General features: G+C 39.2%; 2 protein-coding genes across 3 annotated transcripts; both read right to left on the reverse strand.

Moving 5' to 3' along the window:
* Window positions 1–17,501: 17,501 nt before the first annotated feature.
* On the reverse strand, window positions 17,502–41,646 carry LOC140928116 (ubiquitin carboxyl-terminal hydrolase CYLD-like). Of its 2 annotated transcripts, XM_073377831.1 has the most exons (15): window positions 41,092–41,646; window positions 38,436–38,816; window positions 36,032–36,233; window positions 34,478–34,867; window positions 33,017–33,175; window positions 31,228–31,385; window positions 26,997–27,159; window positions 25,604–25,862; window positions 24,655–24,746; window positions 22,725–22,791; window positions 21,801–21,942; window positions 20,259–20,367; window positions 19,493–19,828; window positions 18,391–18,554; window positions 17,502–18,246 (listed from the first exon to the last, which is right to left on the reverse strand). In XM_073377831.1, exons 1-15 carry the CDS (start codon window positions 41,548–41,550, stop codon window positions 18,238–18,240), a joined length of 3,090 nt encoding a protein of 1,029 aa, XP_073233932.1. In that variant the 5' UTR covers window positions 41,551–41,646; the 3' UTR covers window positions 17,502–18,237. The 2 variants fall into 2 exon arrangements, with proteins under 2 accessions (XP_073233932.1, XP_073233931.1); XM_073377830.1 differs by having other exon boundaries at window positions 17,502–18,554.
* A 2,857-nt stretch (window positions 41,647–44,503) lies between these two features.
* LOC140926771 (N-acetyllactosaminide beta-1,6-N-acetylglucosaminyl-transferase-like) lies at window positions 44,504–48,222 on the reverse strand. The gene is made up of 2 exons (XM_073376469.1): window positions 48,016–48,222; window positions 44,504–45,652 (listed from the first exon to the last, which is right to left on the reverse strand). The coding sequence occupies exons 1-2, from the start codon at window positions 48,136–48,138 to the stop codon at window positions 44,504–44,506; spliced, it is 1,272 nt and encodes a 423-aa protein (XP_073232570.1). The 5' UTR covers window positions 48,139–48,222.
* Window positions 48,223–72,089: the final 23,867 nt, after the last annotated feature.

Consider the following 72,089-nt stretch of genomic DNA (forward strand, 5'->3'; position numbering starts at 1 on the left):
TCAGCAAGCTACGACTGTCCAAATAGGGTAATGCCAATCGGAGAGCTAAGGGTTACAAATTTATAATTTGCCCAGACCAAACAGAACTAGTCTTTATCAGGGGCTGGAATAGCTAACTGAGAACAGAATAAGCGGTTACAGTAATTAATAAATAGATTTACGCGAAGCTCTCTATAATATTTATAGTTTGCTTAAACACAATATAAAATCGTGTAATGCTAAGCGGCTTGGGCAACGAGAACAGTGAACAGTGTCTGCAATCCATGTCGGCACAGTCTTAAACAGTTATTTACGTTTTTGTGGTCCTGTATATAGAGTTCTTCCCTCTGTTCCCAGCACATAATGCAAAGTGAAGACTACATGACTATCTTTTCGGCCTTCTCGATGGTTTCCCTAATCTGGCCTGGTAATGACAGATTATGAACTGAACTAGGATCTCAAACAATTGCTTAAGTGGGGCAGTAAATATACTAATTGTATATTGCTGGAACAAGGACTGTTGTTCTCTAGGGGAAAGACCCTCCTCTCTTTTATGCCAACAGTATAACTAAAGAAACCACAAGTCCAAAGATATAAAAACAAGCATTTTTCTTTATTTACAAAATAATATATTTAAAGTTCTCAATATCTCACAAATGTGACTTAACATAGAAACGACCTTTTTGCTTTTCCCCAGAAGTCTATTGATTGCTACCATTTTTGCAATCTGCCACAAAAATTAACCTTCCTCTTTCTAGGTTGTTTTGGTCGCCATGGTTTCGGTCGAGCTGCTCTTTCGCGTGCAAGTTCTTCTTGACGTAATCTTTCAAGCTCTTTTTCCAGTTGGTATTGGCGATTTTTACAATACAATCTGCAAAACGAAAAAGAAATATATTCATTTGGTATTTAATCACTCAAAAGAGCGTCGATCAGTGGTGAAGATTCAACGCCGGTGTGTTTCTTGATGTCGCAGAATGTTTTGTTGCTTACAGCTGCGGTGTGCGTGTTGTTCATTGTAGACGGATGTCAGTTAAACGCGGTGCCGGAGCCGGGGCCAGAGCCGCGTCGTGGTCAATCTTTTTTAAAAAGAATGCCGTTTTAGGGTACAAAACGGTGAGAGTTAGGGTTAGAGTTAGGTTAGGCTTAGAGTTAATGTCAACCCTAACCCTGACCCTGACCCTAACCGTAAATAAACCCTGAAACAGCTGACGCCCATTGTAGTTTCTATTTTCAAGCCCTCAAGGCTCCTTCCATATGTATCCGGATATGTTTGAAAATGGAGATTTTTCCCTCAGTTTGCGAAATAATACGCGTCCACATGTAGCATATTCTATTCGTTTTCGCCCGACCACACAAAAACACCGAAATAAACAATGGAAATACGATAGCATCCTTCACAAAGCATGCGTAATGCTTATAGCATATGATGCAAGATCGAAATCATCGTATTCGAAAACCTCCATTTTCGTTCGTCCACACGTAAACGAAAAGCAGGCGTTTTCAAAAATTTCACTCTGGCGAGCTCTTTTTAAAAGATGCGTTTTCCGTGACCTTTTTCATCGGATACGAATGGACGGTAGGTTAAACCGGAGAGAAAAATCTCCGTTTTAAGCTAATCAGGGAAACGTATACGCGAGGATGGGGCCATGGTTACACCACATCTCTAACTGCAAAAGGAAAGTGCAAACATTTAAGTGTTCAGACGCCGCTCCACTCATGTGCTGAACCTAACTGATCAATTAAGTACGGCAAAGCCGCGTCTGAATCAGATTGGTACGGCAGTTTTAGTTTGGTGCGGCAAAAGAGTTAAGTTCGACAGTCTGTCGAACTCTTGTCGAACTTAACCTCGGATCGATACACGGTACGCCGTATGAATCAGATGTCGCAAGTATCGCTCCAAAGCCAAACTAATTAAGTTAAGTTCGGAAAAGTAGTTGTTCTTGAACCGCCGCAAAAAGGGCGTGGTCACGGCTTTTTTAGTGGGGTCTTTACTCATTGGTCTGGCAACCTTTTCCACAAGCATGGTATTCTCTCAGCCATTAAAAAGGTTGTGTTGGACCATTGTCTTAACGTTGTCACAGTCTACATAGACGTATGTAACAGATCTACCGTTTTTGCTACTTGGCACTGAATTTTGTATTTTTATTTTAGTGCGAAACTCAAAAGTCTCGACTGACCGTGATTCGTAAGGAGAAACCGGGCCAGGAACGTAGAAATTTGGTGCGTTATTATTGCTTAAAAAAAGGGAAACTCGACACGTATATATTCTCTTACCTCCATTTTTGAATCAACATTCGAATAAAACTTTTGATCATGCTTATGATCAAAGGAATTGCGAGGTACATGGCCGTGTAGCAACATTCAGTCGCCAAGATCATAGTCATCATATCAAACGTGTCCTGCCAGGTCCAGTTCATCATTTTCGTAAGGAATTTTGTCGAATAAACTGAAAAGAGATTGAACGATAGTAAGTAATCTTTAACAAACAAGGCGCAGACACAAACTTCCTTATATTTCTACACTAACTCCGTAAAGAGAGTTAATAAACATCAATTAATTGCAAGGATCAAACCTGTAATATTGAATGTGAGGATCAAAACTGTTCATTGTTTTCCTTCGGATTAAGCATCGTTATCTCAAAAATGTTTCCGCTGTTATATAACAACTTTTGGGAAGTATTTTATTAATTTAATTCAGTATGAACAAAAACAATTTCGCAATTAAGAAACAACAAACAAACAAACAAACAAAGCAAAGATTGACATGTCACTTTCAAATCCAGTTTCGAGTCACAAAATGATCAATCAATACATATTTTCAAAGTAGAAGAAATATACTGGGAGAAATTTATATTTCTTTTGGATTAAACTGGAGATGTAAAGCAATCGCAGGCTGTTGTTGTTCTATTCCTCTGGGCGTAAAAAGAATGACTGCAAAGATTAAAGGCACCTGAATAGAGTGTTTTCACTCACGTGGCCAGCATATAGGCAAATTTATTGGGAGACCAATATGGCCGCCGTGACGTCATGTGAAAACACTCTATACTTACAATTCGCTAGATTCCAAGCCTTTTCCCGAGTTTCATTTGATCTGATCCAGTCTACAAACTCCACGCCCTTGATCCACAGTTTTGTAGTGTAAGACTCTGATTCAGCTTGGCGTCTGGCAGCTTTTTTTGTGCAACATAGTGTTTCCTAATTCGAGAAAGAAAAAGATATACGATTCACTTTCAAACTATTATTACCTTAATTATATTCTTCGTCAAGTAAAAATAACTTTTAGTGAAATACATTGAAACATAGAATAATCCTGGCTAAATTTGTCCAAATACCGGTTAGTTCTCATCCTGGGTTAACTCTGAAACAGGGCAAAAGGCGGAGTTGTAATTGTAATTGTAATTGACCAGCATGCCTAATTAAAAAGGAGTCATTTCTATCATTGCAAATCTCGATGAGACGGTAGAATCTCGATGAGACGGTAGAACCGAAGTAGCTTTGATCAGATCGAGCAGCAACAAAAACAGCAACAAGTAATTAAAATCAAACTTAATTACGCGGTAATTTTATGCTCGATTAAAATATTTGAAGTTACAGTACAAAGGTTTTGGTTAACTTGTTTTACAGCATTCCAAATTTGAACCTACAATTTATTAAAGGAAAAGCGTGTATGAATTCTCGTATATATCCTCATAGCAATGCAATATAACAAACGACAAGAAAAGATACTTACCGGGCCAGTTTGATTTATCTCTGTCATACATATCTCAAACACATTCACGCTGACTGGTACATCTGTCAGTCGCTGATACTGTGGTCGTTTTGTTGTTTTCCGGGGAACGCTGCTGGGCTTACGCAAGCCAACAGATACCAAACCTCTGTTCCACAGCCTTGTAATGAACCAGCTTGAGTCTACTGATACACTAGTCTTCTTCGAACAACATTCCTTCATCAAAAGAAAGAAACACAATTAACAGAAAGGAAATTCAAAACAAAGACAAATTATGTTGGAGTAAAATATATTTTGTTCAACGAGAAAAAAAAAAAGAAACAGAGAAAAGACAATCATATTGTAGTCTCAATTTCAAATCTTTCTACATTGCTTTTATTAAATCATAGAATCTTTCAGTACATCTTTAATTTATCTCTGTCTGTTACCTATTGATTATATAACTTTAGTCGTGCAGCAGGCCTCACCTTCCTACACAGTTTTTCAGCCTCCTTTTAGTGTTTTGTGTTAGTTGAATATTTGATTTCGGGCCCGAAAATTAACGGGACTTTTGACTAACGTGCCAATGCGCCGAAAGTGCACGCGTAAGCACTTGTGGGATTGGGGCAATATAATCAATGTAGCTGGTAGAAGGAAACACTGGGATTTATTGTGGTGCTTAATTCGGAACTATCGAAACGAAGTTCCATCTTTTGGCCAGATTGGGTCTTAAATTCATTTCAGAGCCGAAATCCTAGCAATAAAAAATCCAATACGTTTCTAGAAAAAAGAATATTCAGAGTTGTATCTAGACTACTACTGGCATAGGTCAACTCAGTACGCGCGCAGAACTGACCCTTACATATCAACGATACTTATCGCTTACCGTGCCACTTTGATTCAAACCAGTGATGTAAAAAGCATGCATAGACTCGTCTTTGACCAGGTTGGTCATCCACCTACTCCGCGATTTCTTGGCAGTTGAACCTCGCAGGAATGTAATATCTTGGTACTCGGTTGTCAGGGAAGATAAATCATCAATACGGAGGCCAAGCCTTTCACCGTCCTTCATGCACACTCCACTGTGAACCTTGTTTAACGAGGAGCCACCAGTTAGAGGCTGATTTAGACAGATCAATAAATCTTCCTTGGTATTATTAGATGAAGTGAGTGTATCAATGACTATTTTAACATTCTCATTGCGTTCATCTGCTTTCTCTGAGTTAACATTGGTTGTTTGGTTTTTTGTGTCAACCAAATCGGACAAGGTTTCATTTCTCAAGGTAGACTGAGGTTCATCCAGAAGAGAAAAGGTTCCGATCTCAGTGTCCTTCGGCTGCAGTGCAAGCCCCTTTTCCTTGGGATGAGTTTTCTCAGTGGAAGACGTTCCCAGTGCAGTGGAAGTTTCTTCTTCCCTACGGTCAAGGCTTGCAACGGTATCATGGTATTCATGAATTCGAACTGTTTTATTTGAAGCCATACCATAGTATTCCATAACGCCAAGAAACATAACATCATCGTTTTCTTGTCGGTTTGATGAACGGATTTCAGGGTGCAAACCAAAGAAGGACGAGGGCGTAAATTTTGGAAGTTCAGATGATTCATCTTTACTTAGTTCTTCACTGTCAGAATGACCGATGAATACCACGATTGGTTCACGGCGTTTATTTTCCTTGATTTCATTCACCTCCCTTTCAGCCTTGCCAGAGGACGCGGTAACGTTAGTTTCTCTGTTCTCCAGGCTTGTAGCTGGCAGGGTTGTGTTAACTTTACCATCCTCAGACTTCATAGAGAAAGACTTGCTGTCAAGCTTGCTTTCAGTCAGTGTCATCAACTGAATACTGGAAGCCACGGGGCAGGTTAGTGTCTGATCCTTATCAGTTACGTCCATGAACATGCTGTGATTCACAATCTAAGAGGACGATAAGAATGTGCAGAATATATCGTTAAGAGCTAATTGTCCTCGTTAAACTTTTTTTTTTCTTAATTAGCCTACGTGACAGGTTCCAATTTTTTTTGGTGGGGTGGGGTGAAAGGCAGGAATTTAAGGACGCACACGCGCGCAAGGTTAGTAAAAGAAAAGTGTCCTTTTGCATGTCTTCCTCACACGTTCTATAATACTAACCAAAAAACTAACCAGCGCCTGCGCATTGGCCAGAAATCTCAGATCGAGTTTCGTGCGACTTACGTTCAGGCTGTTACGCAATGATTTTCACGGCGGGTTTTCACAGGCGCTTCTAACCCTTTTTAAAAAAAGCTACATAGCAGTGCTGATCACAATATTTTTTGAACTTACTCACTTTTTTTAACTTCAAAGCGTTGTAAAAATCAAATTCATTTTAATACAAGCTAGAGGAAAGCTTATCATGGGACTTCTTATTTTTTAATTTACAGGCAGATAGTATATCACTGCAGCCCGGCTTAACGCTTTAGCTACATCATCTCCTAGTCCTACCTACCTGTTATTTTAGTCTTGATTATAACTATAGCTGCCCTGATTTCTCAATTACATTCTCAGTCTAAACTGCAACTTAGTTTAGCGAGACGGTGTTTATTTTCGTAAAAAAGCTTGCAGTTTCCTAGTGCAATCGCACATATTTTTTAAAGCTCTCTTCGCCTTTTTAACTTGAATAGCATGAGAAAAACCTCAAACTTACGCCGTCTGCCGAGCTAGTAGAATCCGATGCAGTAACCGTCCTTCGAGCAAATGCGTCTGAGTTTGAGTCTTTCAGCCAGTCGATACCAATGTGCAGCCATTTTACAGCTGACTTAACTGCACTTAAGAGACTGTTCCATGCCTTGTTTGTCATCGAACAAACGTTACTTGATTGGTTTGTATCAACCTTTACCACGTCCATTTCTTTTTCTTTCTCCATTTCCATCTGCAGAGAAGAAAGACAAACCATCGACTTATCAGCACGAGAAAGCATCCCAAACTTTGCGTTTTCCAGCGAAATATGATGTCTGACTCGGAACGGGAGCTGACATTCCGTCAATAGGTAAAGACGCTCGCTTGCAACTTTTCAGCCGTCGTTTAATTTCCGTTATGAGAAACCCCGGGGGGTACTCCACAAACTCTTATACGGAGAGGCTCCCCCGAGAGGTCCAAACCCTTACCATTTGATACACAGACAGAAAGGGCATCTCTTTCGTATTTGACCTTCTATTGCCAAATGATGCCGCTTTCACATTCCTAGCTAAGAACACTGCATTCCTTTTAACTGCTATAAATGCTCGGTGTTTTAATATGGACAAATCAGTAAGTAAGAACGTTTTCTCGTCTCTTTGACATCGATAAACTACGTCTCAGACCTTAATGGAGGCTATTTAACAATTATTCCTTGAGCCCTAAGGGGCTCTGAGTCAATAGTCCATGAGGCCGTAAAATCCGACTAGTTGGTCTAAAATATCGAGACGAAACAACTTAAGCTAGCAAAAGGCGATTCAGCCGTCATTGTTTTTGATTTCAATGCCGGCGCTTTTCGCTTCTTGTGGGCTATAACATATAGCCTGGTAGTAGCTCAACCAATCAGAACGCAGTCCACTAGTTGGATTTGCTAATATGGGTTACTGCCGGGTAAAAATAAAAGAGGTAACGCCTTTACTTTCATATGGCACTTTTTTACTTTGCTATAAACTTACTTCATTTGTAAAAGTTTTTCCAGGCAAATAGGCTGTTGTAAAACTGCTGACTGACTTGTTGACTGAGTTAACCGTCACGGAGACAAGCCTATCAATCGACGTCAGGTGGATTTCGATAAAAGCGCTCTTGCCTCCAAAGTCTTCAATAACAGTAAAGCGTCGATGAAACGGTTCTTCAGCGACGTTGACTCCTGCATTTGAAGGTAAAGAAAGAACAATAAATATAGTTATCTCTAATGCCATAAGTGCTATTGCTCATCAATTTGAATCTTAAAGATCCCACTTGTATGGCTACCTCTAGATTACACCGATAAACCTATTTTAAAAGCTCCGAAATCAGATAAGTGTATTTAAACTCCCAGGAACGACAAATAACTTAACGGAAATTTCTGACGTTGTTAGGAAGTTCTACCGCGCGTGCTCGAGAATCGCTTACTCAGAAACAAGTAACCAAGGGAACAATACCATCCTGCAAACAAATAATAAAAGTTTTTCTCTGTTTGAAGCCAAGAAGAGAAAATTAAGGACAACCAGATAAATTTGATCCTAAACAAATTTAAAAAGCTCTAACACTTTTGAATGAAACGTTGGCGCAGTGGTTTATAACTTTTAGGCAAAAGCAAAATTAGTCTGGGAAAAATAATGATTTTCGCGCGTGCCCAGCACTTTTGCTTGAAGCTTACGCCATTAAGAAAAATATCGCAAAGAGAATAGATGTGAAAATAACACAAGTTTTACCTTCATCGCTGACATTTCCCGAAGCAGTCGAAGTTCCTAACATTGTTAGGAGGAAAATTATGTAGATTAAAAACGTTTTCATTTTGTCAAGAATAGCTTTTCTCTTTCCAAAGCGCAACACGACTAAACTTGTTTAGCGACGGTGGAACGATTAAAAAGCCCGACGTCATAAAGACAAAATAGAACGTTCCTCTGCGCGCGTTTAGTTCATGGAACACTCGGTTAATCTTGCCCTCTAAAATATTACCTTGACATCTGATTGCAACTGTTCATTTTGTTAAACATGGCACGTAAAACTTTACTTTAAGGGTGCTTTCCGAAAGTCAGAACTGGCCGGCCGGACCATGGCCGGACCATTCATTTTGAAACTGAAACAGGCCTCTCTCCAAGAGTTTCGGCCATTTCCTTTGTGCCTGCTATTAAGGATTTGATAGATCTGGATGGATAGCTTTGATTGAAAATGAAATTGTCATTACGACGGGAGTGCACTGGCCGGTCAGTTCTGACCAGGGCGGATAAAGGTTGGGCGGGGAAACGAGCGCTCCGCTCTTTATTTAATGTGTGATGCGGAGTAGGACTGGCACGAGCGCTCTTTCCGCGCTTCCGGTGCTCTTGAGGGCCGGCGAAATTTTCCTTTTTGCAAACCGGAAATCCTATTTGCTTTCTGTAATTTCAGGCTACAATGTTAAATAGATAAATTCGTTTCATAACAATATCAATAAACAGTTTCATATGTTTGTGTCTGTACGTCTATAAGTCAAACTTGTTGGTCTTATAATGCCAAAATTTGAGTTTTATTTGAAAGTGTTGAATACCTCCCTCTTCCACTAAATATCACCTAATCGTCTTTCACCGTTTCGTTTGCAAAAGCTTAACACTTCTTAACCTCAATTTTTACATATGTTAAAGGGGGATAAATTTTATATAACATAACAAAAAATTAGATTGATATATATTGATATAGTGGCGTTGTACTTCTTCAAACTTTGCTTCTCGGGTGCAACGCGCCATGGCAATTCGCGCAATGCGTTGCAAATCCGGCAACCACATGTAAACAAAATTTATTGAGGTTAGTTGTAAGGTTTTTTCTCCGTTTTTCTCTCTAAAACAAAACAAGGTAAACAGTAAAAACTGAGGGGAAACTAATTTTGAAGTTTCGAAGAAATAGAAAGACGTATGAGATGTTTTTTTCAAAATTAAAAAGGAGGATGATGGTGATTGAAATTAGCATAATTTCACCTTGCACGAGCTGCACGCATTTATAAAATACACGTCATCTACTGCTGTCTTTTAGTTTTGCTTGGGATGACATGGATGAGATTTTCCTTCGTGTTTTAGACAGTACTTAGTTGTTTTAGTTTTGGAATAACATCGACACTGGCGAGTAGCAGAACGAAACTATAATTCAGTGGTAGAGTCATGGAAGTAATAAAAGAAACCCTTTGAAAGAGATGTTTGTCTACTCCAACTAAACCTCCCGCAAAAAAATAGCAACACTTGCCTCTCGGAGGCAGCGTACCGGCATAAAGTAACGAGGAAGAAGTGCAAGAAAACAAATCAAGCTGCCATAATTCAGTGACAGCGGCAGTGTCTAATGTACAAACCACATCGCAAGCCCTGACCGAAGTCGAAAACAAGCGACATTTCTAAGCAGAGTCCCAGTCCACTGCATCACACCTTTTTGCTCGGACGCGCTCGTTTCACCGCCCAACCTTCATCCGCCCTGGTTCTGACAAATGGAAAGCGCCCTAAGGCTACATTTGCACTAGGGTCGATACTTTTTTTCCCGGAAGCTTCTGATACTGTAGTGTCGGGTCTCAAGGGACTTAATGTACGATAATTAGATGCGGAATGAGCGTTAAAATTCGAAGCAAAAAGGGACTTGATTTGCATATAGGACAGTGTAGAACGGACTAGTAGGAGGACTATTAACGGGACTAAGGGCGTATAATGTAACCGTTTATTTGAGCTCGATTCGCGATCGCGACTTCACATTGGCGACGAGGAGTTCTTCTATTTCTTGGGAAATGGCTGGTTTCGATACAAACCTGAATTACGGAACATTCGACCCCGACATGGATCCAACTTCGGTGGGTTCGCGCTTCAGAAAATACGTGGAAAGATTTAAAATTTATGCGTTGGCAATGAACATAAAGGATAAAGCAAGGAAAAGAGCTTTATTTTTACATTGTGCAGGACAAAAAGTACAAGATATTTTTGATACCCTAGAAGACACCGGTGAGGATTTCGAAACCGCCGCTGAGAAACTCGTGGAATATTTTGAACCCAGAAAACATCACCTATTTAACATATACCAGTTTCGGCAGCTAACTCAAGAGAAAGAGGAGTCATACGATGACTTCGCTACTCGCCTGAAACTAGCAGCGGGTCCATGCGATTTTCCGACGGATTGGCGTGATGTTGAAATTCAGCTGCAGTTAATAGAGAAAGGAAAATCCAGGCGGGTCAGACGACGGTTGCTTAGCAAACCTCATACCCTAACGGAAGCCCTGGATTTCGCAAGAGCCCAGGAAATATGGGATAAGCAAGCGGTAAGAATTGAAATAGACCGACAAAGCCATGGAACTGACACCAATCCAGAGGAGAAGTTATATACGCTCGGGCAACAGGCACAAAACAAAACTGCTGGAAAGGTGTGTTTTTCTTGTGGTGAAACTTTTCCGCACGCTGGAGGAAGGATGAAATGTCCAGCCCGGGGGAAGAAATGCTTGACGTGCAACAAAATGAATCATTTCGCCAAATGTTGTAGGATGAAAGGAAAAGAAGACAAGGGTCTGCTGAAAGCAGTTGAAAGGGACTCGGATAGTAGCGATGCGGAATCCCTTTGCGGTATTGAGAAAGTTAGGGCCGTCAAACACAATCAGGGCCGCAGGCCAGTGAGCAGTGTGACAGTGGAGAATCGTGAATTTCAAGTGCTGGTGGATACAGGGGCCACGGTAAATGTAATGGACGAGATAACGTTCAAGAAGTTACTGGCCGATAAAGTAACATTAAGAAGGTCATCGAGTGTTTTGCGTGCATACCAATCGAACGAAAACCCGTCGGCGCCACTGAAGGTCATGGGAAAATTTGAGGCCATTGTTGAGTCGAATACTAGAATCGTCCCTGCCACGTTTCATGTTATAAAGGGACATACGAACACTGAGCCCTTGATAGGTTTCCAGACCTCGGAGGATCTTGGTCTTGTTAAGGTGGCAAACACGGTCCAAAGTGAGGAAACGATCACAAGCAATCTGTTAAAAGAGTACGCTGATCTGTTCCGCGGTATCGGAAAGACGAAAGGAGTGAACGTAGATTTGCACGTTGACCCCGCAATAACGCTGGTTGCACAGGCCCACAGGAGAATACCGTTCAGTGTAAGACCCAAGCTGGAAGCAAAATTGGAGAAACTCGAGGCTGACGACAAAATTGAGAGGGTAGAGAAGCCAACAAGTTGGGTGTCCCCTTTAGTTATAACGCCGAAGCGGTCCAGCAATGAAATACGGTTGAATGTGGATATGAGGGAAGCAAATAAAGCCATTCCACGAACCCACATTGTCATGCCTACACTTGATGATATCAGAAATGAGCTCAATGGGGCCACAGTATTTTCTCATCTTGATATGAACCATGGGTATCACCAACTGGAACTGAAGGAGAATAGCCGCGACATCACCACTTTTGCAACACATGTAGGTCTCTACAGGTACAAGAGACTCAACTTTGGTACGAGATCTGCTGGGGAGATATTCCAGGAAACCGTCAACAAAGAAATCACTCGAGACATAGTGGGATGCATCAACATCAGTGACGATATCCTTGTATTCGGCAAGAACCAAAAGGAACATGATCAGAATTTAGAGAAGTTGTTTAAGAGAGCTAGAGAGAAAGAAATCACCTTCAACAAAGATAAATGCGAATTCAATAAGGATAAGTGCCTGTATTATGGAATGGTGTTCTCGAAAGAAGGGGCCTCCCCTGATCCCATGAAGGTAGAGGCCATTAAACAGGCTGAGCCCCCACGCAACGCTAAAGAACTGAATTCGTTTCTGTGCACCGTCCAGTACAATGCAAGGTTCATGGAGATTTACGCCCCACAAACCGATGTTCTGAGGGCACTGGTTAAAGCCGACGTTTTTAAGTGGGAAGAGAAACACCAGGAAGCATTCGAAGCTTTGAAGAATGCTCTGAGCGCTGATACAGTTTTAGCGTATTTTGATCCTGCCGCTGATCATGAAGTACATGTTGATGGCTGTCCCCTGGGGATCTCGGCGACGTTAGTCCAGCGCAGTCCGAATGAAGACCATTGGAGAGTGGTACAGTATGCGAGCAGGGCGCTGTCAGACCCCGAGCGGAGATATTCCCAGATCGAGCTGGAGACACTAGCCGCTGATTTCGCGTGTAGAAAGTTTCACGTCTTCCTTCCATTCATAGTTGTAACTGATCAAAAGCCCTTGGAGGTCATTTTTAATAACCCGAGGCATACAACGTCTATACGGATGCAGAGAATGACTGTGCGAATGCTAGATTATGAGTTTAAGGTAGAATACAGGCCAGGGAAGACCAACATCTCAGACTACACATCAAGGCACCCCCTTCCTCTCGAGCAGAGCAGCAAAAGGGAACAGGGCACGACTAAAGATATCAGGCATTACGTGAATTTCGTAATTGAAAATGATATTCCAAAGGCGATAAGCAAGGAAGAAATAATCGTGTCAACAGGAAATGACAGGGAATTACAGAAATTGATTAAGTGTGTCGAAGAGAAGAGTATGGACCCTAAAGACGCAGACTTGAAGAAGTACTGTAACGTTTTCAACGAACTGGCAGTAGTTGATGGGCTCGTTCTCCGCGGTGAACGCATTGTAGTGCCCTAGGCACTCAGGGAAGCCATCGTTAAGGTTGCTCACGAAGGCCACGAAGGGATTGTTCGTACAAAGCAGTTACTCTGTGCCCATGTGTGGTTTCCTGGTATGGACACAATGGTCGAAAAGCATGTAGGGAAATGCCTCGCTTGCCAATCTACCACGCCCTGTCACACCAGAGAGCTTCTACAGATGACAGATTTGCCAAGGGGCCCGTGGAAAAAGGTCAGTGTAGATTTTGCGGGGCCGTTACGAAACAAAGACATGGCTTTGGTTTTTTGGGACCGGTATGCCAGGTATCCAGTCGTTGAGTTTACATCAAGTACTTCTGCTGATTACGTCATTCCCCTATTTACGCGCGTGTTCAAAACGTACGGAATCCCCGAAGAGATCAAATCGGATAATGGGCCTCCGTTTAATGGATCAAAGTTTGCGAACTTTGCTCAGGAACAAGGGTTCAGACACCGAAAGGTCACTCCTGGGTGGGCTGAAGCTAATGGTGACGTGGAGCGTTTCATGCAAACCCTCAAGAAGAGTGCGAAAATTTCTAAACTTGAAGGGAAAGCTATTCGGGAGGGAGTGCAAAGAACGGTTGGCAGCTATCGCGCCACACCCCACCGAGCGACAAAGGAAAGCCCTGACATGCTCATGTTCGGCAGAGAGCTACGGAGGAAGCTACCGGAAAGGATCGTACCCGCAGGAGAAATTCCATACGACCCAATCAGACAAAGAGACGCGGCTAAAAAGAAGCAGATGAAAGAGTACGCGGACAAGAGGCGGAACGCCCGGGAAAGCCTTATAGTGGTTGGAGACCAAGTTCTTTTGAAGCAGAGCAAAGCAGATGTTCTCACCCTGCATTTGACCCCCGACCATTCTCAGTAATAGGCGTGAAAGGAAGTATGGTCACCGTGAAAAGGGGTAGGGAGATTAAATCTCGGAATTCATCCCATTGTAAGTTGTTGAAGCACGCGAGGGAGGATGAGTACGTAGCTGTGGATTTGGACCAAGAAGGTCTGCATACATCCAGTGCGGAAGAAGCTGAAATAGGAGCCAGGGAAGATTTGCAACCCAACAACATCGGCGCATCCAGTGAGATGACAATTGGCGGTCCAGGTAACGAGCCAGATGGTCCACCAACATCCCTAGGAGCGACGGAAACGGAGGGACATCAACAGCAGCCAGACGATACTGCAGTAAGCGGGCCAAGAAGATCAGCGCTTGCAAGAACGTCTACTTGGAACACTATTTACAAGGACTTTGAGCCACACTAGAAAAAAGGGGGGAGATGTAGTGTCGGGTCTCAAGGGACTTAATGTACGATAATTAGATGCGGAATGAGCGTTAACATTCGAAGCAAAAAGGGACTTGATTTGCATATAGGACAGTGTAGAACGGACTAGTAGGAGGACTATTAACGGAACTAAGGGCGTATAATGTAACCGTTTATTTGAGCTCGATTCGCGACTTCACAGATACCATATTCCTTTCAGCGTTTACACGCAGGTCTTGGGCGCGGAACATTTCCTTATTTTGCTTAAGTGGGTTTTTACAGCTAAGGGTCAAAAGCTCTGGGTCTTTGGTCTTAAACAGGGTATGCGATTTTACTATTAATTTTAGAGTTCCTAAACAGAATGCCTTTTTTACCCTAAGGCCTTTCCAAAGACTTTAGGGAAGGTTGGGATAAAAGGGCTCCATTTGTGATACCCACAGTTTTTTCAAAAACATCTAATTTCATGATGTGTAATCATCTAATGATGTCTGCGTGAAAAGAATGAGGGTCATAAAATAAGGTCTCGTATTAAACAGGGTAGCAAAATGAACAATTTTTTTTCTTAAACAGGGTCTGATGGTTTAAAGGCCTCGGCAGCACACCTACATCCTTAAACTATTCCTTGATGTGCCTCCCAGCACAAAAATATGTAAATTCCGAAATAAATACGTCCCGGTATGGTTAAGTCTCCAGAGGCTTTGAATCCCAAATCTGAAACAGCTTTAAATTCAATAGTTTGTATTTAATCCTGCAATGTTCTGTAGTGCCAAAAAATTCTTCCTCGAAACCGGTACTTGTCCTCATTTGGTCATACAAGTTTGCGGTAAAACCAAAAGGCGTGTCTAGAAAAATGAAGGTGGCAGTTCATAGGAAAAACGACGGCAAGCGAAAACGTCACTACTAAATTAAATTCTTTTTTTTTTTCTTCCAACTTTTTGGTGTTTATTCCAAATCGCTTAAAATGGCAAATGTAGGTGAATTCCTCCGGAGGTGATTTTGGGGACCATTCTCCAGTTTAGAGAGTGAAAAAAATTAAATGTCGTGGTGTGTTTACTCTCAAACAACCTTGCATATTAAAAGATTGTCATTTCATGGCCGTAAAGGGTTACAGGGACATCAAACTGAAGACAATACCAAAAAGCGTGCTGCACGTGCGAAAACTGGTTGTTGTGTTTATTAAACCCATTGTTTTTTGCTTTTTACCGCTCTTATAGTCTAGCTACAAAGCGTGGAAGAAAAAGACATGGCGTTCTAAGTTTACTGGATGAGATACGATACGGTTGTTATCAACGAAAGGGAGTCGAAAATATAGGTAGGTGTGGGCAATGCTTTGGAATTCAGTAAAGTTTGTTCAGCTCAGTCGAAGTTCGTGTTCTGAAAAGTACTCCACGAAATGTTTCAATTCTCGTATTTTTAATGTTGATAATAGTATTTATTACTATTTAACAGTGAGTCCAATCAAAATTTCCAAGCGGAATTAAAAACTTAACCAAATACCTATAATGGTAATTTAAACGTACATGGATAGGAAACTTATGTAAGAGTTACATGATAATGGAATGTGAAGACAGAAAATCCTGCCAAGTTTCCACGATACAGAATTCTTCGGGGAGAAGCACCCTCCTCCGGAACAGTATTTAAAGAAAAACGTCTCAGTTGGTGCACAGAGTTAATTGCCTGACCATAGAACTGGAAGTCCTCAAATGGAGCAACTATATCTTTACAGATTTCAAGATCTATGACAGTTGATTTGAATGAAGCAAAATGGACCAATATATTAATGCAGCATCCTCGGAAAACCATATCTTAAAGAGGGTCTACTAGTCGGTCCAGTCCCAGGAGACCTTGGAATGGGGTACCGCTGGTCGGGGGGGGGGGGTCCTCTTAGGGGCAAGTGATGTACAGGGAGGTTTTTCACCCACCTGTTGTTCCACAACCCCATTTCATTTTGTATTTACTAGAACGTAGACTGCCGTAATTCAGAGTTGGTACATATTTTTTATATTGCTGTCATTTTGTTAAAATAATGTTTCTGTACATCTTGGGCATTTCTATAGCAATAAACTAAAAGTTAACAGCGTTACTTCGTGAGGAATCTTTTACCTTTTTGGCACAGCCTGATTTTGACACGTGAGAGAGTATGGAGAATTGGTGAAATTTTCATTTTTAATAAAAACCGGAGACAAAGTCCACAGCCTTTAAAACGATGTTTGTTGATATTTAAAATATAAAACAAGTCTTTCAGAACATTAAAGATATCGTTTTTATAAACTCACCATCTTGGATTTTTCCAAAGGGTCTAACCCATGATTGTGGTCAAAAAAATTAAAACTTCTTCTCTCTTTATTCTTCGTCAAAATAGGCCAAGCAATGATGTTTGGTGATATTTAAATTCAAAACAAACTTTATAGAATTATAAAGAAATCGTTGTCATAAAGTCATTATCTTGTATTTTTCTAAAGAGGTTACCCAATGATTTTGGTCAAAAAATTGGAAAGTTATTCCCTCTTTATTTTCATCAAAATAGGCCAAGAAATGATGTTTGGTGATATTCGGATATAAAAGTAAAAGCTTCATAGAAGGTTATTCTCTTCTGCACCTCCTAAACTCCTAATTTTGATTTAACCAGCTGTTTTTCATCCAAATAGCTGATTTTGAGCACTCTGCACCTCCTGAACACCTGATCTTGATAAAAACAGCTGTTTTCCATCTAAATAGCTGATTTTGAGCACTCTGCATCTCCTAAACACCTGCTTTTGATTAAAAACAGCTGTTTTCCATCTAAATAGCTGATTTTGAGCACTCTGCACCTCTAAACGCTTGCTTTTGATAAAAACAGCTGTTTTCCATCTAAATAGCTGATTTGGAGCACTCTGCACCTCTTGATAAAAACAGCTGTTTTCCATCTAAATAGCTGATTTTAAGAACTCTGCGCCTCCTAAACAAATGATTTTGATATCACTTCGTACCTTCTGAACATCTGATTTTGATATAAATAGCGGTTCACTACCCAGATCTGGGTACTGCTCCTGGTTGGTCGTGCAGCGTGGGAGAATTGCGTCAACCAATCAGAAGCACTTCCCAGATGGGCGTACTGACGTGTCATTAGTGTGGAATTTCTACGCTCGCTTCTCAGACATCATGGGGGGGGGGGGGGAGGGGGGGGAACCAGTAGTGGAGTCCCGCAGTGTTGGCTATTTTCAGGCTAGCTATCCCCCCCCCCCCCGACAAATTGCGGGATTTTTTTCTCGGTCGTTCCCAGTTTAAATCGTTAGTTACCAATCTAGTAAATAGCCAACTGATTGCCTCGTGACAGTTAGGGCTTTTAATTCCTTTTTAATACTTGTATCACTTGTTTCAAATTAGTTGTGTGTATCAACTTTTGTAACCAGAGCATATAAGTGCACTCCACCTCCACTATAAACAAAGTATTTACATTTATATTTATTGTTTTGGCCCATTTAAAAGCCAGTCTCTTTTCTTCAGACTAACCTTATTTCAAAAGAAAAAAACTTACAATAAGATTAAAGAGCACGTTAAAGTCAAGTGTATTCCTCGGTAGCAATAAGCTCTTCAGTCAACGGCTTGTCACTGAACTGTTTGCTCTCATTATGCTAACAATTTGTATGTGTGAATATTTATGATATACGTTTTCTTTTCAAAAACGATTCTCCAACTTTATCACATCACCATTTAATCTACTTATAAATATGACTGCCTCGGATTCGCGTCTAAGCAACAAGGCAATGACTTTAAGTCAACAGGAACGAGAGGCACTGAAAAAACGTGGAGAAGTTGCTCAGTTGGGGTCATAACACGGATTATTTGCACACACAGAGATCTGACTCCTAGAACTTGTCAAAGTTCTCTGAACCAAAGTGTTTATCCTCTGTATCGCTGCTTTTTCTCTACTAATTGCTTGAAAGTTTCCAATTTTGTATAATCGTCAGTTTTACCGGCTTGCATGAAAGAGTTTGGGTACATCTCCACGTGACTGTCATGCTATAATCACGTGAATTCCGTCGAGACTATTAATTTTTATACATTGTCATCTCACGGTTCTGATACATGCACAAGGATTGACGTCGCACCTTCTCAGGGATTTCTCTTCTCACTGGGTAAATTCCACGCGACTGTCATGCTATAATCACATGATTTCCATTGAGACTATTTATACATTGTCATCTCAAGGTTCTGGTACATGCACAGATATGCATCTCCAAGGAGACGTCGCACCTTTTCAGGGATTTCTCCTCGCTCTTTTGCCGCAATAATTTCCTTGGGATCCTTAGAGAGCCACTCTAATGCTTCAGGGCAGCGAGTCACAGCCGGAATATTGTAGCCATTCCTTTCTCCTAAACCAATAGAATACGTGAAATAGTCATTGTTACTGAAAAGTAATCGACTTAATGCAGTCGAACCTCTTGCAAGCTAACACCTAGAATAAAATGATTTTTATATTCACCATTTTCACCGATTTTCCTCAAATTTTGCAAAACCATTGCTTCTAATTTCTCCTGGGTATTATAGTCGTCCCAAGAGAAATCAAAGAAAACGGGTAATGCAAACTATTATCGGGGGGGGGGGGGGGGGGGTTAAACATGGTGCATTACGGTCACAGTGAAAATGGTGAATGGCAGAGACTGCGAGCGGGAAAGATGAAGCAAATCCTGCGTTCTGATTTGCTACTCGAGCAATCAAGATGACCCGATCTTTCCCGTTTGGAATTTCCCTTTTTGGCCAGAGTATAATAAATCCTTTATTGACTAATCTTGTTTTGTCACGATGGCTGTTTGTTGCCCTCATTTTCTTTAATTGAATACAAACGACTTCGTCTTGGTCAATAAAAACGCAAAAAAGTAGGTTATTATCCAGCAATCTAGAATTCACGCTTGGTCAATATAACGCATAATTTAGGTATCGCTAGACTCGTTAAAGAAAGGTAAAGTAACACGACAAAACAAAAATAGTGGAGTTCTTAGATCTTTCAGGTGAATCGTCAAAAGCATTTGAGAGCGGGATACTTTGTTATTCAAGTGTAGGCCTGAATACACAACATGAATTTCAAATCAACAGGCGATATATGAAAAATAGTACTTGAAAGATTCAATCAACATCAACCAGTTGTTCAAAAGGTGGACAACGTTATCCACTAGACAGCGCCATTGTTTTTCTTAATACTTATCCTCTGGATAATGATTTGTAGGTTTAAACAACCGACGCCAGATGGATAATGCATCAGCCGCATCCGACCATCAAATCGGCCACTACATTACCGACCTAAACACGTTACCTTTTCTGTCCGCCATGCTGTCAAAGAAGCACCAAGATTTATCGACACCATCTCCGCACTTGACAAAGGCAACATAATGACTTGTCTCTATACAAACTACAGCGAACAGTTCCATCTTCTGCTTATCAAGCATCCATCTCTCATTTTTGAACTGTCGTGGTAGTATTACAGGCCTTGTCTTATGATTTTGTCTATCTCTATGTAAATGTATCTTGCTGTTACAGCCTCCACAGTAACTGGGCATCCCGGCCCTGTCAGCTACCACGCCCTTTTGATAACACATTTTGCACTCAAACTGTGCTGGTTCACTTCCACACACGGTACACTCACGTGCAACTACAACGAAACATGGGTAAAGTAAGTTGTTGGGGCTTTAAAAAAGAAAAAAGAAAGAGGTAAGCAGAGGGGGAGGGGAGGGGAGAAGCGGAGCAGTTTAGTTACTGACCCTCTCGCTGAGAGATAATTCAGGGACACTAATACGCACATGCATAAAAAAAAACAATGACAGCAGACAACGTAGCTCAACTGGTGCGATTTGAAGCAGTAAAGCTAATGAAAAGATATTATGGTATTTTCCTCCCCCCCCCACCTCTTTCGCTCCCCTTCTTAGAAAAGAAACGAATGGCTTTTAACACTCCCAAGAGCGTGGCGTTGAGTGACCGTGAGGGTCACGTAGTTTAAATGAAGAGGGATGCCGAGAATGAATGGAAAAACGACAAAAAGGACTAGAGTACCAATAGTAACGCCAACTTTGAAAAATATTTACCGTTTTCCACAATGTGAGTGACATCAAGTTCTAAGTCTGGTAGGATCATGTCATACATCTTATATTTGCTTCCGAATCGTGGCATCTGAAGAATTAAACACGAAGGAACCTGTGCAAACAAAGAACTTCAGTCAGTTAAATTGGAACTAGCCGTTAAAGTCTCTCCTGTAATGCCTTTCGAGCCGGCGAGCCTGGGTGAGAGCGGCTCGCGACTCCGCCACTAAAACAATGCCAGCACTCGTCCGCCAATCCTGCTAGCTACGTAAGCTAGAAGGAAACATTACAGCTGAGTAAATATCTACAAGGTTTTGCGATCACTTCAGTGCAAGACTTATTTACCACGGGAAATAATGGTTTCAAAAACTACCTCGAAAGTGTTTAAAAAGGAAAAGACAGAAGTATTTTAAAACAGGGTAATGTTTCCCATTTGGGTAGGCGCAAAACAAGGTCCTTTTTCTCCTAATCCTCCACCCCCGTTGATGCCTGCGACACAGGCTACTAAACACATGAAAAAACGACTAAGAAAGGAAAATGAACACAAACGAACAACCCCCACAGAAATAGAACACGGATTCAAAAACAACAGCTTAGTGCTAAAGAAGCACTACCCGCACGACGATAGTTTTGAGTACAATCTTCACTTCTTTTGTAACATTCTTAATGACTTACATGTACGCACTCTCCAAGACACTGGTTGTCCTGTGCCGAAAATGTAACGCGCGTGACTTACCAGATGGCTTTCCGTGCCGACACGAAACGCCATCTGGGATAGGATGAACACTTATCTAATATGTGACTCTCCACTTTCGAAATAAGTACGGCACAGCTTCGTTACGTTACAGAAATCGCACCGAAATCAGCATTTTTACGTGCGAACAGAAGCCAAATCCGGTATAGTTTTCGCGCCAGCGCAAAAGCTATGCAGTATAGTGTAAAGACAGCCTCAGTGTGCGTTCCTGATGGAATTATAACGAAGTTACTCTGGCTACTCACGGCGCAAAAATAGACAACGTTCGATATATTAAAATTTTACAATTCTAGCATGACTCCGAGGCTTTCTGGTCATTTTTCTATATTTGGTTTGGTTTTCTTTGTGCTTAAGTCTCTTGGGAATTGCAAGACAAAGAAGTCTTGAAAAATTTGCAATTTTGACCCTCAAGCCTCGGAGTCATGTTAGAATTTTAATAGAGAGCTTTAGATTCTGAGACGAGGAAGACTACGAGTACGAGATTTTCTCAATACTGAGTATTGCTCAAAATGCAAGAAGTTTTATCATTTTGCTATCGGGAGAGGGCTTAACATCCTTCAGTATAAATAACCGTACTAACTTGTTTGGTGAAAAAAGATAAAATGAAGCTTTCCAGGATGTCTTTTTTTTTTGGAAAGCACGAGCAAAAACTTTAAGTTAAATCTCGTTCTCGTCCTCAAATTCAAAGCCCTCTACTACAAAAAATGTATATCGAACGTGGACTATTCCTTTTAACATTTTACAAAAATATGATTAATTTTCGAGTTTCTATGCTACAATTGTACACTACTTACTTCAGAGAGGATGATATCAGCTGAAAGAAAGGACTGCTCCAACAGTTCTTGAACCATGGGTATTTTTACCGCTTCATTCTTTTCTGTTATAATCTGGTAGAAGAACGCTCCTTCGCTATCTTTTTTACGTTCATCTCTGGATCTTCGAGAAAAAGTCCCACATCAGATTAATAATCATTTCTGAGCCTAAGACGCGGTAACACCATAACTACTGCGAAATCAATGGTCTTCATGCATGACTATGCTCGCTCGCTCATCAACTCTAGGGCCGTTTCTCTTTCCAGCGAAACGTCCCCAGAGGCGAGGAGGGACGGCTGTATTCGCAGGCTAGAGTATAACATGCTGGTCAAATGGCCTGGTAACCTGGTCAGAATAAGGAGGACAACTGCTGGTTGTTGCTCTATACTGAAGAGGAAGAGGCCAATTTTATCACGTCTACACTCCCTATACCGGTTAGATGTTCGAGCGCACATAAAGGTATGAGAGGAAAAGGCACTTAACTGGAACAAGGCACTCATACACATCAAAGATTGGAACCGGAGCGTTTGGCCGACAGGATTTGGTACTAATTCTCATTCTTTACTTCTGAATCAGCGTTTACTTCCCTCTCAGTGGGTCCCAGTCCTCTTTTCAACTTATTTACTTACGCAATATATGCGAATCCAATTTCAAGATCGGCACGGCGCAGCGTCGCTCCGTTACAAAAATTGCGCCGAAATCACAATGTTTATATTTGTGAACAGTAGCCCTATAAGGTACGGGTTTCGTGTTGAGCTATCCGGCATAGTGTAAATATCGCCTAAAGCAATTCAGACCTTTTAAGATCTGAACGTTATTACAAGAGAACGCGATAGTATACAGCTGTCGATGAATAAGCTGAAAAGGAAGTTCAAATACAGAATAGCAAACGCCAGAAACACTTACTTCAAGTGCAAGAATGGATCTGCTTTCAAGACTTGCTTGAGAAGAGAATTCAAGAACTCCTCAGGATCTAGCAATACCAGAATAACGATGAAACGTTACAAAAAATTCATTATTACTATCAATATAATACAATTACATTACATGTATGGATAATTTGCTAACAATGATCAACAATGATTAGCTGTTCTACGTATACTAGCTCCCAAAGCTTTGAGGTAAAAAGAAAACACAATCGCGTAGAAATTGTCACGTACAGCTTTGAGAGGGCGTTAGCTTTCGTCAGAATACGCTCTTCTCACGTATGGTAATATGCCCGTCTAACCTCGTTTTTGAGTAAAAAGTCCTTTGAAATGCTAATCAGACGACGTTTTCGTATTTGAATTTCAAAAGGATTTTTACCCGTAAACGAGGTTAGACGGGCATATTACCATATGTGAGAAGAGTGTATTCACCCATGGGCAAAAAAAAAATGCGTAATTAACCAATCAGAACACACGGTTTACTTTTAACTTTGTTGTGTTATAAAGCTAAAAAGCTAATTTTTAAAATTTATTTAAATCAATATTTAACCAGGAGCATCCAGTTTAGCAATGCTAGTTTACATGGAGCCCTGGCAAAAACAAAAACAGACATTAAAAACGTAAAGAGACTAGACAATTAAGTTATCAGTGTAGGCATTATTGTCTATGATGGCATTTGAGGTTAATCTTAAAATTCACTGAGCGTCTCGATCTGTCTTAGTGATGTCTCCCGGTAGAGTGTTGTATGTGTGAGCACCGTTCATTCTAAAGCTTCCTTGGTACTTAACTTATTTGTCCAACCTTTCTACCACATTGGAATAAATTATGGTGATATGATGTAAGAGCTCTATCTTAAGTTTAGCGCGAAAAACGGCCTTCTGCATTAGTTGATCACACGATCAACTTTCTGTAAACACGAAAACAGTTCGCTTTTGCAAATTTTGTTAGCACGAGCTAAAAGAGCATATTAAAATTAGGTAACCTGTAAATTTTCAGCCTTATACCCCAAAAGTAGCGATTGCAACAGCCGCCGAAAATTAGAAGGATTTGTATGAGAAAAAACAACTTTTGCCACTCAGTCACGCTGGAATGGTTTTCTGAACAAATCCTTGTAAATTTCGAAATTTTCAAACTGTCGTGAACTATTTCCTTAATCGTTACTTGGCTCAAATCTCCTTTTTATTCATGACAGGTAATTTGAGCCCGTACATGCGTTAGGGAAAGGTTTAAAAATTTCAAAAATTACACGGATGTGTATGGAAAACCACTCAAGCGTGACTGGGTGGCAAGAGTTATTTTTCTTACAAATCCTGCTAATTCTCGGCAGCCGTTGCAATCGCTTCTTTTCAGATATACGACTCAACATTTACAGATTACCTACTTTTAATATACTATTTCAGTTCCTGCTAACAAAATTTTCTAAAAGCAAACTATTTTCGTGTTTACAAAAAGTTGATCTCGTGACCAACTATTGCAAAAAGGCCTATTGAAAAGCTATAATTAGAGAGATTTAGAGTGACGTTCACGGTAAACGTCAGATTCAAGTTGAGAATTTCTCCAAATAGAAAACGTGCTGCTAAAAACAGTCCAAAACGACTGTTAAAGACAAGACTAACCTGAGGCTCCTACTAATTTTGGGATAGAAGCAATGAACAATAAAGCACAAGTTTAGGGAAAACTTGGTCACGTGATACAAATTCACGTTTGCCGTTTGCCGTAAACATGACTCAATCTCTCTAATGTCATCCTGATTCACATTCAACAAGGGCTTATTTTTTCAAAATAACGTACTTCTTTTAAACAAAACGGGGTTACAAAGTGGATATCTTGCCTCTTGCCGCCTACAAGGAACCTTCCAACCGTGGATCCCATCAAGTTTCATACATTATTTTACTAACATTAGCCATTACCTTTCTCTTCATTGACGAGTCCTGCTGTTGAACTGAGTTTATCTAATAACTCTCTTAACTTGAGAATGCGATCGGCCCTAACAAAGCCGAAACTAAAAGAAAAGGAAATCAACAAACTGATTTCGGGACCAGTTAAAGATAATTATAGATAAATACGAGCAACGACTAATTAGATTTATAACAGGACCATTACATCCACGTAAAGAACGTTAACTGCCGCTATCTGTATACAAAAAAGACATCCAATTATAAGCCCACTCCAAATGCATTGAGAAGAATTAGACCTATTATGATGCTTTTATGCTTAAGTAAAATCCAGTAAAAGCAACTAGGAACGTATATAATTAGGAACTATAGCACTGCTATAGCTTGTTTTCCAAGCGCGGTTTCTATTCCGGTCATAAGCCCCTCCGTTTATAAGCCCTGCTAAAACCTCTTACAAAGATTTAAAAGCCAGGGGCCCATAAGCAGCAGTTTACGGTGATGGTAGAGGTGGTCACCCCTCTCCCGATCTCAGTTGTGACTAGCTTGTGCTTTCATTTGAGGGGTGGGGTGGGCGGGGGGGGGGGGGGGGGTTGGTGTGCGGCTAGTCTTTTGCTATTCCTAAGTATAATGTAATTTTTGCATTCGTTGTATTCTCTTTTATGTTATCTTTAATATGTTTTGATCGCAGTCAAGTTCATACAGTAGTTTTTAATTCACAAGGTTTAGGAAAATAATTATAATAATTTCCATTACAACATGCACTTTTTGTACACGTATCTCTAATTTAGAGAATCAAGCGCAGATTGACAAGACCATGTTAAGCTAGTATGCATCTCAAGAATTGTCACATATCTCTTGGCAATTCTTCAAAAATAATATGCATCCCTTATGCTTGGCATTGAGAAAGTAGAGGGGCTGAGAATAGTTAACACTACAAGTGCTTTACCTATTTTTATCTACTTACGTTCTCAAAGGATTGACAATGGCTTCTCTTAAAACATGTTGAACATCTTCATATTCTGGCAGATCATCCTGTTTTTTTTCTTTGTGTAGCAAAGTATCAAACACAACGGAAAAGGCGAACATGGCATAGAGTGTGGCATCAAGATAACATGAGTTATGGTGACCCTGAAGACCTTTCATGCTGCCACAGTGATCGTCCAATAGTGACGATTGCGGAGTGGTAACCCCCTTGACCTCTGGGGATGGCAAACTTCCAAAGGCTGAAATCACATGAAAAATGTAACAGCAACACTATTTTAACAGTGCATAATACAGTACAGTGTAGTCTTCCATAAGATCTGGTTTGTTTTATAACTTTACTAAAAGGTGCAAAATTCACTGGCTGAGCAGCTCAGAATAATACTTCTAGGTTTTGGGACAGAAAGCTTCAACCAGTTGCAAAAAAATTAATATTTAGACACTACGACGAAAAAACGACCTTTCTTGCTTCAAATCGCTGCTAGACACAGGTCTGTAAGATAAAATACTAACCTCCCTCCTGCTTTCCATTCAAAGTTGTTCCTCCACGTTTTGAGCATGGCCTTGTATTGCTAGCAACTTTGATAAGGGGTGGAGGGGGGGCCACAAGCACATGATCATTGACAGGCCATTTACACCAAAATACGGTACAGTGTCTCAAGTACTCTTGCAGCAGTTTGGGTTCTCAGTATTTGGTCTTTCTGCCGCATTAAAGGCTGTGCCCTAGCAGGGCCCAGTAGCCCCTAGCAACTAACGTTTGTCCCCGGGCAACTAGAAAAACTCAGTTTTTGCGATGAAATTACAAACTGTGCACCCTGGACTTCACAGGCTCAGAGAACAGGGCTCCCTGCAATTTTTCTCAGGGCAAAGCCTAGGGCAATGCAAGACTATTGCAGAAAATTTAAGAGTCATTTACAAACATGAAATGGGAAGAGATGCAGTTTAAGGTACAAATATGCAGGAGGACACTTTATGCTACATCCAAGTGTGGCATCCTTACGTTGGGTGTCGGTGTAGGTTCCTCTAAAAATTGGGCTTTTTGTTATCTCTTAAGTTTAATACCTTTAAATAATTCAATAAAAATGAGATATTAGCACAAGGCTAACTAACACTGTACCAAAGATTGCACTGTACGTACTGTAACATAGTCCCTAAAGACAAAAAGACTTGAAGTTCAATAAGCTAGTTTCGATATATTAAAATTCAGTATGATAGCGAGTCTTAGAGGACACAAACAAAGAAAATGAATAAACATGAATAATCATGGTTTATTCATTTTCTTTGTTTGTGTCCTCTAAGACTCGTTGTCATGCTGAATTTTAATATATCAAAAGTTGCCTATTACATAGATACAGTTTTAGACACATCGGATGTACCTTTGCTGGACTGGTAATCAGGGTCACTGATTGGCGAATTAGGAGTGAAGCGTGAGTCTTGTCTACAGTGGGCCAGTAGGGTAAAGAAACCTCGTCCTGAAGGACATGAAAAGTATCTTTCTCCACCAAACGTTCCATCTGAACATGCAGATTGTTCATCCTCCTGTAACACAAGTAACATAACATTAACAAGTTTAATAACAACAACATTATCTTAAAACACTCCTTTAATACGGTTAAGGTCACATAACTTACAAAAAAACTTAGTAGTTAAACTACTTTCTCCAACTGCATCTCAGTAACAAGTGTGACCAGCTGGCATAAAACATTGCTATGTTCAAAACAAGTATCTGGGAAAGGGTCTTGTACTTTTGACCGCCTGAGATCAATATATGCTCCTCTCGTATTCATCACAATTATCTTATACCTTATTGTACATGTCACAATAGCTCAACGCGGCAGGCTGACAGGTAATAACAGTTGACTTACAAAAATGATGAATGTAATAAGATCAACAGTAGGTAAAAAGCGGATTGTTACAGCAGTCTGATGCAAAATGTTATGCGCAAAGTTTTAGAGCATCTAAGTAAAATTAATGATTTCATTACACAGACTAGAAACAATTACCCCAAAATAAGTGCAAGGGATGCCATTACATACAGACTGTAGTATATGATAAGATTTTCCAAGTGCTATAAGATGTGAAATATGCCAGATGTTTATTTGCCATTTGTTGGCCTGTACGGTAATAATCTTTAATTACACTTTTATGTTAATCATAGCTAAAACAAAATTCTCAACTCTGATTGGCTATCAATTGTCTGATTGGAACAGTACGCGTCATGCTTGAGTAATTAGACATAACGCGCCATCGCTAGCGCACTTGAATGGGTTTTCATTTTTCATTTAATTGCTTCCACCACTGATACATTGATTACGTTATTGTAGACTCGTTATCACATTTTAATTGTGACGAGGGAGTCTATAGAAAAGCAGAATAGTGCTTGAAATGATAGATCCCTTTAAAACTGACATCAACTGCAACTTAGCTAGTTTATCATCATTTTAACAAACTTAATGATTAGAAATAGAATTAATCACAATTTTATAGTTTCTCATCTACTGTAATTACTATTCTAATTCTCATGAAAATGATCAGCGAAGCCATAAAATTAAACAGTATTTTAATTAGAGGGACGATCTGCTACTGCTGTTTTTTTTTTTTTCAATTATATTTATTTTTATGCATTTCTTAAATAAAATGTAAATATTTAATTTTACGTGTTTTGTTATCTATACTGCTCCATATTTTCGGACCTTGATAGGTCAATAAGTATGGTCCAAGTTTTCATAATTTACGTGGAAGATGACTGACATTTGGATGCGGTGTATCATAACTACATATTTGGGAAAAGATGAGAAAAGGGTTGTCATACTTTATTATATTTTTACTTTTATATCATGTGGTTTAAATTTAAAAAATCTTAACTATCACAAAGTTTGTTATGGTAACAGAAATTTGTGCCATCTAATTCGGTCTGTAATCATACTCGTGATTACATCATTATGTAAATCGGACTCCCGCTACACTATATTTCGTTAATCACTCGTATCATTACAGACCGATTTGGACTCCACTCAGTCCTATTACCTTTATCAATTGAGTTTTTTTTTCTAATTGTTTCCGTACACAGCCAATCAACCAGCCAAGCAACGTGTACCAAAGGGTGTTGCTTATGACAGTGTTGACTGTCAACATTCATTAAGTGTTTTACTCTTGTTTGGATTTTTATTTTAGTTTGTGTGTGTGTACATGCATTGGTCCATTCCTGCTATCTCTTTGAGTAAGTCATTGGCCTGTTATTAGTGAGTTTACGCAACAGAGAGGCAGAAAGAAGAGGACGGCAAAACACTTGTGTGTGACAAACGTGACAGGGCTATTACTTGCTCTTATGTCATGATCCCCGCTTAACATTAATGTTTTCTGGTCTTTGCAAAAACGTCTGTTTAAAGGAAAGGGAAGTTTGGCGTAAAGTTATTTCAAAGAAAATTATTGTCACTTTTGTCACACAAGGTTTGCCGTCTTCTTTCCCCTTCCCGTCCTGTTGCGTAAGTTCACTATTATCTGCGAAGCATTTGAAACCTTCTGCCATTTTCTAAAGCTCTGCACTGCCAAAACAACTCCGAAACTGCACCACTGTCTGCATGTGATGCCATCCATAACATTAACCCATTTATTTTCTATTTAGAAAACAAATTCCAAAACTCAGAGCAACATTTTTTTACAAATTGGATATTTCAATCTACTCACTTGAATACTTTTTGAGCTATTTGAAAAAATACCGTAAAATTCCGAAAATAAGCCCCTCCAAACATAAGCCCGCCAAACCGGTAAAGCAACAAAACCCTCTGTTAAATGGCCCCTCCGAATATAAGCCCCCCCGAGGGCTTGTACTTGAAGACAGTGCCCTCAAATTCAAAGTAAGACAGAGAAAAAATGGTAAATTTCCTTCCAACTATAAGCTAGCATAATCGATTTTTGAACGCAAATTCCCCTCCACACATAAGCCCCTCTGAATATAAGCCCCTCAAAAAGGGCCTTTGAAAAATATAAGCCCCGGGCTTATTTTCAGAATTTTACGGTAGCTCATATGTCGGTGGTCCGAGCGCATGCATGTTTCTCTGTTTGTATCATGTATTCTTTGTCTGTTTGTATGTGTGTTGCAGGGTGATGGACCAATAAGGTTGGAGATACTATGAGTTTATACTAGGAACCCATGAGATTTTGGCATATAAACATTATATCGCTAAACGTCAAACAGGCCACTTTGAAACTGCCACCTCGATTCATCACAATTTTTTCGTTGTTTATTATGGCCTAAGGTGTTTAGAAGAATAACATTTAATTATCTTTTTGACTCAAACACTGAGTACAGTGATCCAGCTGTTTAGGTTTATATTTTAAGACAAGTGCTCCTCCAAGACATTTTATGGAGTTTACGACAAAATGTTTCACCTGGATGAAAGTGGAGTATAAAAAATCATATACGAGTATACAATGTATTACGAAGGTTTACACATCAAAATGTTAATAACTGATTTTAAATACTGATTCTAAAACTTGAACAATCAAGTCTTAAGAATTTAAAGGTCTGTTGCACTAAGGAGAATAGATGGCATGCGAAAACCCTCGTGAATTATGATGATGCAATCATCTACCCTAATGACAGCGATATTTCTTGACTATTCAGTATTCAATGAACCACAGTATCTTGGGAAACTCCGAAGAAACTTTCATGTCTTCCTTCGAAGCAACATTTGGGGAGTTGACATCCCTTTTACTTTGACAATTTTTTTAATTTGCACCAGATGAAATGAAGGAAACACAAAGAAAAGTGAATTTATAACATAACCATCAACTCAGCTGTGTACCCGCTATTTTATTCCGTTCATCATATCCATGTGCAGCAATACCGCACACACAAAAAAACACAGACTAAATTTAGGGTGAAAGGTTAAAATTCTTGGTACGGTCACACTAAAGGTTTGGCAACACTGAAGCGTTCAAAATAGCTTATGCACGTTACAGGGGCACCCAACGAGGATATAGTTCAAAACCACTTAACATAGCATTGTTGAACGTATTTTAGTATTTAAACGGTAGATATAGGCATATTTTTATCCCCTAAAAACTTTTCATCTGTTCGGATTTCCTAGCTGAAAGTCTAGTGATCCGAAAATTATAGGGATCAAAACTTACCTTTTCGAAAATTTCAGCCAGGAAAAGGCTCCCGAAAATTCTAGGTGGCCTTTTTTAGGGTAAATATCCGTTTAAAATGGGTAATTATACCATTTTGTAGATGTTCGAAAATCCTAGGAGAGGCAGGCAAGCAATAAATTTTACAACAAATGTTCCGAAAATTCTAGTTCTCAAATCGTCTTCCGAACAGATATTTTCCCGAAAATTGCCGTTGGGTGCCCCTGACGTTAGCCTATGTTCTATTATCAGCCGATGCAAGTCTTCCATATTTTACGTCGGTCTGTGTTTACACACTATATTTCTAATAATTTTATACCGCATGTAGCCAAGCGATTTAGACCATTCAGAAATGCAAAATAATATTTTGAGTGAAAAATAACATGGTTTAGAGCAGTTTTCGTCAAGTGACCTGTGACCTGCGGATTAGACCCGCCGTGTTTAGAGGACTAAACATAAAATTGTATCTTTTACCAACTCCAGTCCAGCGACTAGTTTATCCTTCAGTGTTGGAAGAGTTCCAATCCATTTAATCACGCCAAATCGTGGATGTCCTTGAGCCATAGGTACCTCAACCATCGAGCCAACTTCAAAGCCATGAGGAATTTCAGCTATCGCTTGTGCCTCAGGATCTGACAAATTAAAAAGTTCACTACTTGAAAAATACACAACATTGTGTGCTTCCAGAAAATGTCGACAGTTGACACTCTCTTAACAGACACTTCTATAGGGTGGACAAGTTGGTAAAACGGACAGCTAGAGTAGACACTAAATGAATGTTTCAGATGGACATCTTTCTTTGACAAACACTAATGGTCCAAATGGTGTCTGTCTGAAAGGGAATTGACTGTATAACTAGTAATAGTTGACACTACAGCTGCCCCCGTTCTGTATATTGTCGGTCAATAGTATTCTTGCTGGTTGTGTAGCTCTTTGAAATATACCGATTCATAATGAAGATTTTCACACATATTCCGTACAATAGGTGAGATAAATACAGGAAACGTAAGGTTCCATGCACAGTTTCAGCTCGATTTACACAGCTTTGATCAAAACATTCTCAGTTTCGAGAATAGTTTATTCTAAACCATACGAAAAGATTTAATTAGAAGTTGAATTTTACGCTATTTCTCTTTCACTCTTTACATTCAGTTCATTTTATTTGCCGGAAAATAAGCCTTAGAAATTAAAAGGACGTTTGATCGATTCACGCTCGCGCATTCTAGTCTTATTTGAAACTTTATAACGCTAGGACATCTATGAGCAGGGAAAAAGTCAGCACAGAATTTGATTGTCGGCGAATTCATGTAATTGTCCATCAATCTGCTAGTGATAAGCTAGCCGTTGTTCACTCGTCTTCCTTGTTTGGGGCTGAGTCTTATTCCGGTCAAAGAGAGAGAAAGAGTGTCTGGCAAGGTTTCCAATATAAATCAAAGATTTGTGAACTCGTGTCTGGCAAACCTCCAAGTGTTTATATACACACAGTTTAACGCACCTTATAACCTCATCTGCGCTTAACGAGTGTCTTTTGGCCCATAACTTTCAAAACAACTGCTCCACAGAATGTCACTGCGTAACGCAAAGAGTATCGAAGTATGACTGCACAATAAATGTCACAAAATCTACCTGAGCGGTCCCTTCGGAATTTTCTGTCTTTACGTTATCCTAACCATTTCGTCCTTGCGGGCGCAAACAATAGAAACATCATCATTACCTACCGATTCCTCGCGGCCCCTGTTTGAGCAAATCGAGATTTTTTCTAGTACACTGACTGTATATTTGAACTGTAAGTACTGTCCTTAATATACGCGCGAGTTACTAGGGTGCCTCCTCGGGATTTCGCCTCTGGGCGAAATCCGTGCGGGGGCAATAATAACAATGGAACGTCAAAGGAAATCTGAGGGGCCGGAGGGTCTAAAAGGCAATCATTTTTTAAGAAAAGCACGAACCTAAACCAGAATTTCCAGAAGGGGGGAACCCAAAATCCTCCATGAGGGTGGTAAACATGACGGTGCATGAAGATATTTTCTGGAGAAGCACATTTCACATTTTCATTCTTCAACGATTTCTGATCATCACTTTTTTCTCCATTTCTTCTTTACTCCCTCATCTTACTCTCAAAATACATGTATCTTGCTGACCCCTTCCTAGCCAGACAAGGTCATTCTTACAAAAAAACCCACAGCAATGTTATTGATAGAAATTTCACATCAATTAAAATAGATTACTGGAGCATAAGTACAGAGAAATGTAATTAAGTTACCTGTCATTTTATCTGAAGCCTGTTCATCTACATGCATAACAGAAGTTTGAGGCTCAGCAGGTTCTTTTGATAAAGCACTGTCTTCCATATTGTTAGTTTCTACAGGGCTGTAATTATCTGACACAACCTCATGATCAGTTGCCATTGGTGACACTAGGTCTTGATACAAAAGAAATTACAAACATAGGTTAGGCTTTAACATACATTGTAAGAATGAAAATAATGCGCTTGTTGTCCCCAAATGATTGCTGACACCCTTGTGAACATGTTTTTTCATTGACTTAAGCTCTCTCCTGACGATGCTGCCATCATAACTACTGAAGGTCAATTAAAACCTTCAAGACTGGTCTAATGAATGAATGAATGGAATGTCATGGATGAGATCAGAAGACAACACACGTGCCTCCTTTATGTATTAGCATCAAGCTCAGACGTCATCATACATGTACAAGGGTGCCACTGGCAGTTGCTATCAGTCTATTGATGAGCTTAGCCTTACTCTAGCCCATGAGCCCATGATATGAATGATGTGTGCAATGAGGTACATGTAGATCACAGCATCGGGGAAATTTCTCCTACTCTTTGGGTTCTTTTTGACTTCCCCTTGGATTTGACCAATGTTTACAAAAAATATGAGAAAGAATTTATTTATTATCCTTCTGAGTTACATTAGCAATTATTAGCAATTATTGTATGAGCACCTAGTGCCACTTGCCATTTACAAACTGCGCAAAAAAATGATCTGCCTATTAAGCTCTCTATTAAAAAGGCTTGAAATTAGGGCAGGATGGCTGGTCATATATTATTAATTTTGTCTGATCATTTCAGTACTGTTTACTAACAACAATTAATTTTACTAGTTCATGAGTCAGCATGCATAATTACAGTATGTCACAGATATGAAGCATGTGGAAAGTTTGGACAACACAAAATAAGGTGCAAGAGTGCACCTCAAGCAACTCTAGCCTTTTGAGTGCTCTCCAAACTTCCCAAGTGCTTCATATCTCAACATAATTATGTTTACTTTGAGTTATGGATGTACTTGTGAGGATTGCTAAGCTCACAAGAACTTAGGTTTAAGTCTTTTGGTATTGCATCTATCAGCATGCTCAATGGGAATATGAAGTACGATGCACTATTTAATTTGATAGGCAAATATTCCAGCTAGAGCTGGAAATATTAAATTGTACATCACGGGACAGCAGTGACAGACAGCAAATTACATCTATAAAAATCACAAAAAAAGCAAAGTTCAATATCAAAATTAATTACACTGTAGTATCTATTCTTCTCCTTTCTTCTCATTCTGTTTGGTTTTTCTTCAGATTGTCTTAAATTCCCCCAAAACTCTCTGCTTAAATCAAGGAACTCCCATATCAGTAACACTTTGCCAAATTTATTTTCCAAGCCAGAAAATCCTTGAATGGACATTTTTGAACCCAAAAAATGTATCAAACCAACCTTTTTTACACTGCTGCATGACTTTGTCATAGTCTTCCTTCTCTATCTGAACAAACCCACAATATGATCTTCCACCAACATTAGATAAATCAGGTTGCTTCGTGATTGGTGGAGGGTTTTTAAGATCACTGTTTGGAGGTGAATTTTCGTAGTGATCCTCATTGAAGTCTATGTTACTAGCACTGTCTGTCCTTTCATCATTGCTCATCCTAGCATCCCTCGTTGTAGGTAGAGAAGCTTTGGAACTCTTGAACTCATGTAGCATTTGTTTTTGTTCCTCTATGAATGCTGCACAATCAGTCTGGCTACTTTCACCAGCGGCCACGATAAGATTGTGATCAGCTGAGTCAAATGAAATTGTTCTTTTTACTTTTTTCACAGATTCGCGACCTACAAAGTATGCAAGAAGGACACGATGTATACAACTATACAATGTATATTATAAAGGGACCTTGTCAGAAGAAACTTTAAGGCTATCTTTCAAAGCATTCCAGGGATAACAAAATTAATGCTGATAACATCAATTAATATCAATGTATTCATTCAAAATATTTCTCCGTTTCTGATTGGCTAAAATCCCATGTATAATTCATCATAACCAGCTACTTTGTATTTTTTTTCACTCATTTCACCAGGAAGAATAGGCAAACTATTGGCTAAAAACATAGCAAGAATAGCAAGAAGACAACTCGCAGGAAGCAATCTGCTATGTGGAGAATATTTGCAGAGCTGAACAACCCTTTATCTCCTAAACTTGCCAATTAACATGCACTATTGAGATGAACTTCTCATCAACAGAGGTAAGCACTGTTTAGCTTTTTTTTTAACTAGGAATTATTATAAATGAATAAGAAAACAATAATTGTTTTCTTATTATTATATTTTATTATCAGCTTTCATGTTATCTGAAGAATTATGGAGATCTCGGAGGGTGTTACTGTATCTCGATCTCCATAATTCTTCAGATGATACTCAGCTTCATTCAATACATGTAGCTGCTAAATTTTTAAGGGTCACTGAATTTCAAGTTCAATTTATAACAAGCCAGTAGGCTTTCTCCGACCACTTTTGAAACGCATAACTGAGTGCCCCAATGGGAGCGATGGCAGTTGAGGTAGAGGTGCGCAGCTGAGGCCTTCAAATCTTGACCCCTTATTTCCCTTCCCAGTTTAAGACAAGATATCTTATCATGATACCTTCTTCATGACCCTGATTCACTTCATTTCCAGTACAAAATTATGTAATTTTTTTATACCCTGTAACTAATATCATCATATGATAAATTCCAAAAGAAGAACAAAAGTAGTAGTAGCAAAAAGCTCAAAATGTACTTTTAATCCAAATACTGTTACACATGGCACTGGTGGTCCACAACAAGGGGAGGAGAGCTAAGGAGGGTAAGAGCCTCTTGAAAGCCAAAGTCTTAAAAGGAAAGTTTTTACCTAGACTGGAATTTCCAGAGGAATGGGGGGTCCTAAACAATAACCTCTCCAGGAGAAAGAGGGGCACATGTATCATTTGTTTTAATTGCGAAATGCACATAACAAATCCTACCTGAATATCTACTAGGATCATAACCCATTGACTTTGGCATCATTTCACCTCTATCTGGTGATGTTACATCTTTCGCAGGATCTTGATCAAAGTCTTTTTCAGGTATAACAGTTTCAATATCGACAAAACATGCATAATCTCTCTTACATACAAAGACTTGCTTTCCTCTCAATTTGCCAGTTCCACTTCCACACCTATCATCCTAATGAAATCAGAGCATAAAAATACATGTAATTACAACTACAATTTTAATGAGAAGAATTAAACTTAAGAATGCTTTTCAATGTTTTGTTTCTTCAAACATCATTATCAAGAGTGAGAAACGTTAAGTCTCAAAGTTGTTAAGATGTTGAAGTTTGAATAAATTACATTGCATTCGTGCATGCTTCATCATAACATGTATGATGATTCTTAATAGGAAAGCTTAGTGTGAAACGACATTTCTCACTCTTGATAATGATGTTTGAAACATTGAAATGCCTAATGACATTCTTAAGGTAAATAGATTATTTTTCTTTTTAAATGCTTCAACAAGCTACGGACCTTCAGAACTACAATTTTCTCAGAGGATTTTAGTTATTTATTTTTATTTTTTATTTAAACATATTTTATTGACAAAGTTTGCCCTATGAGTAAAAGAACTCTTCAAGAGGTAGGGCTGTCACTAAGGGCCGGGGGCCAGGCATTTCCTCTGGCTACTCTAAGCATGACCCCCAGCTGCTTTTGTCATTTAATTAAACTAAAAGAGCACCAGAAAATTCTACATTAAAAAGGAAATAAGCAAGTGAGGGGGTCAGAGGCCCTGAAAATTCCAGAGGGGAGGGGGGTTGGACAACAAAACTACTTTTCAGGGGGTCAACATCATTTCGTTTTCGACCTGAGTTCGAACATTGCTTCTTACCGACCTGGTAGATCATTTTTAGGACACTTGTAAATAACTTGAAATATATCATTTAAGATTGTTCCTTTTGATCTTTACCAGGTTTCCTTTCTTCCAAAAGCATTTTGGATGCAATTTCAGAGGAATTAGACCAACTACAACTCGTTTTATCACATACTCGTATATTTGGCCACCCAGCGCTGTAGCTAGTATGAGGCCAACCGAGGCACTCGCCTCGGTAAAATTTTGACGAATTTCGCCGATCATTTTTATTTTACATAAGCGATCATCGGATATTTTTAACGCATCATGATATTACAAAGAATTCAGCAATTCAGTCAATATACTATGAAAAAATTACCATATCATCGATCTCAAGGGGCTACGTACGTTAACTCAAATTTATTTTGAACAAATACTGATCAAACCATTGGTGAGGTTAACGGTCACCCAGATTATGTAGCTTGTTTCTGATTATTGCTTTTTAAATTCCACTTAAATTAACTCGAAAAAAAGTTACCGAAAGGCCCAGAAAACGCTGCAAATCGCATTTCCGAGAGACTAAAGTTCAAAAGTTCTCGGGGGGGGGGGGGGGGGGGCATGCCCCCGAACCCCCCTAGCAACTCCCGCCTGCCTCGGTTGGCCGTTTGGTCTGGCTACGGCACTGCCACCATTACTTGTTACCAGTCTCCCTCAATGAGATCAATGCGTGCAACACGTCGTGCAACACATCACCAGTTTAGAATGTAGAGTTTTTATTCTCCTTTTCATTTTCCCTTAGTTTTGTGGTTGAAGGTGTGGCATGTTCGTGATCGAATTCTCACTGAAATGGTGTCGATTTCACCAAACATTACTGCCATCGTGCATCACGTGGCATGAGTCAATTGAAAAATAGTATATTGAACCTGGTTTCCCTTCAAGATGCAGGGGGTATTCATTGTTATCATTTCAGAATTCAGAGTTTTTATTCTTCTCTTTGTTTTGCCTTAATTTTGTGGTTGAAAGTTTGACTTGTTCTGCATTCCTGCACGAAATGGCATTAATTCCATCAACATTATGCCCATGAAGACGAATAACAAATCGTAAGCTTGCCCTGATTAAGGTAAATTCACAAAATATAACTGACTTATTAACTTTATCTGTTTCATTTAAAGTAAACCAATGAGCAAAAATTGCAGATTAGGTTACTTTGTGGTGGTGTAGTGTGTTTTAATGTTGCGAGATCACTCAAATAAAAAAAATACAAGCTTCTGATGGAAACCGTTGCGCACTAGCCATAAATGGCCTCATTCTTCTACTTTAATAGTCTTTCTTCATGAAAATGAACTTTTCCAGAGGGGTTGGGGGATCTTTGTCATACTTGTGGAAATTCCAGAGGGATGGGGGGGCATCAGTACCCTGCAAAAATGGAAAATCCAGGGAGTGGGGGGGTCCTAAGTGAAATTCCCTCCGTGGTGGGGGTCTGGATATTTTCTGGAACTACACATTGTACACATACATGTTACAGCTAACTGTTAAACTTACCAGCTCTAACCCTACAACGGTGTGAACTTGTCCATGTGAGTCTTTGTCCTCACCAATATAACGAACAATTCCTCTGACAGGAGCATCACCAGCAAATGTTACAACTCGTTCATCAATTTTAACTTTATAATCACCTCCTTTCCGAGGTATATGTACCTTCCGCTCATTATCATTTTTTCCTTTAAATATAGAAGGAATCATTTTTGAAGCAAAACTACTTGGACTACTTTCGTTTCTCTTTGGAGATTTAGGTGATTTTGAGCCTGAATCCTCAATAGGTGTAAGTTTATCAAGAGCAACAAAAACTCCTGAGTCTGGGGGACATGTGAAATATGTCTTATTCCTGAATGTACCATCTGATGTTCCTTGGCCAGGGTTTTTCTACGAGAAACAGTAGATTTCAAAACAGTTCAATAAATTACTAAGTCCTTAATAATTCATTCATCTATGTAGAACTATTAAACCAACAAAAAGCAATAATTATTTTCTATGACTTACTGTATCGTCACAGAAAATATATAGCGTTTACTGTTTACTGTTCTACACAGTGTTATCATTTGTCTCACAAGCAATAGACATTAAGATAGTAATCACAGCATTTCAACCTTGATCATACTGCAGGTCTTTATTAGGTGATGGTGTCCATTTACTGAATGGCATCAGGGCAAGAAAAAAACTTGAATTCCAGCCATCCTATACATGTACATGTAGGCAAGAACCTCTTAAGGACACTTGCTTATACCTCGCAAAGCAAGTTTATAATTTTTTTGAATTCACATCATGCGTGACTTCCACAAGGATTGCTAAGCAAAGTGTGCTCTTTTGCCTAGGTCTTAATAATTTGGTATCTGCAATTGCCTAGCAACAAAGCAGCGAATAAACAGCTCCTTCTTACTTCTTACCTTGTAGTTCACCCCAAGTGCATATATTTCTAGTCTTAGTTAATGATTCTGTCAGAGAATAACTATCCTAGACCCTTGCCCATTGGGCAAGTAAGTTTTAAAAGTTACTAGCCCAGCAAGAAAGTCTACTTGTCCCAGACTAGCAGATAAGACTTTTTTTCGAGCCCTAAGGACTATTTTTAGTACCACCATTGTTGCTACTGATTGGTGTATCATGAATCTCACTCATGGTTAGTCAATGGTGGGTTTCAATCCAAACCATTGGTAACATTATTACAGGACAAAACTGGCTGCTCTGGTACAAATCGGATGTTGTTTTGTCTGATCATAGGCATCCATACTCAATTCCACTGTCAGTAAATCCACACCGTCACCTGATGATTAAGACCTGGTTGAAACGTCACAATCAATAACTAAATGACTGTTGCCAAACAAACGACAAGAAAGTGAAAACTTTCAAACACTATCAATAATCATTCTTTCATGACAGGTTTTAATTACTTTGACAGGTCTTCTCAAGGGTGCAAACATATTGGTAAATTATGTAGAGTTTCCATTGTCACTTTTAAAAGTAACTCGAACAAGTCTTTATTGCCTTCAATAGAAACAGATGCTTCATTTTACCTGTCTGGAGTTTGGAAATAATTTTGATAGCCTTCAACTGAGCCATTTCTTTGTGAGTTTGGTTAAGCTCCATTGCCAAACATAAAAGAAGTCAATCTATGAATTTAGTTTGATTAAAAGTTTGCTTGATTTTGTTTGATTAACTAAGCCAGGTAAAACTCAACCATGGATTGCCTCCAATTAAGTTTGATAGAATTTGATTACCAGACATTTTGACTGACTACAGGGCTACATGTACCAGTCATTATTGCAATTAAACTTGTGAAACTTTTTGCACAAGAAAGTCTTAGCCATTTGGCAGTAACTTTGTGCATAGTAAGTTGCATAGAGGGAAGTGTTTGGTTGTCAAAAAGTAATCAATAAAACTGAACCCAACATCTAGTCCTTGTTGACATTGGATAAAACCATCCACCGAATATATCATATCTAGCGGATAAGAAACAATTACGTTATCCGCTGGAAAGAATTTTAGCCAGTAGATAGCCTTATTCACCCTTTGGGTAACAGGTTGTTTTGTCCGAACTTAAGTAGATTTGCCCGATGTTTATTTGTCATTCTGAGAAAAGGAATAAACATGAAAAGATAGTGTCTGCAAATGTAGATCAACAACTTTTTCCAGTGAAAACTTCACACAAAATGTATCAAAGATCGAGATAGCAACCATGGCGATTGTTGAGGTACATGTAGACTTACAGTCTTTCAGTATCTTGGATGTGCTAAGATCTTTCAGATTGCTGGACTTTTTTTAACAATTGCAGCAATAGATGCCACGTTTAACTAAAAAGCATCACGTATACGGCGTATTGCCGAGCATTATTTGTCACTGGGCAAATGAACTTATGTTCGGGCAAAACAACTTCGGGTGAATTGAATTTCGGGTGAAACAACCACAATTCACCCTTTGAACAACTGGGGACTGGGCTCAGTTTACAAAGAGAACATACAGTAGAACCCTTTAATCCTCTATAAAACAAAGTCCTTGAATAATGAACGATATTTTTTGCCCCATTTAAGGTAAAATGTATGGAAAACAACTTCGATATAAGCTCAATAAAACCTTATCATAGCGATCGTTGACAGTCCCTTGGCACATAAATCGAGGTTCCACTGTACCCATGGACTTAACTTACAATCAACTGTATGCCAAACATGGTTCCATGGAGGGGTGGCAATTCACCAACGTACCACACAGTTCCGTGTAATTTCTTGGAAACTCCTTTCACTTCCACGAACACCTGACTTCCGGGTGAGATTTGTCTCCCGAAATCTAAACGTTTCCTATCAATGAAAGACTGATATCTCAAACCTACTGAAGAAATAGCCAAGAGTAGGTTAGCATCTTCGACCGTAAGTCGCGTTATGTCTTCTGTACGACATTCAAGACGAATATTTTTCCGATCAATTCCAGCAAGAGCTATTCTTGTTGAGTCGCTAGGTTGCTCTGTTTCTGGGAGAGCCTCCAATAACTCTCCTTTTAATACCATTGTAGGTGTTGACTTCATTGCACCAAAAGACATCATGCTTCTCTCTTGCGTACTGCCCACACGATCTTGAACAAGAATATAATATCTTTTCCTGACTTCTGCCATGCTAAAATGAAACTAATCTATCTCTTTTTGTAGCATAATTTGCCCGCAACGGAGAACAACGATTAATTGTCTGTGAATGCCGCCATCTTCAAGGGAATTTCCCAACCTCGATTTCATACATGACGTACCTCCTATTTTTAAATATATTCTAAGGTTTTACGTCATCAGTGGTCACACGTTCCTCAATCATGCATGATCTTTGTTTTAGTTTCGCTGCTATTTTAGCGAGTTTCACGTAAGGGCATCAATATTTCGGGTAATTTTTAGCACGTCTTCCATTTATAAGAATACTTAACCTGCGATCAGGCGTTTTTTTTTTTCTACTTTCGGGGAAACAAAAGGGAAGCAGGACTAATTGATCACAGGTTTAATTTTACTGAATTCTACGCTTATGTCATATCAAGGAGCCATGTAATCAACTCCAGGTCATATCCCAATCCAAAACCATCGTCATCATGATCAAGACGAAAAAAAACATGCTGAAAAAGTACGTACGTCATAAACATTTACTCTCGTTCAGCGTAAGTCCCAGCGCTATTATTACTTTCCTGTGGGATTTGATTACGAGTGCGGGATCGAGTCAAGTAACAATCTTTACGCAGAAAAGGGGCTCGTGTCCAGGGATATAAAGAATATATAGTCGCCTGCCTCGTTCCCCGTCACTCGCAATCCATGACTTTTGGGGGGATCAGTTTGATTTAATAGGTCATTTCTGAGTTCTTAAAACTCTCACTTTCCAAACAAGGCTAAGTGCAAAACTTTTCTTGTGAAAATCAATGGCCTCGCACTTAGCCTCGCTTTGAAACAGAGGCTTGGAGCAACTCGAAAAATGGCCTATTATTAAAGAAAGAGAGGGCGAAAGGAGTGATGGGAAGGGGAGAAAAAGTGAAGAGACAGGCAAACCTTTTTTCTCTTTTTCCTCGAATTCCCATCACGCTCGCACTCTGCGCTCGTTCCTATCTACAATCTTGGACAAAATAAAATGGAACAGTACTTAACCCCCATCCTCCGCAATCAAGGGTGAAAGCCGCGTAAAAGCCAAAACGCGCCATTTTCCCCATCCTTGGTTTCGGGGGAAGGGGGGCAGGAGGTATAAATTTCCCATTTATTTCATCCAAGATTGTAAGCATTGATAGAATGTGCTGGCATTATTTTTGGCATAATTCATCATGATGAGCATAATTTTCAAGGAATTTTACTATTTTCCGAAAAAAGCACTGCCAGTATAATTTGAAACTTAAAGCAGTGAACAAAGCAGTGTAATTTGCATTTTTGGCTAGCTTTGCAGACAAAATGTTCATTTTTTTATCATACAACATATTTTTTGGCCCGAGATGAGTGTTACAGACAAATTTAAGAAATAAAATCAAATTTTTGTCTGCTTATAGTCACATTCATGGGACCTTGGTCTCACAGGAAGTGACCCAGGATTCTTTCTACAGAACTCAACGCATGCGTATAAGTAGCTCATTTACCCAAGATGGCATACACGTGCAGTTTATTAATAGTCCACTTTTGAGTTCCCTATGACCGCTGAATTAAAGAAGTGAAGACGCATTTTTTACAGGCCTAGCCTCCATCTGAAGTAATATATTCACAAATTCCAACGAGAAAAAGACCTGTTTATTACTCTGTCTATTGTTTGTATTCAAATTTCAAACCTTACCTGACGGAATTTCTGAATATTTTACTTTATGTCGAGGTTAACCCTGTGTGAATGTGTCGTTAATGCTTGTATTCAGCGGTAATTTTTAACCGTGTCAAACAATGGATTATTCACAATTCTAAAGTTTCTTGATAGAAATAGGGATAATGGGTTGTTGACAGTCGTTTGCTGTGTAGTTGTTGAGGTGTTTTTACCAAATTTAAAGTGAAAAGTAGAAGCATAATTTCTAAATTTTTTACTGAAAGGAGCATAATTAACAAAAACTAGCACAATTATTAGCATAATTTTAGAAATATACGAGCACTGCCAGTAGAATGTTACGCCACTTTTGTGAGCACAATCTATCAAAACCTATTCCCATCATACCCCTCTCGCGCTTCTCGCTTGTCTCCAGCTCTCGCGCTGTTCTTGTTATGGCTTGGGAAAGCCTGTGGAGGGAGGAGCAAAGTGCTTCTTTGAGGTGCACGAACCTAGCTAGCCATCACTGAGACAGAGTGCTCGATACGCCTGTTTTGAAGGCACCAGGAGAGGAATGAAAATGCGATTTGCCACGCAGCCTATTTTTCTGGTCATATAAAGTTGGGACGGTATGCATACAATTGTATGTAGGGATCGTTGGAAAGGTTCAGTCGAACCCTCAATGCTGAAACCGCTGATGTTTAAAATCTTCACATCCTCGTTCCGTCGGGTTTTTCCCCTTACCAATTTCTGCGGGAAAAACCCTGGGAAAGAGGTTGAAATCTAAGGCTACGACGAAAAACGTCAGTGGTAAGTCCGCGTAGCAATGGCAAAAAGAAAACGAAAGCGAAAACGAAAAAATACATATAGAAAGCCCTGGCCACTTGATAAAGCCATAACAGTTCATGATATGATATCCTTAAAAAAGGCCGTAAGATCAACAGTTTCTGTGTCCGGAGATGAACGGGTAAATTATCCGCATCAATAGCCGTAAATACGCGTAAATCCGCTGGAAGACCATCTTTAATTTCACTCGGGGAACATGGGCTTGGCTACAGGTAGTGAATGTGAGAAATCATGGTGGCAGTTTGTATAAAAACATAGGAAACATGTTAGTTTGTCACGTTTAATGACCCTTAGGCAAAAACAGTTTTTATCAGCACTTTAGCTCGATCAAAGAAAGAAAAGAAGGGAAGAAGTAAGAGATGGGCAACAGTTCGAAAGTATGATGTTTATTAATTGTGGCCAAAAGTGGGAGAACGGCATCTAAGAACCAGAGCTACTAGGTATGATACAATAAGGTGCGAATATTTTATAAATGGCACATAATTATGGTTCATAAATAAACGTGTCATAAATCCGTTTCTTTTTTCCAAGATCAAGACAATCATGAACTCGTTCTTCGAAATTAAAAGGGAGTTTTTGCACAAACAGTTTTCTTCTGTTGTTTCTTCCGAAGATCCATACGAAGTCTGGAAAATCAATTACACAAACCGATCGCAGCCACTTTCCATAGCACTTGACTGTTTCGTCGTTTGTCTCCCAGTGAATTGCGCGCATGATCCATTCGCTCTGATTACCATGGTAACCCCCGGGCACACCTTTGACTTGTTGAAGAGAGGAGTAAAATGATTCCTCAGGGGCGAGAGTGTCACCTAACCAACTGAATAGTCTTTTCGGTAATGAGTCATTTCGAAGGTACTTACAGAATTCTCTTGTCAAAGATGTAAAAGTAGATCCCTTTAAAATGGTAATATTATTTGGAGGTTGAGGTTTTAGCCTTACCCTTCGTGGAAGATATGCAGAGTGCTCAAACCCATTAAATTGTTTCACAAAGTCATAAGAGTATCGCACGCGGGTATCTTGTCCTTTGGGCAATTCTCCGCTCTCAATGATGTTATAGCCAAGAAAACCTTTAAGTGCTTTGACAATTTCTTTGTTTTCATACAAAGGATAATCCTGTCCAACCAAATTAATCAGGTATTTCCATTCTGTTTTACTCTGCAGTAGATCGTCCATGCAATTGAGCTGAGCCTCAAGAAGCGAAATATGATAGTAAATAACATTAACCGTTCTTGTCGTGATAAACACATTAGGAAGACACTTTGTCATTTTGATTACAGCACGGCGAAACGTTTCTGGTGACTTCTGATCGATGTGGATGCAGTATACATTATGGGGCATGTATATGGCAGATAACAGTTTCTGGAGAAGGGCAGCTCCTTTGTATACTTGTATTGAATATGCAATAGGGAAGTCTTTCTCCTCCACTGTTGGATTCTGTACTCTAAATGAGTCTGTAAGAATAGTGGAACAGTTACGTTTACTGAACGACTCACGAACGTATTGGTCACTCCATGGTTGTTTGCTTTTGTGATGCCACGTGACCAGAGTGCGAAATAACTTGTACAATATGGACGCTTTCTTTTCTTTTAGAGAATTTGTCATCAGCTGCTCACAGTCCGCCCAAGTTTTGATCTGAAAAAAAGTTGAGTTGTTAAAATTTCACAGTTTATTACCCGGATGAACGAAAAAAAGTGCTATAATCATTCCCAACTTTTGAAATTTTATTTAAAGATCACCAACAAAAACAGACATTTAATTCGACCATTCATAGCATAAGTACCCTTATTATTCACTCAAAATATTTCCCCAATTCTGATTGGCTAGAAGCACACGCATAATTCACCATAACCAGTTACTGATGACCAAATCTGGAAGAATTTTGTGTTTAACGAGGAAATGACGTCAAAAATGCAGCCTTCTACAGGCTAATGCACCGTTAACCGAGAAGACTTGGGGACGAGGTTGAGTTGTTTTCGTTGTGAATACTAAATGGCGGACACTTGACTCGTTTCAAGAGTAAGAACTACAGCTGGAACTAGGCGAAATAATGGCATAACATAGCAAAAACAGCAAGAAGAGAACTCGGAGGGGGACATCTGCTATTTGGAGAATATTTGCGGAGCTGGACAAACCTAAACGTACACTATCGAAGATAAACTTAACATCGATGCAGGTAAGCATGTTTAAGCTGTATATGTTTTTAAACTAGGAATTATTTTGAATGAATAATAAATACCTAAAAATTAGTGGGTATTTATTATATAATTAGCAATTAATGAATTCGGCTTTCGTAGGATATGAAGAATTAAGCAGATCTCGGGGGGTGTTATCCACCTCGGCCCTCGTCCTCTGTGGATAACACCCTCCTCCTCCTCCTATTTTCAAAATATTTCTCATTTTCTGATTGGCGTAAAGGTCCCGACATATTTTTCAGCTATAAATCGTTGAACAAAATTAAAATGGACGGTGTATGCCTACAAGGCTTCAAGTCAACATTCAACCAGATACTATGACTTTTACCGACCTCATACTTGTAGAACAAATGTTAAGGAATTTTTGATCCTGTTTCAAGGTCCTAGAATCGAGATGGAATTCTCTACCGAACAACATCAAAGACGCCCCAAAGTTTAACGTATTTAAGCGACCGATAAAACCATTTTTAAGGGTCATACAGGGTGCAGGTTAAATATCTGATTACCTTCATGATTTATCTATATTTGTTCATTGTCCATACTTATAACCCCATACACTTTTTTTTCTTTTATTTTTTAATGCCGCCTTGTATTTAAATTGTTGATGAGGGGAAATATCTTATTTTGTTTCTTATAAGCTCTTTGGCCTCTGTCTTGGATACTTCCCCGCCACAGTCGTCACCTTCCCGCCTGAGCTGTTTATTTATTTTGATCTAATGTCTCTCGTATTTATCCATTTATTATGCTTTTATTTCTACCTTCTGTAATTTATTTTGTGTGGCAAGATAATAAAAATGAACTAAAATATAATAAATACCGATTTTTTAATTGTTGTCCTTTCAATGAATAATGAACACTCTTTCTTATGAGACGAGGAATTATGGAGACTGAGGAGGATGTTATCCGCCGAGGTCTTTAGCCTCTGGAAACTGCCTTCTTTTCTTGGTAAACGTTTAGAAATATGTGCGATGTGTTTTGAAGTGGCGTGAAATAGGTGGCCATAGACCCTTTCGGTAACACTGTGGTTCCAGGCAAGCTGTAGTCAATTTTAACTTAGTAGGAATGACCCGGTTAACGTTTCAATTTACACTGCTATCTTATTGGGTATTTATTATATAATTAGCAATTATTAAATGAGGCTGAGTAGGATATAAAGAATTAAGCAGGTCGGTAAAAGTCAGAGTATCTGGTTGAATATTGACTTGAAGCCTTGTAGGCATACACCGTCCATTTTAATTTTGTTCAACGATTTATAGCTGAAAAATAAGTCGGGACCTTTACGCCAATCAGAAAATGAGAAATATTTTAAAAATAATAACATGATATATAGATTTAGTCAGAGCTAAAAGCGAAGCTTCCGTCCCAGTTAGTTAAACAGTGAACTTGGAACCATTGCAAGGAAATCCACAAATCTACACTTCACCAGGAGCCCATAACCTGACTTAACACGTGACCTTTGGGGACTAACTGAAAACATAAACTTAAGCCTGCGATCAGTTCAAAGCTAGTAGCTGGTCTAGCTGAGCCCGCCATACGGTCATGTGATTCTGGTCAGCGGATACATCTTTTGACAGTTGTCAATTGACCATAATCAAGAAGGTTACAGACTCCCATACTAGCTAGAAAACTCTTATTGTTTTCCCTGTGCTGCGGACGGTCGGGCGGACGACGTTCGGTCACGTGACTATCAAATTTTCTCGTATGCATAGATAACCAAATATTCTTACCCGTGGTGCTACGCTCTTTATCGGAAATGCTCATAAAACTCAATATCTGTTGAAATGTGTACAAAAAAATGATTACCTTTTCTGGTTCCCTTTCATTCGGAAACAATTGTAAGGAGCTGTACGCCATCCACATTAAAAGACATGTCAGTAACACGACCACTGGGTTCAACCAAATATAGCACCGGCATTTAGGGTACATTGAGGCTGTTGTTCAGTCGGCGGGAAGCGTTTAAATATCTATAAGCCAAGCATGTCTCAGCTAAAATGTAAAAAAAAAATGTCATTGATCGCTTCAGTGCAAAAGAAAGCTTCAAAATAATGGTGTTGTTATCATCTGAAGAAGGTAAATTAGTACCTGCTGAGAAAAAATTTGTTAGCAGGTTTCAAGTCACCTTTTATTGTCATCGTGATGACCCGTTCGCATATCAACTGGTGGTCGATTAGCTCTTTGCCTTGGTTAAAATTAAAATGAGGCTTTTTGTCAGACGTCGGCGTTTTCTGACATGGAGGAATAGTTTTTATTGAGGGCTTGGCCCAATCTGTTATTCCTTAATCTGTGGTACATATCATGATTGAACAAATTTTTGCCTCTCTTTGTTTATGGCCATAGCCTGCCTACCCGCAAGAGTGACACCCTTGAACACCACTGTTTAAAACTGCTACTGGTCAGCGAACATTTATGCACAGAGCTGTTAACATCTGGAATAACTTAAATGACAATTTAAAGCTTGCTCCTCCGTCAGAGCTTTTGAAAAGTTAATGAAGGTTCATTTACTTTCTCAGCAGCAATTTCAGTCAGGAACCCTTATTGGCTCCTGTTTCAGTGTAGTATATTATATTTAATCTTTAGTTGTTCATGTAAAGAGGGTTCCCAACAGAGTTCTTCAATCGTGTAATCCCGACCCAAAATTTCGCGCAGTCCCGTAATCCCGACGGTTATTTTTGGCATCGCGCCCCCTAAGCATACTTTTAATCCCGAATCTCGCGCCGAATTTTCTTTAAAATCCCGAATCCCAAGTTTCAAATCAGGAAAATCCCGTCCCCGTATCCGAAACACCTGTACACACGGTACGCATGTGCGTACCTGAAAAAGTCGAGGGTAATAAAAAATATGAATTATCTTTTTTTTTTCTATATCCATTTAAATCGACTTGATTCCTTGAAATATATTTTTCCTAAGCCGGTTTCCAGAGAAGCAACGTGATTTATTGGTGGACCGAATCTTAAAAATGATATATTCAGAGAAAGGGCGAGAAAATAATGTAAAAAGAATATAATTATTATAGCGCACCGATAGCAGCAAACTGGGTGGTATAAAGCGTGACGCGTTGTTTTCACCTCCGCCTGTCTTCGCAGCAGGCGAAGTAAGGCAAGGTTTCGTCAACGAAGAGTGCTTTTGTCGGGCAGAGGCAATGTGGCAAACAACAGTGTCCGTCAAATAGGCGACAAAATAGCCTGAGTATCAGGCCTTCCTAAGGGGCTAGGGGAGAGGAGATTTAAGATGGGGAGGGGGGAGGGGGGAGCTTTCTCCCTTTTTCGCTTCTCACTTCCCCCCACCCCCCAGAAACACCTGATACTCAAGATAGCGGCAAAGATTTTACGACCAAGGCAAGTGGCCCCTACATAGAGGTTGGGCTGGGCTTTGTGTATACTCAACCAATAAAGAAACCAGGTTTTTCATTCTACCTCGGAATCTGATGCAGTCATTAATTCAAGTAGTGAACTAGATAATGTATCAAAATCATGATTAGCTTTTCAATGCGGTACTGTGTGTGTTGCATTCCCCGGCCACAAGTGCAGGGTAGATTGGGAGTCATAAAGTAGAGCATTGGGTACATATCAGAAACTGGAACAACCTGCTATAGCATTCACAGTTCTATCCTATATTGGTAAGATTCTCTCGGATACAAAGAAGTCAGTTGACTTAAAACTTCATGATGTCAGACTGATTAAGTCTTCGTATGGACATAGGCCGCAAATTGTCTCAGGGTCCGGCCTGGAGAAACCACTGCTCGCAGGGTACATGAGGTCTGCTCTTGTCCTTTTCACTCCGAAAGACAAAAAGCATCTGGCATTTTAAACTTGGGCAACCAAGTTATATCTTTCATCGATTGCTAGATTGTGTCAAAACGTTCATGTAGTAAAGGTTGACATCACTGTGATTAGCGTACACTTAAAGTGTTTCAACCCCATTTGGTGATCAGTCACATTTTGAAAGCTAAGGTTTCTCCTGAATGAAGGTTAAACCCGGGTTTTGGGACACAGAAAAAGTTCCACTTTCCTCTAAATAGACGATGTCCTTTCAATAGAGGTAACAGATACAAACATTCTGTAAACATTTGTCCCACCTTTAACCAAGCCCCCTGAAAAAGATTTAAGACTTTTAGTGCGAAGGAATGCAGGAATTCGGAAAATTAGGCGTACCTCTGGAAGAGTCTCCTGTGCCATCAGTTAAACAATTACAGTCAATGATTGCCCGTTGAACATAAAAGATTGTGTCCATGGCTTCTCCACAGTGGTACTGTAGTACTCAGTTTTTAAGCCTGCCAACAAGCTCTGCATTTGGGCGAGTGTAACCTCAGCTCGTCCCCAGGGCTTATCGCCTTAGAAAATGGGAGGGACGGGAAAAGCCCTGGGGACGAGGTTGGGGGCAGTCGCGAAAAGTCACGCAAGAGCAGCGCGCTGAAGGAGAGACGAGTGCGAGGGGCGGCCTCTCACGCGGCTTGCTTCGCTCAATGGAGAGCTTGCTAGCAGGCTATCGCGTTATCACGACATGTTCATAAATACACTATTTGTCGCAGTCGGTACGCCGTGAATTTTGGTATAAAACGTCCAAGGCCCTTCTTATCTAATCAGTAATTTGACCACAGAGTTGAACGAAATAATTTTCTATTGAAATCTTCAAAAGAACACATAACTTTATTGAACATATTCAAAGACTCTGCAGGTAGTGCCAAGGGTGAAAGACAATTTTCGTTTCCACTTTAAATTGCAATCGAGATTTCTTGAAGATACAATGAATAAAAATGAACGGGGTTTTAACCAAGACATTATGTCATGAGAGCTGAGTTTTCGCCCCATGTAAGGGAATCCAAGACAGTCACGGATTCTGGGTTCCAAACCGTGGATTCCGGATTCCAGCAGGTTCTGGATTCTGGATTCTTTGTCAGTGGCACTTGGATTCCGCATTCCAATAATATATAGATTTAGCCAGGGCTAAAAGCGAAGCTCCTATTAACTCGAATTTATAATTCAAATCAAACAATAAACTTGTATTCCACAAATCAGTTAACTTTAGAGCACATTCATGTGACTTTTGAGGGAAAGACTACGTGATTTTCGAGAAAAATAATTTGCAAACAGTCCAAGCTAAGAGTAAACTTAATCTTACATCGAGTTGATAGCCTTTATATGTACACCCAAAAAATAGCAATCATTGGCTCTTGATCACAGTAGATTAGGCCTGGAAAACAAATCAGGCCGAATTTTTTGCGTTCGACATGTTTACTTTACAAAATCTTGCCAACAAGTCTGGGGACGTGTAAACCAACCTTTTATACTTTTTGTACATCACATCTGAGGTGAAAGAGTACCATGAGGCGCCGTGTTCATCATACAGACCTCGGACAGAATGCAGTGTTTCACAATTTTGCAATACAAATTGCACTCATTCAATATTCAGGACGATCAAAGCACGTGTGGGCTTTTAGCGAAATCGTCAAAAAAATTTCCAAAATCACCTATACGGCTAGCCAGTTCTCACTTTTGACAAGTCGACTGTTTAAATTAAGATTAATATAGTTATACGCTTCAACACAATAAAGAATTTATTATAAAGATCTGTAATCTTCAAAAGCGTTTGATACGCGCGGCATTTTGACTACTCTTGCAAGCGATGTTCATGAGCGACTGAAAACAAACGGCACAGCGATTAAAATTGCAAAAGAGACTACTAACAATCAATAAAGAAAGGGAAAATAATTCGGTGAAACATATACAGAGACAACAATTTTCATTCACGAAGTCAAGTATTAAAGTGTCTCTGAAAATCCTTGTTTACGTTTTAAGCCGGCTTCCCGGTGTTTGCTTTTTTCAAAGATGAACTCGAGGCAAGAAAATCGCTCAAAGCTTTCTTTTACAGCCAGAATTATAACCAAATATTCTTTGGAACGTTTTCTTTCTATTTGCGGTGAGAAAAATGTCTAGAGGCTTTTTAAAGTTCCATAAGCTTATAATCAAACCTGATACTCGGTCACTCTCGGTCAGATCATTGTCTCAAATCTTACAAACGTGCATAAACCAAATAGCCGCGTAAACTACGCTCGACTTCATTAAATTAGATATAAAAAACAAACAAATACAATAATTACTCAGGCTTACCTTTTGAGATGCACTGAAAACTATCAAGTAAGGCCAGAATCGCTTCAGACTTTTCAACCGTCTTACGCATCAAGCAAGGTGAAAAACGAAAACGATGCCATCCTAATCGGATTTCCGACTTTGCCAAAGCGACGTATTTCTCAACCAAAAACCCAATAAACAAACTAGCCATGAATAACAGAAGACTCTTGATAGCAGCTGAATTTCACTTTGTACAGTTAGTGGAAAAAGACAGTTAAAAACATCACAAGTTGACACAAAACTCTGTCAGCTTTAGCTGTCAAAGTAAACAAGTTTCAAGATGCTGCATAAATTTTCCGCGTGAACTCACCTGTCAAATTTTGACCAATCAGAGTATAAAAATTGGACGTAGAGCGTGACCAACGCGTGACCTTGGTGAGAAAAGTCAAAAGCAACTAGCATGTCATTCCCTGCCTATAAAAACTGGCTTAATTTTTAGCTTCCGAGGTCAGTTTGAAATCAAAATTTTAATTGTGCGGCACATATAAAACACAACATAATTCATATGAATTGAAAAATTAAACTTGAGCCTGCATTCATTTGAAAACTAGTAACTTGTCAGCGGATAACTTCAAAAAGATACTCGACCTCGATGGGTCGACACCTGAGCCCGCGATACGATCAGGTGATACTGGTCAGCGGATACCCTGTTTTGACAGCTGTCAATTGATCACAAGATTGATGTGCAATATGTCTGCAATATCAGTATTCCTGTGCTCCGAAACTAGAAAGTGTGATTGAACATTGGTTGCCATGTGGTGCGGACGGACGGGCGGGCTGAGGGCGGTGTACGGTCATGTGATTACCAAATTTTCTGGGATGGGTAGATTTACTTACCCATGGTGCTCCGCAGGCGCGCTTCGCGCGCCAGAGCTCCGCTAATAAGTGGGGTTCCGGATTCCTTGAGCTGTATTCCAGATTCCAAAGCCAAGGATTGCAGATTTCCTTACATTGGGCGATGAGTTTAGTAACTTTGCCTCCCAAGTGACTGATGATGCGCATCCCTGAAAGGCCTTTAGAGACTGTCAATTAGGAACTCCCCTTATTATAACAAAATGGCATGAGTTTGTAAGAAACGAATTTTTGAAATTTCTGGTTAGATCAAACTAGTCACGTTATCGTTTCTTGTTTCAGAAGGCTAACTTGCTTATTTTTGTCCACTGGTAGAAGTTACTCTACAGCCTAGACTAACAATTTGTCACGTACGCCGGCGGACCAATGTACTCCTATTATGGGGGTCTTGTTGACTATTGAACTGTCTTTTCTACACTTATCCAATTCATCCATGAGCTGGCTCACAGGAGCCTTCGATTGTTAGTAAATAGTAAAAAACCAAAGGGTTTAAAACGATGCTGCAAAAATAGCCTGCGTAGCTGGCAGGATTAGCGGGCAATAAATATTGCTGTTGTTTTTTGGCAGCGGAGCAAGTCAATTTTCCCTCACAGCTGCCACCGAAAAAAGTTTTGTGGGAATATAATATATATATATTGTGGCACAAACCACAGATGCCACAGATCTTAAATGTAAGTTAGCCACGTGTGAACATTCTCTTCATCATGATTAAGCAAAGTAGACGAATGAATATTTAACAATTATTGGACGAGGTTGAACAGAATATCGTAACTCGTCAGTGGCGAGAAGATCAATTATTAGCTGAGGCAAATAACTGATCCGCGACTCAGGCCACTTTTAAGTGCCTTAAAAGGCATGACTACCTAATTAAATATGCATATTTTAGTAAATGCTATTTAAAACGGTTTGCTTCCATCAGTGCTCCTGAAAAGTGAACTACAAATGTATCTCAAGGAAAAAATCACGTGAAACGTTATTTCAAATAACACGTGACATCGCTTCGACAATGAAGTAACAAAACACGTTTTCCTAAACGGGGAAGCGGTTGCAAACCTTAATCTTAGGAATTTTCACTACCAAAATGTTACATAAAGAGTTTACATTGTAAATTCACTTTGTATGATTGAACATGTTATTTATCCTATTAGCTATTTAACTAATTAATAAGTCGCATGACCCTTTTTCCTTTATTTACCGATTCCTATATAACGTAAACACACATACAAGGCAAATTTATAAGAACATAGCCTCTGAAATGTACCTAAAAGAACTTGTTGCTCTTTCATTATCCTTTCCCCATTTTAGAGTAAATATTTTCACCGTTTATACTACTACATGAAAAATTACTGCAATTTGATTGGCTTAGAGCAGTGGTATTTCAGCTTAATTTGAAATACCTACATGTGAAAATTACAAACCTTTTGTGGGTAGTAGTATAAACAAATAATAGCATGATTTGTATGTGATATTTGGCGTAAATACCAATCGTGATATTTCAAAATTGTCTCAAATTTCATTCGCCTAACGGCTCGTGAAATTGCGTATAACAATTTCGAAATATCACTCGTGGTATTTATGCTAAGTATCACTACAAATCATGCTATTACCTATACTAATTCTCAATTATCAGTCACGTGACGAAAATTTGAGCTTCTAAAATGCACTCATATTGCTAAGGCTATTAAGCTACATTTGTAGTTCAATTTTCAGGATCATTGATAGAAGCAAACCGTTCTAAATAGCATTTTATCAAAATATGCATATTTAATTAGATAGTCATGCCTTCAGTGGCCCGAGGAGACACTGACAAATCACGATTTTTTGCGATAACTGAGTTCAATGGTTGTGTTATTATTCGGTCGCCGAATTTGTCTTTTAATGAATATCTGCCATTTTGCCATTTTCACACAAGAGCGATAGCAAGAAGGAGAAAATCGTGGCTGTTTCATTTTCGCATGACCAGAATATTATTTGCAGCCAAACACAGTACGACGACATTGAGCATGAGCAGACCATTATTTCTAGCAATTATTTGCAGGTCACGTGGAAGGCTCTCGGCCGATGAAAAGGAAGAAAAATTTGCATCGAATGATAATGTTTATTATTCAACTGGTGCGTTTCATTATATTTAATTAATTCAGTTCACAAGAAAAACTAGATATGCAATGCTACTGAACAGAATCGTCACATGTTATTAAGAGCTAGTGCTTGGTTGTTTGCCTTGAGCGGATCCGTGAGTTATACGGAAGTAAAGCTAAAAAAAATAAAGAAAAGTGACATCCACATGATGCACTAACTTTCATCAATTTATTCATGGTTTAGATTTTATCTAAATTGTTTTTCGTTGTTTTCTGAGAAAAATTAAGCTTATAACCCACAACATGAGAAGAGGTAAAAGATAAATGACAAATTGATGATGACCTAATGCTGCATTACATGTTTCTTGACACTGCGACAGAATTCGTCGTATTCCTGTAAATTTCTAATTGCTGCCGGTAACTTATTTTAGTAGCTGCTGAGAGCTTAAAATTAAAGTTCCTGACTCTTTAGAGGCAGAAAAAAACTGGTGCAGCTGATCATGGTCTGAGGTTGTAGGCGCGATAAAAATTGAGGAAAACTAGTATCATTCAGAACCTTATAAGCAACTTTCAGTAGTCTCTCCTTTCCTTGATTGTTAACCAGTTCAATCTTCCTCAAGACGAAGCCCGCGCTCGAGTTTTGAAGTCACTGAAGGCGTATTTGCTGGTATAGGGGTAACGGATGAAAGACTGTGCAGGCGCAGTCAGTTTTTACAAGTATCAGTTTTTCCAAATGCTTTTCCTCAAGGGAAAGGCCGCTTAAGTTTCGATAAAGTTCCATAGCAAGATGAAAAAAGTGACCTGACGTGTTCATTCCACGTGAGATTCTGGTCCAGTTGACCATGAACACCTAATAGCTTAGTATATGGAACCCTCTCTAATCAAGGTATCCCCACATTTGACTCGCATTGACTGTTCTAACTTACGAGTACGTGCCATTTGTGGTGCAGAAATATCATTCCACTTAGTTTTCAAGTGATTCAGAGAGGGATTGGAGCTTTCAGAGTAATCATAAAGACTAGAAATGGCGCTTTGCGGTACAGTGTTCTAAATCGGTAGATGAAAGGCGGTGTCATGTGCATATTTACCCAGACATATTGATAACAAGCACAATTTAATTCGTCTTGGAGATCAACTACCTATAAGTTAAAAAGGAATGAACGAAGAATGGAGACTTGTGCTACACCGAAACCCACAGAAGCTAACCCCGATGATCTGTCATCAATCTGAACAAACCGGAGTCCAAAGAGTCTGCAGAGTTACTTGCCGCACAAACCTATAGGGCCCTTCATTAATTCGAATGTTCAAATTAACCAGCTTCGTGTTGAATCACTGAACATTTTTCCCGTCTCGTCTCTTTTTCTTGATTTGCAACTGTTTTTCAGGAAGAAAGTCCAGAAACGCCCAGTTATGTTAAAACTGCACGTCTTTTGGCTTGCCTAGTGCTGAACATTATTCGCTTTGGTTTTCATTATTCCACGATACACTAGAGGGTTCAAAACATAGTTGTAGTACCCAACGGTTGATGTTATAACCAATGCGTTGACTATTGCGTCCCCACGGACGCCTGAAGCTGCTAAACAAACACACAGTGGCACCCAACACACGAGACATAGACCACTGACCTTGTAGGTTAGCCAAGTCAGTTTGTTTTCTTGGCGCCTGTGAAGACTCGCTGCATCAGGCAAAGTGGACGAGCGAATCGTTTTTATAACGCGAATAGCAGTTACAATAAAAATAATTAAGGTAACCACATTAAGAGCTACGCCCATAATATAATAAATAAAAATGGGGTCGTCCTTCAGCTCTGACATCTTGAAGAAAAGGGTTTCAGGGGTCAATTTAACACATATTGAGTGGTTAAAGAACACGCTAAAAATTAAAACTGATGTTAAAACTAGAGCTCCTATCCATTTTCCAGCTATAATGAACTTCACATTACTTCGCGTCATGCGTCGGTTAAACGGACGCAAAACACAGTCTTGTCGATCAATTGCCATTAACGATAAAGTTGCAGAATTAACAACAGCGCAAAGAAAGCTACTCGATACCGCGATATTACAGGCGAGTTTAGCATAATCCGTCCTGCCTAGTTTAATTAAAGTTATCACTGCTAAGCGAAAGGGTAGATTGAACAAGGATGAAATGATTCCATTAACTGCCAAACTAGCAAATAAAAAGTGAGGAACCTTCCGTAGATCTCGACGCTTAACAAAAAAATAACAAACTTTGGCGTTTCCTGCAAATCCTATGACGATGGCGATCAATAACATCGTCTGGTCTGCGATGGCTGTACTGGGAGCAACTAACACTGAGCTTGGAGCAGTGAAACTTGAGTGATTCATTTTCCCTGTAGTGCCGTCTCTGATTTAGTTCACTTTTGAGTTATTCTTGTCGCTTTTCTTGGCCAGCGCTTGAGCTCTCGCTTGCGCTTATCGGTTAATTTATACCTTGATTATGATTGCAGTTTCACAACGTTTTATGGTCGGTGTTTTATTAAATTATAATCCTCTGTGTATTTATCCTCTATATCATTAACACCTCGTTGAGTAGGGTAAAATGTGGATCGAAGTTTTGGCAAAAATAAAATTCTTTTTATGTGCCTGTGTCGGCCATATAAAGTGCTAATTACATTGATACATTAGTAGCTGAACATTTGTTCTGAGTAAAAATATATTTCTCCCCTTACGACTTGAAAAGGCATATTGATAAGGAAGGATTTGATGGAAAACTAGCGACGCGTGAGAAAGTTGAAACTGAAAACATCGCCTTCGGCATGGCCGGTTCGGCACCTGCTTATTCGCTGAAGGTTGGTCGAAGTCAACTTCCCGGCCGTGAGACTTCGGAGCGGCACAAGGTTTTAACGAGATGACCGCAGTTTCCCAAAGTTTTATGGTCTGTATTTTATTAATTTATAATCCGCGCTATTTATCCTCTACATAATTAAGACCTTGATGAATGGGGTAAAATGTGGATAGGAGTTAGTAGTAAATACATTTCGTTTTGGGTGCCAATGTCGGCCATATTAAGTGCTAATTATATTGATACATTAGTAGCTGAACATTTGTTTTCAGTAAAAATATATTTCAGCCCTTATGACCTGAAAAGGCATATACATAAGGCAGCCGTTGATAAAAACTAGCGACGCTTGAGTAAATATAAGTTGAAATCCTAAAACTTCGCCTTAGGCATCGGCTTCGGCAATTGTTTCTTTAAAGTTGGCCGAAGTCAACTTTCGTGAGACTTCGGAGCGTAACATCACGTTGAATGAGACAAAATGTGGATGGAACATTGGAAGTTTAGCCGTAAATAAAATTGGTTTTGTGTGCCCTCAGTGTCGGCCATATTAAGCTCTAATTACATAGTACCCCACATTAGTAGTTGAAATTTCTCCCCATATGACCTAAAAAGCCATATCCATAAGGCAGCCGTTGATGGAAAACAAGCGATGTTTGAGTAAGCTTAATTCGAAAACTTCTCCATTGATGACTCGCTAGCAATTCGCCAATGTTCAATGTTGGTCGAATTCACAAAGTTTTATGGTCGATGTGTCATGTACTGTTTAAAAAACGAGCAGGAGTCGCTGTATTTTCAAAAAACTCGCAGTCGTGCATTATCAGTTGTAAAAACTCTCGGCTTCGCCTGAGTTTTTAAACCTGATAATACACGACTGCTAGTTTTTTGAACGGCTGCAAAAACTCTGAATATATAGATCAACTTATACTTGCACTAATATTTAGATTTGAGGGTATTTTGGTCCAAAAAGTCGGACGTAAAAGTTTAGTCGTGTCTTTATCACATATAAAGACACTCATTAAACATTAATTTCTTTCGTTTTTTCTTTATGAATTATTAATGAGTTTTTCAATAAAATATAATCCAGTATTAATTCTCTCTATATAGAATTTATAGCGGAGCTCCTCGCGTACGCGCGAGTAAGCGAAGCCCCATAGCTAAGAAAATTTGGTAAACTATCCATTCGAGAAATTTTGGTTGTGACGTAAGCGTTAGCCGTCCGTCCGTACACTCTTTCGGGGGCGGGGGGAGGGAAGGAAATCAGGTGTCAGCCCGTCAGGGAAGGAGTATGTTATATTCTCTTGGCGGGAAATCGTGCGACGCATTTGTACAACCCGCGTTTTTCTTGGCAGGAAATCGCGCAAGAAATTGCATGGATATTGTCATCGCGTTCAAAAACTTGTTTGCTTTAGGAACTTGTTTTTAAGTATTTCATGGCATAAAGATTTTGTGACCGTAGTGTTCAGTTTGTAGTAAACTGTTTCGACAACATTGTTATGGAAGCAAACAACAGCGGATTGAATTCAACCTATTTGCTTCTAAGTGAAGAGCGACGAGAAAGAGAAAAAAAAGGCAGAGAAGAAGAATTATACAGGCGAAGAGCTAACGAAGAGGATCGCCAAAGAGGTGTCAATGTAGCATCTGGAGACTTGTTTACAGATATCTGAAGCTGACAGGGTCTTGTGTCATCTTATTATGTCTCAACGTCTTTTTGCACTGGATCTACAAAATGAAATACAGCTGCTATCAAGGTTCTTTTGTTATTCTTGGCTGGCTTGTTTATTGGGTTTTTGGTTGAGAAATGCACCGCTTGGCAAAAAATAAGCCTGATCGGAAATCATCGTCTTCAAAAATAAGCTACTCTTAGTACTTCGCCTTGCTGGATGCGTAAGAGGGTTGAAAAGTCTTAAAAAATTCTGGACTTACTTGATGGCTTGCACGAGCGGCATCTCCACTGGTAAGCTTGAGTTTGATGTTAGTTTTTTTTTTTTTTTCCTGCCGTGACTTTACGCAGATTTGTAAGATTTGAAACAATGATCTGACCTAATAGAGAACTTAAAAAGTCTTAACACATTTTCTGACCGCTACTAGAAAGAAAACGTTCTGAAGAGTATTTAGTTATCCTACTGGTTGTTGAAAGAAAGCTTTGAGCATTATTCTTGCCTCGAGTTCATCTTGAAAAATAGCAAACATGTCGAAAATCTCCAAGGTTTTACTCACGATTCAGGATTTTCAGAGACACTTCACTCTCAATGCATTTCTTCGCGTATAAACTTTGTTGTCCTTTTAAATGATTCATTGAATTATATTTCTTGTCTTGATTGTTTATCAAGATCTCTTTCTTATCGCTTTACCGGTCGTTGTTTTCAGTGTACATGAACATCGCATGCAAGGGTACTCAAAATGCTGGGTGTATCAAATCAATATGATGTTTTAGAAGTAAAATGGAAACGAAAATGATTCTGGGACCTCTTCATACCAGTGTTCATTCAAACACGTGACTGCTCGCACTGTAAGTTTGAAGCTTGACAAAATTCAGCATTGGCTGAGCGAACGGGTGATTTTGGAAATTAAATTAAAAAAAGATTTTTTCGAAAGTTTTTGTTCAAAGCCCAGTATTACCCTGCATACCACATAAGAGCAGAATGAACTGACTGAACAACCCCCTCTGATGGTGATTCTCCATATAAAAACGTTTTCTGTTGTTGTCATTTTTAATTTGTTGTGGAAGGGAAGCGCGCGCTTCGATCGTCCCGAATATTGAATGAGTGCAATTTGTCTTGTATTGCCTGCGTCGCAGACGCTCTAAACCTTTCATTCGGTATATACAAATGGTTTAGACAAGTGCGTGGGCAGGCTGCAACGCAGGCTAGTCTTGTACTATTATTCTGTAAAAAAACTGCAGAATAGAGAGGAGAAGTCGTTACGTCACGTTAAAAAAAAGGTTAAAAAAAAAAAGAAAAAAAAGGTTAAAGGCATGTTTATAGTGGAAGGTGCACTTAGCTACTCAGCTAATTTACAGGCACTCCACTCAAATATTTAGAAACAAATAATTCAAATACAACATAACAGGATTAAAAACCCCAACTGGCAGAAGGCAACCAGTTGCTATTTACAAGCGTGGCCGAGAATTTGAACTCGGGACGACCGAGCACAAATCCAGCAAGTGGCCAGAGCGGGACTCGAAGCCGGGACCGCCGGATTGCGAGTCCGACGCGCTGACCACTCGGCCACGTTGCCATGGTAGCAAAATTTCTGGATGACAACAAACCAAAACGTTATTTAAAAAGTGGATTCCCACTGTTTCAAACTTCGTCGATCTAATTTTTCTATCTAATTTGATTATTGTTGGCGAAATGTTCCGGGTTAAATCCGAAAGGACCGTACCTAAGTTTAGAAAAAGAAAAAGGAAATTTCTGTGTTGTGCTCAGCTAATCCATAAAGCGGGCGCGTGAAATTGGGAAGTTTCATGTCGCAGTCGTGCAACCACGGCTAAGAAATGTACAAAAAAGCGTGATGCACGTGCAAAGTTGTTTTTTTGCTGTTCGCCGTCGCCGTTGCGAAAACTCCCTATTGTTGTGATCCAAAAAATTTTGCTACCATGGTAAGGTGACGTCACACTTCTCCTCTCTATTAATAATGGTAATAGGACTGAGTGGAGTCCAATTTGGTCTGTAATCATACGAGTGGTGAACAAAATCGGTCGACCGCGTAGCGGGAGTCCGCTATGTTTAATCACTAGTATGATTACAGACCGAATTAAACGACACGAAGTTCTGCTACCAATTAAATGCCGAGAGGTTTTTCGGCTAGCGGTGAAAAAAAAAATGCCATTCAAGCGCGCTCGTGATGGCGCCTACTGTCCTTTTACATAGGTATGACACGTACTGTCCTATTAGTGCTGAAATCAGGGACAGTTCATAGCCTATCAGATTTGAATTTTGTTATAGGCAAAAAATGACAAATTCTGCCCGAGCTCTGAACGATAAACAAACAACGCCTGATAGTTCTGTTTACCTCGGAGGTGATTTAAATGCTGCTTTACGCGCTAACAGATTTGTAAAGTGAACTTGTAGCGAGCCACACAAAAAAAAATCGGCCTGATTTTTCATTAATTTGGCCTTTCCTTTAGACAGAGAGACAAAACCGATAAGTCAGGACCATCATGCCATGTGTTACCCGGCCGAACTGACCGGTTCTCAGAATTCGTGTCAGTTAAATATTCGCCGTATATCGATTGTGTGTAATAATGTGTATGCGATTTCTACCATATTACTACTTTATTATATTTATGTCTTTATATTTATATATTTATATGTAATAATTGTATGTTTGTAAGTGCTTTGCCTGACCCTACCTGTAATTCAGAGAAATCTGCGAATGGTGGAAATAAACAAATATTATTATTATTATTATTATTATTATTATTATTATTATTATTACTATTATTATTATAACGCGTATATTTGCTACCACCGAGGACTACCGTGTCTTAACTGCCTTTATAGCATAAAATTATATTTCGGGACTGTCTAACTACCTTTATAAAACAAAGGTGGTGTAGTTGGATGTAAGATTTTAGATGTTGTTTTATTCTTGCACTGTTTGCAAATTATTTTTTCTCTAAAATCATCCAGCCCCACCCTTAAAAGTCATATGGATCTCCCCAGTTAACGGATTTGTGGATTACAAGTTTATTGCTTTATTTCAATCATAAAGTTATTCACTAGAGCTACGCTTTTGGCCCTAGCTTCGAACAACATATAAGGGATGGTCAATCTCGGGAGTGAAACGCCGGGAAATCTCGTTAATGTCACCAAAGCTAAAATCTTATCAGCTTGGTTTTAAAAGACCTCGTTGAATGGAAGAACATGTGGATGGAAGGTTAGCCGTAAATAGAGAAGTTCGATCTGTGTGCCTGTCGGCCATATCAAGTGCTAATTACATTGAATATATTCAACACGGTTTCTTTCTTGACGATCTGTCTTATGCTTGTGGATCAAATTTTTCCAGCACGTTATGTGGATGGAGGTTTAGCCGTAAATAAATTTCGTTTTGTGTGCCTATGTCGGCCATATTTTAAGTGCTAATTACATTAACAGATATATTAGTAGTTGAAAGTTTGTTCTGAGTGAAACTATATCTTTTTCCTTATGGCCTGACAATGCATATTTTAAAAGAAGCCGTTGATGGAAAACTAGCGACGCTTGAGTAATTTGAAACGGAAAACGACGCCTTCGGTATCAGTTCGGCAACTGCTTTTTCACTAAGGTTGGTCGAAATTCACTTCAGTGAGAAGTCGAGCGTCACAAAGATTAAACGATATAATATTGCAGTTTCACAACTTTACTTGTCGTCGGTGTTTTACTAAATTCTAATCCTCACTATTTATTCTCTACATAATAAAGACCTCGTTGAATGGGGTAAAATGTGGATAGAAGTTAGCCGTAAATACTTTTCGTTTTGTGTGCCTATGTCGGCCATATTAAGTGCTAATTACACTGATCGATACATTAGTAGTTGAACAGTTATTTTAAGTAAAAATATTCTTCTCCACTTATTTCCTTGAAAGGCAGCATATATGACCATCATCGACTTCGGCATTTGATTCTTTAAAGGTAGCAGAACTTAACTTTCTTGAGACTTCGGAATCACGAAGGTGAAAAAGAGACGATTGCAAATTCGCAAAGTCTTATAGTCGGCATTGTATCGAATTTTACCAAATTTTAATCTCCCTACTTTATCTTCAATATCATTAAGACCTCGTTCAACAAGGTAAAATGTGGATGGAAGTTTAGCCGTAGATAAATTTCGTTTTGTGTGCCTTAAGTGACGGCCATATTAAGTGCTCGTTACGTTGACACCCCACATTAGTACTTGAACGTTGGTTCTGAGTAAAAATAAATTTCTCGCAAGATGACCTGAAAAGCCATGCTAACAAGGTAGCCGTTGATGGAAACTGAAGCGATTTTTAAGTAAGCTCAAATTGGGCAATTCTTCAATGTCGGTCGAAGTCAACCTCCGTGAGAGTATCATGAAGCTCAAAAGGAGATGACTGCAGTTTCACAAAGTTTTATAGTCGGTGTTTTATCGAATTATAATCCCCAAAATTTATCCTTTGTATAATTAAGACGTCGTTGATGAATGAGGCAAAATGTGGATGGGAGTTTAACCGTTAATAAGAAAATTTCGATTTGTGTGCCTGTGTCGGCCATGTTAAGTGCTAATTACATTGACATATTCAACAAGAAGATTCATCAATCAATATTAAGCCCTACGGCCACTCATCTGTAGATCGATTCTATTCATTTTTTTGGAACGATCGAATATTTAAACTTAAAAATCTGACTAAGGACTTACGCTCAAAACGTCAACTTTCGAGTCTTTTTTGTAGCTAAATATTTAGTTCATCAACTCGGATGACAAAATTAATGACTTTATCATTATTACTATCAATTCTATTATTATTATTATTATTATTATAATCGTCATCATCGTTCAATTCATGATCATCAGTAGCTCACAATCGCCCTTAAAAGTTCCTTCGTCCTTCGTTAAGAAGCATATAACGTATGCAATGATATATCTTTCGACATGAAATTAGAGCGTTTTGTTTTCTTTCCTGTCCTTTTGTGTTGTGGACAACCTTCAGAAATTCAAATGTCAAATTTATCAGAGTTATTGTGTAGGATCTCTTTACCGTCTCTTGATTTACAATTACATTTACCATGACTTTCTTGATTTGAAATTGAAGTCCCGCCCATTAAAGTCAAAAACTGCACGTCTGTCGGCTCACCGAGGAAGGCGGCCCCTCCGGTTCGCGACCGCTCTTGCCGGCCTCTCTTTCAGTATACCATAATAAATTAGAGGATTCAAAACATAGTTGTAATATCCAACGGTTGACGTTATCGCCAATGCGTTTTTTAAAATAATGTCCCTATGAACACCTGACGCTAATAAACCAGAGCAAATAAACTGTGGCATCCAACAAGCGACACACACACCACTGATCTTATAAGTCAGCCATGTCAGTTTGTTTTCTTGACGCCTGTGAAGGGTCGCTGCATTAGGCAAAGTAGACGAGCGAATCGTTCTGATAACGCGAATAGCGGTTACAATAACAATAATTAAGGTAACCGCATTTAAAACGTTGCCCATGATATAATAGATAAAAATGGCGTTGTGCGTCAGCTCTGACAACTTGGAAAAAAAAGTTCCGAGGCTAAATGTAGACAAAACAATAAAAAATAAAACTGAAGTTAAAAATAGAGCGCCTATCCATTTTCCAGCTATGATAAATTTCACATTGCTTGGCTTCATGCGTCGGTTAAACGGACGCAGGACACAATCTTGTCGATCAATTGCCATTAGAGATAAGGTCACACAATTGACAACTGCGCAAAGAAAGCTACTCGATACCGCGATACAAAAAGCGGGTTTAGCATAATCTATCCTGTCTAGTCTAGCAAAGGCGAGCATTGCTAAGCGAAAAGGGAGACTGAAGACAGATGAAATGATTCCATTAACTGCTAAACTGGCGAATAAAAAGTGGGGAACCTTTCGTAGGTCTTGACGCTGAACGAAAAAATAACAAACTTTTGCGTTTCCTGCAAATCCTATGACGATGGCGATCAAAAACAGCGTCAGGTTTATGATGATTGTTCCTTGAACAGCTACCGCTGAACGTGAAACGTTGAAACTTGACCGATTCATTTGAACTCTCTTATTTGATTCACTCTTCAGTTATGAAGTATTCCTGACGCTTTTTCTGCTTGAGCTCTCGCCTATGCTTAAGTGAATACTCTACCTTAATAAGTTCATTGCAGTTTCACGCCGTTTTTTAAAGGACGGTGTTTATTGAATTTTAATCCTCAGAATTTATCCTTGATTGGACCTACTGAATGGGGTAAAATGTTAATGGAAGTATAGTCGCAAAGAAATTCCTTTTTTGTGTGCGTTTGTCGGCCATATTGAGCGCTTTAAATTACATCGATAAATTAGTAAGCCGTTTTATGACTGAAAGTTGATGTTTCGAGTAAAAGCTACATTTCTCCGTAGCCGTTAATGGCAAACTGGTGACGTTTGATTAGGCTGCATTTGAAAATGATCATCGATTCACTGTTTTAGCATTTTTGCCCCCTACTTTGGCCAGTGATTGGGCTCTCACTTGCGCTTTCGGGCATTTTCTACACCTTGATAAGTTGATTGCAGTTTCACAAAGTTTTATGGTCGGTGATTTATACAACTATAATCCCCTGTATTTATCCTCTGTATATTTAAGAACTCGTTGATTGGGTATAATGTGGATGGAAGTTTAGCTGCAAATAAATTTTCGTTTTGTGTGCCTGTGTCGGCCATATTTTAAGGGCTAATTACATTTATTTAACGTATACATTAGTAGTTGAAAGTTTGTTCTGAGTGAAAATACGTCTACTTTGTGTTCGTTTCGTGTGCCTTCAGTGTCGGCCATATTAAGTGCTCATTACGTTGACACCCGACATTGGTAGTTGAACGTTTGTTCTCAGTAAAAATAAATTTCTCGCAAGATCACCTGAAAAGCAATGTTAACAAGGTAGCCGTTTATGGAAAACAAGCGATTTTTGAGTCAGCTCAAATTCGGCAATTCTTCAATGTTGGTCGAAGTCAACTTCCGTGAGAGTGTCACGAAGCTCAAAACAAGATGACTGCAGTTTCACAAAGTTTTATGGTCGGTGATTTATCGAATTATAATCCCCAAAATTTAACCTTTGTATAATTAAGACGACGTTGATGAATGAGGTAAAATGTGGATGGGAGTTTAGCCGTTAATAGAAAATTTCGATTTGTGAGCCTGTGTCGGCCATATTAATTACTAATTACATTGATATATTCAACATTCTTGACGACGTTACTTTTGTGGATGAAAACGTTTCAAGCGCGTAATAATGTGAAGATTCATCAATCAATATTAAGCCCTGCGGCTACTCGTCTGTAGATCGATTCTATTCATTTTCTTTTTTTGAACCAGTGAAGATTTAAACTTAAAATTCTAATTAAGGACTTACGCTCAAGACGTCGGCTTTCGAGTCGTTTTCGTAGCAAAATATTTAGTTCATCAACTAGGATGACAAAATTAATGACTTTATCATTATTACTATCATCATTAATATTATTAGTATCATCACCATCATTCAATTCATGATCAGCAGTAGTTTACAATCGCACTTTTAAAAAAGTTCCTTCATTAAGAAGAATATAAAGTGTGTAGTGATATATTTTTCGACATGAAATTAGAGCGTTTTTCTTCTCTCCTGTCCTTTTGTATTTTGAAAAACCTTCACAAATTCAAATGTCAAATTTAACAGAGTTGATGTGTCGAATCTCTTTACCCTCTCTTGATGTATTTTCTTGATTTGCTGATTTTTTTGGAAAAAGTCTAACAGTTACCATGACTTTCTTGATTTTAAGTTGAAGCCCCGTCCATTTAAGTCAAAAACTGCACGTCTGTCGGTTCACCGAGGAAGGCGGCCCCTCCGGTTCGCGGCTTCTCTTCCCGGCCTCTCTTTAAGTATACCATAATAAACCAGAGGATTCAAAACATAGTTGTAATATCCAACGGTTGATGTTATCACCAGTGCGTTTATTAAAATAATGTCCCTATGAACACCTGAAGCTAATAAGCCAGTGCAAATAAGCTGTGGGATCCAACATGCGAAGCACACACCACTGATCTTATAAGTCAGCCATGTCAGTTTGATTTCTTGGCGCCTGTGAAGACTCGCTGCATCAGGCAAAATTGACGAACGAATCCCCTTTACAACGCGAATGGCGGTTACAATTATGATAATTAAGGTCCCCACATTTAGAACTAGACCAGTTAAATGAAATATCAAATTGGGGTTGGGCTTCTCGTATGTCATTTGAGAAAAAAGGTTTACAGGGTTAAATAATGACGGGGTCAAGAATACCCTGACGATCAAAACGGATGTTAAAACGAGAGCTCCTATCCATTTTCCAGCTATCATAAATTTCACATTACTTGGCGTCATGCGTCGGTTAAACGGACGCAAAACACAATCTTGTCGATCAATTGCCATTAGCGATAAGGTCACAGAATTGACAACAGCGCAAAGAAAACTACTCGATATTACGATATAAAAGGCGGGTTTAGCATAATCTATTCTGCCTAGTCCGACCAAGGCGAGCATTGTTAAACGAGAGGGTAGACTGAAAACAGATGAAATGATTCCACTAACAGCCAAACTGACGAACAAAAAGTGAGCAACCTTTCGTAGGTCGCGACGCTGAACGAAAAAATAACAAACTTTTGCATTTCCTGCAAATCCTATGATGATGGCGATCACTGACAGCGTCTGGTCTGCGATGATTGTACCTGGAGCAACTACCCTTGAACTTAAACCATTGAAACTTGACTGATTCATTGTAACTATTTTATCAGGTTTGGTTCGTTACTCTTCAGTTATGAAGTATTCTTGACATCTTTTCTGGCTGTTTGCATGATCCAGTGCTTGGGCTCTTGCTTATTCTTAAGGGTATATTTTACCATTTGATCGCAGTTTGACGGATTTTTTTTAAAGACAACACCTTTGCAATTATTTGCATTGCAAATTATTTTTCAAAAGGCGCCTCATCAAGCTACTATATCTTAGCCCAACCCGACCACTTCTAACAATGGTGCTATTGTTTCAAGTGAGGTAGCAATCAACGCCTTCCCAGGAAAGGCAAAGCCAAACTGTTGGCGCGGCACATGAAAAAAAAAAAAAGAATCGTCAGACGTCTTTAGGACTAGTACTTGGTTGCCTGCCTTGAGCGGTTCAGTGAGTTATACGAAGATAAAATAAGTTTCTAAGAAACTATATTTCTATGCCACATGATTCAATAACTCACATCAATTTATTCATGCATTGTTTATCTTTGATTGCTTTCTGATAATAATTAAAGTAATATCAATTCAGAGAAGAAATGAAAGACAAAAGATAAATTGACGACTTTGAGTGTACGAAAGCAGCGTTATATGTTTCTCTACACTGCGACAGAATTCTTTTTATTTCTGGCCACGGTTGTACAAAAGGTGAATAACGCTATCAGCTGGATATAGATAAATCTCTATTACTCCAGTGGATACAATTTAACTCTCGTTGCAGATCGGCTACCCATAAATTAAAAAGGACTGGGTTAAAAATGGAGCCTTGTGGTACACCAAAACCCACAGTAAGTAACTCCAATGATCTGTTATCGATAGAGGCATTTAGCATCAGGTTTTTCATGGTTCAGTGCAAACGGCAAACCTGAGGATGTCCGTGACCACGGTCTTGCGGTCACGATTGCAGTTTGCAGTTCACGTTTGAACGACAGGAAGAGCTTCCAGCTGTCAGTGATTTACGCCTACGGCAAGGTTTTTTTTGTCTTTAAAAATTGTACAGCCTCACGTTTAAAGGAAATGGGTTTCTTCACTCACCAGAAATGTGCCAGTTAGATCTTTGAACTCGAATCATTGAATTCTTCTTTTTTTTTTTCGAGCCATAAAAGTGAAACACTGCGACTTGACGAAGAACAATATGGCAGTATTCTACAACAAACGCTTTGCTTAAATTCGAAATCCCAACAACGTGAAACTGCAAGCGCGTAACTGCAAAAGGTTTGCAGTTTCCCAAGAAAAACCTGATGCTAAAGGGTTCTAATCTGAACAAACTGGCGTCCAACGAGTGTGCGGTGTTACTTCCTTGCGGTAAAAACTTATTGGGTCCTTCACTAATTCAAATGTTCAAATATATCAGCGGTGTGCTGAATCTCTGGACCGTTTATCTCCCCCGTTTATTTGTCTTGTTTTCTATTCTTGTTTGCAAGAGGGGGCAGAAACGCCTGTCAAAACTGAACGTCTGTTGGCTTGCCTAGGAACATTATTCCCTTTTCTGTTCAGTATATCTCGATACACCAGAGGGTTCAAAACATAGTTGTAATGTCCAACTGTTGATATTATCACCATTGCATTAACTACTACATCCCTATCAAAGTCTGAAGCTAACAAACCAGCGCAAATAAACTGTGGCACCCAACATGCGACACACACACCACTGATCTTATAAGTCAGCCATGTCAGTTTGTTTTCTTGGCGTCTGTGAAGACTCGCTACATCAGGCAAAGTAGACGAACGAATCGTTTTTATAACTCGAATAGCAGTTACAATAACAATAATTAAGGTAAACACATTTATCACTTTGCCCATGATATAACAGATAAAGATGGGCTTGTGCTTCAGGTCTGACAACTTGGAAAAGAAGGTTTCAGGGCTAAGTGTTGACGGGTCAAACAAAACAATGAAAAATTTAATGGAAGTTAAAAATAGAGCTCCTATCCATTTTCCAGCTATCATAAATTTCACATTACCGGGTGTCATGCGTCGGTTAAACGGACACAAAAACACAATCTTGTCGATCAATTGCCATTAGCGATAAGGTCACAGAATTGACAACAGCGCAAAGAAAGCTACTTGATATCACGATATAAAAGGCGGGTTTAGCATAATCTATTCTGCCTAGTCCGACAAAGGCGAGCATTGCTAAGCGAGAGGGTAGACTGAAGACAGATGAAATGATTCCATTAACTGCCAAACTAGCGAGTAAAAAGTGAGGAACCTTTCGTAGGTTGCGACGCTGAACGAGAAAACAACCAACTTTTTCGTTTCCTTCAAATCGTATGATGATGGCGATCAATAACAGCGTCAGGTTTGTAATGATTGTTCCTGGAGCAAGTACCGCAGAACGTAAAACGTTGAAACTCGACTGATTCATTTGAACTCTCTTATTTGATTCACTCTTCAGTTATGAAGTATTCGTGACGCTTTTTCTGCTTGAGCTCTCGCTTATGCTTTGGTGAATATTCTACCTTAATAATTTCATTGCAGTTCCACAACTTTTTTTACAACGGTCGTTGTTTACTGAATTATAATCCTCAGAATTGATCCTTGACATTTGGACCTATTGAATGGGGTAAAATGTTAATGGAAGTATAGTCGCAAAGAAAGTCCTTTTTGGTGTGTGTGTGTTGCCCATGTTACGTGCTTTAAATTACATCGATACATTAGTAAGCCATTTTATGGTTGAAACTTAATGTTTCGAGTAAAACTACATTTCTCTGAAGCCGCCAATCGGAAACTGGCGACGTTTGGTTAGGTTGCATTTGAAGCCGAGCACCGATTCCCTTTTTAAACATTTTTGCCGCCTACTTCGGCCAGTGCTTGAGTTGTCGCTTGCGCTTTCGGGTAGTTTTTCTACACCTTAAGAAGATGATTGCAGTTTCACAATGTTTTATAATTAATGGTCGGTGATTTATTAAATTATAATCCCATGTATTTGTCCTCTTAATAATTAAGACCTCGTTGATTGGGTATAATGTGGATGGAAGTTTAGCTGTAAATAAAATTCGATTTGTGTGCCCGAGTCGGTCATATAAAGTGCAAATTACATTCATTTGATACATCAGTAGCTCAACGTTTGTTCTGAGTAAAAATATATCTCTCCCCTTATGACCTGAAAATGAATATCAATTAGACAGCGATTGATGGAAAACTAGCGACGTTTCAGTTAGTTGAAACTGAAAACTTCCCCTTCGGTATCGGCTTCGGCAACTGCTTCTTCATGGTTGGCCGTCGAAGTCAACGTTCGTAAGACCTCGGCGCTCAGAACGAGATGATTGCAATTTCACAAAATTTATCGTCGGTGTTCTGTTAAATTATAATCCCCTGTAATACTCCTCTATATTTTATTAAGACCTTGTTGAATCGAGTAAAATGTGGATGGAAGTTATGCCGTAAATAAATTAATTTCGTTTTGCGTCCCTGTGTCGGCCATATAAATCGCTAATTATATCGATGCAATAGTAGTTGAACATTTGTTTTGAGTAACTAGACTCGCCAAAGGAGAATTTACTAGGCTGCTTACACCAGACAGGAATAATGTACTTTGTATAAAAACTAGAAGTTTACTAAAACAGACAGTCAACAGCCCATTGATCCCGATCCACG

This window comes from Porites lutea, chromosome 2 (assembly GCF_958299795.1).
Source record: "Porites lutea chromosome 2, jaPorLute2.1, whole genome shotgun sequence".
Taxonomy (NCBI): domain Eukaryota; kingdom Metazoa; phylum Cnidaria; class Anthozoa; order Scleractinia; family Poritidae; genus Porites; species Porites lutea.

Coding starts and splice junctions, on each gene's coding strand:
- LOC140928116 (XM_073377830.1), bottom strand. CDS start 41,550: ATGGCAGAAGTCAGGAAAAGATATTATATTCTTGTTCAAGATCGTGTG. Junction 38,817..41,091: donor TGTTTGGCATACAGTTGATT/GTAAGTTAAGTC, acceptor TGTTTCTCGTAG/AAAAACCCTGGCCAAGGAAC. Junction 25,863..26,996: donor TGATTACCAGTCCAGCAAAG/GTACATCCGATG, acceptor ATGTGATTTCAG/CCTTTGGAAGTTTGCCATCC.
- LOC140926771 (XM_073376469.1), bottom strand. CDS start 48,138: ATGTACCCTAAATGCCGGTGCTATATTTGGTTGAACCCAGTGGTCGTG. Junction 45,653..48,015: donor ATGAAAGGGAACCAGAAAAG/GTAATCATTTTT, acceptor ACTTTTTTTCAG/ATCAAAACTTGGGCGGACTG.